We start from the raw sequence: 71,329 nt of genomic DNA, 5'->3' as shown, positions 1-71,329 counted from the left end.
CTTGTCACACACACAGTCATCCCTCCTCACGTCACACAGTCATCCTCCTCATGGCACATAGTCATCCCTCCTCCTGTCACACACAGAGTCATCCCTCCTCATGTCACACAGATGTCCCTCCTCATGTCACACAGTTATCCCTCCACATGTCACTCTATCATCCCTCCTCATATCACACACACAGTCATCCCTACTCATAATACACACACAGTTATCCCTCCTCATATCACACACAGTCTTCCTCTTCATGTCACACACACAGTCATCCCTCCTCATGTCATACAATCATCCCTCCTCATGTCACACAGTCATCCCTCCTCATGTCACACAGTCATCCCTCCTCATGTCGCACAGTCATCCTTCCTCATATCACACACACAGTCATCCCTACTCATAATACACACACAGTTATCCCTCCTCATATCACACACAGTCTTCCTCTTCATGTCACACACAGTCATCCCTCCTCATATCATACAATCATCCCTCCTCATGTCACACAGTCATCCCTCCTCATGTCACACAGTCATCCCTCCTCATGTCACACAGTCATCCCTCCTCATGTCACACACCCAGTCATCCCTGCTCATGTCACACAGTCATCCCTCCTCATTTCACACACACAGTCTACCCTCCTCATGTCACACAGTCATCCCTCCTCATGTCACAAACAAAGTCAACCCTCCTCATGTCACACTGCCATCCCTCCTCAAGTCACACATTTATCCGCTTCATGTCACAGTCATCCTCCTGTCACACACACAGTCTTCCCTACTCATGTCCCACAGTCATCCTCCTCATGTCACACATTCATCCCTCCTCATGTCACATGTTCATCCTCCTCATGTCACATAGTCATCCCTCGTCAGGTCACACAGTCATACCTCTTCATGTCACACACAGTCATCCCTCCTCATGTCACAATGTCGTACATCAAATGTCACATAGTCTTCCCCCAATGTCACACAGTAATCCCTCCTCATGTCACACATACAGTCATCCCTCCTCATGTCACACAGTCAATTCTCTTCATGTCACACACACAGTCATCCCTACTCATGTCACACAGTCATTCCTCCTCATGTCACACACATAGTCATCCCTCCTTATGTCACACACACAGTCATCCCTCCTCATGTCATACAATCATCCCTCCTCATGTCATACAGTCATCCCTCCTCATGTCACACAGTCATCCCTCCTCATGTCACACACACTGTCATACCTCCTCATGTCACACAGTCATCCCTCCTCAAGTCACACAGTCATCCTCCTCATGTCATACAGTCTTCCCTCCTCATATCATACAGTCATCCCTGCTCATGTCACACCGTCATCCCTCCTCATGTCACACAGTCATCCCTCCTCCTGTCACACACACAGTCATCCCTCATGTCACACAGACAGTCATCCTCATGTCACACAGTCATCCCTCCTGGTGTAACACAGTCATCCCTCCTCATGTCACAATGTCATACATCAAATGTCACATAGTCATCCTCCTCATGTCACACAGTCATCCCTCGTCATGTCACACACACAGTCATCCCTCCTCATGTCACACAGTCAATTCTCTTCATGTCACACAGTCATCCCTACTCATGTCACACAGTCATTCCTCCTCATGTCACACACATAGTCATCCCTCCTCATGTCACACAGTCATCCCTCCTCATGTCACACAGTCATCCCTCCTCTTGTCACACAGTCATCCCTCCTCATGTCACACAGTTATCCCTCCGCATGTCACTCTATCATCCCTCCTCATATCACACACATAGTCATCCCTCCTCATGTCACACACACAGTCATCCCTCCTCATGTCACACACACAGTCATCCCTCCTCATGTCACACACACAGTCATTCCTCCTCATGTCACACACACAGTCATCCCTCCTCATGTCACACAGTCATCCCTCCTCATGACACACAGTCATCTCTCTTCAGGCTACAGCCAATCCTTCCACCTGCCAATGCTGTCCCCTTCCACTTCCCAGAATTGTCCCTCCTCTCCCTCAGTTCCTCCTCCTGGCTTTCTCTTTCTCCAGTGTAAGATTACAATCCAATATCAACAGTTCTGTCTCTGATTTTATCCTCTTTGAGACAGGGTCTCACTTATGACTCTGGCAGCTTTTAATCTGGGACAGTCTTCCTCCCTTTGCCACTCCAGCTCTGGGATTACAGGTGTGCCCACCTCGCCAGCAGTCAATTGTTTCTTTGCTGTTTTGTTTTCTTTTCGGAATTTTTTGAGACAGGTTCGTGTAGTTCCTGTCTCTCTGTAGTCCACGCTGGCCTCAAACTCAGAGGTCTACCAGCCTCTGCCTCCTGAGTACTGGGATTAAAGGTGTCTGCCACCACTTTCTGGCTCAAATATTTTCTTATAAAATGTCTATCCTGAGTGAGCAGTGCAGTGATAGAACACATACTTGACATGCTTAAGGCCCCAGATTCCATCCCAGGAATAAATGCATAATAAATAAGTAAGTAATAAATGTGAGCTGGAAAGATGGCTCAACAGTTAAGTATACTTGCTGCTCCATCATGAGGATATCATGAGGATTGGAGTTTATTCCCAGCACTCATATTAGACAACTCACAAGGCTCGCTTGTGTATCCGCATGTGCACTAGAGTATGTGCACACACACATATGTTCTCTCTCTCTCTTTCACACACATGCACACTCACACACACACAGAGAAAATAAATCTCTAAAAAATGCAAACATACAGCCAGGTGTTGGTGGCACACACCTTTAATCCCAGCACTCGGGAGGTAGAGGCAGGCGGATCTCTGTGAGTTCGAGGCCAGGCTGGACCGACAGCCTCCAAAACAATACAGAGAAACCGTGTATCGTAAAACCAAAAAAAAAGCATATATAGGTACATAATTGTAATCTTGCAGAGTCTCCTTGACCTTTTCAATGAATGAAGTAAGACTAGGTTCCTCTGCAGTTTGGGAAAGGAAAGGAAGCAGCCATGGCATCTCACAGCATCCTGATACATAGACCAGAACAGAAATGCTGTGCTCCAGTACTGTCTCCTAAAAGGCTCTCCTGGGTTTTCTAAAGAGAGTCAACCTCCTTAAGGCTAAGCCAGGGGTCTCTAGACTATAGTTGTAAGTTTCTCTTCCACCTGGTCCCAAATAAACACACAGAGGCTTATATTAAGTAATTAAGTATAAGCTGTTTGGCCAACGGCTCAGCTTTCTTATTGGCTAGTGCTCTCTCTCTCTCTCTCTCTCTCTCTCTCTCTCTCTCTCTCTCTCTCTCTCTCTCTCTCTCTCTCTCTCTCTCTCTCCTCCCTCCCTCCCTGGGTTCAGCCCCCAGCAATGTGCAAACTGGATGTGGAGATACATTCTTGTAACTTCCGTGCTTAGGATGTGAGAAGGGCAGGAGTTCAAGGCCATGGTTGTTGTTGTTTGAGACAAGGTTTCTTTTCGAAGTCCTGGCTGTCCTGGAACTCACTCTGTAGACCAGGCTGGCCTCAAACTCACAGAGATCCTCCTGCCTCTGCCTCCCGAGTGCTGGGATTAAAGGGGTGCACAACCATCACCCAGCTTCAAGGTCATTCTTTACTGCACATGGCCTGGGTTACATGGAGCCCTCTCTGGAGAAAAAAAATGAGAAAGAAAAAAAGGTCGGGAATTTGGTTATGAAGTGCTTGCACTCCAAGCATGAAGACCTAAATTCAACCCTCAAAACCATGTCAAAAAGCCAAACATGGTCATACAAAATTGTAATCCCAGCACTGGAAAGTCAGAGACAGATGAATCCAGGCTAGTGTTTCCCTGTCTCAAAAACAAGATAGGTGGTACCTGAGGAATACCATTTTGGCCTCTACACACATATACATATTCATATGAGTACACACACACACACACACACACACACACACACACACACACACACACACACACACACACACTATATTTCCACCATGTGTGTCCCAGGGACGGAACTAGGGTTTGGTGGCATGGCAAGTGCTTTAACTTGCTCAGACATCTCACTGGCAACTACTAGAAAATTTTAAATTGCAGCCTAAGCCAGGTGTGGTGGTAGCTCACAGCCAGGATGATTGCTACAAATTTGGGACTTAGCAAGGGCTGCATTTGACCTTACTCCACTCACCTTTCTATCCCCAACTCTCCAAAAAGGGGGGATTTCAAATGATATATGTGACTCATATCATATGTCTACACAGCAAACGACATGTCTTCCTGAGAAGTGGGTGAGCTGGGTCTATGGGGTTAATTGGCAAGCTGGGTCAGATGGTCACGTCCTTTTTGCTTAGCTATGCTTTTTCAGGCCTCTCGTGGTCTACTAGATGACTTTGTGCCCAGACACTGTCTCAACTATCTGTTATGACCTCTAGAGCTTGCACGTAGACAATGACAACAACCCTCATCCCCACCCCCTTTTCTGGACCTTGGGTCCTGCTTGCCCAATTTGTTCACCATAGTTCCAAGTTTTCCTGTCTCTCTGGCCTTAGACTATGACCTGACCATGACATCGCAGTTTTCTTTGTCCTACGATTGTTTGGTGCAGGTTTTCTCTGCACATGAGAGTGTGGCAAAATAGATGGTCTGTTCTGTAGGTGGATGTTTTGAAGTCAGTAGAAAAGTCTTGTGTGGTAACACACACCTATAATCCCAGTACTTGGGAGGTAGAGGCAGCAGGATCAGTTCAAGGTCACCCTTGGCTAAAGAGAAAGTGTGAGGCCAGCCTGGGCTTGAAGAAACCCTGAGGAAGAAATAAGAAAGGAAGGAAGGAAGAAAGAGAAAGAGAAAGTTGCATAATTATCACAAACTTGTCAATACATACTACCTTTTCCCTTGCATTCTCCTGAGCTAACGGGGGATAAATGTCCCATGGTGGAACCATTCAGGCAGAGGACTGAAATCAATGGTCACACACAGTTGTTTTGAATATGTCCCTGGAACTTTCTTGGCCAGGTCCTGTTCGTTGTCTGACTTCAGAAGGGTCAGCCTGGGTCTTCCACCTGAGGATTCTTCTATGGAAAGTGAGGCTGTGAGGCTTTTTCTTTTTTTCTTTTTGTCTATTCATCTTTTTTTTATTGATTTATTTTTTACATTCCAGTCCCAGTTCCCCCACCCTCCTCTCCTCCTGCTCCCCCTTCCCCCCACCCCTCCCCACCTCCCATCTGCTTCTTGGAGAGGGTAAGGCCTTCCCTAGGAAGTCTGCTAAGTCTGTCCCATCATCTCGTTGAGGCAGGACCAAGGCACCTCCCCACCCCCACACCCCTGTGTCTAGGCTGAGCAAGGTATCTCTCCATATAGAACGGGCTCCTAAGTCAGTTTGTGCATTAGAGTTAGATCTTGGACCCACTGCCAGTGGCCAAGTCGCACCATTAGTGAGGCTTTGTCAATCCCACAACGTTTACAAGTCCATATGTCAGTGGAAAGGAGAATAAGTCTCAACAGTAAAGTCAAATCGTAAGTACAGGAGTGTCTCTACCACAACCACCCCACCACCCCATCACCCCCTACCCCCCACCCCTGCCCCCACAGTGCTGGGAGACGTTCCTCTCTCACTGGTGCTGCTGCTCTGGAACAGGGGAGGAGTAGGCAGCACTGGGCTTTGCAGTCACATAACCTGGGTTCAGCCTTTCTTGACCTTTAGAAATAAAAATACACCTAACTTGACTTTGGAATTCTCCCTGGTTAATGTCTTACTTCCCCCCTTCATTTGGCAGTCAGTGTTGTCGAATGGCCTCAGGTTTACTGACTAGTCTTTATTTTTCTTCTCTGCCATACTTTAACCAGTCAGACACTGTCATGACCCTCGGTGACCTTAGTCTTCATAGCCAGTCAATTGGCAAATCAAATGACCCCCCCATCTTACTTCCTCCTGCCTTTGCCACTGTGCAGTCTATAAATCTGAACCCCTTTGGGGTGTGCTTTCTGCTTCTGTAGCTCCTAGAACCATCAGAAAAATGTACCCAACCTGTCACAATGCTGTCTGCCTCAGTCCCCTGGCTCTGAATAACATCCCTTGCTCTTATTCTCCGCTTTCTCTCTCTCTCTCTCTCTCTCTCTCTCTCTCTCTCTCTCTCTCTCTCTCTCTCTCTCTCTCTCTCCCTCTTGTTTTTTTTAATGTTGTCACAGCTTGACCACCTTCCTTCCCTTATTGGTGACATTACATCTGTGGTGATATATTATTTATGATTTATTAAAGTTTGACTGAGGATTCAGAAAGCAAAGTCAGCCACAAGGCATAGAAGCCAGACACACCTTTAATCCCAGGCCTCAGGATTCAGAGGTGGATGAATCTCTGTGAGTCCAAGGCCACACTCACTGCACAAAATTGATCCAGTCTTAAAGAGAAACAGCTCACACAAAGATGATCTCAACACTTGGGATCACACACCTTTAGTTTCAGCATTAGGGAGGTATATAAGACAGGAGCAGGGTCTCAGAGCTGGCATTCATTCTCCAGCCACGTGGAGGAGAGCATAGCAGTCTGGGATTTCAGTGTGAGGTTTGGAGGAGCCAGGATAGCCTTTCAACCTGAGTTAGAGGTAAGAGCTAGTAGCCAGATACTTTGCTTTTCTAATCTTCAGGCAAGCTTTAATAAATCCTAAACACTATATCACCACATATATCTGCACCTAAATCTACTCCTCCAGTGACTCACAAGGGAAGCTTTCTCTGTGAGTTCAAGGCCAGCCTGATCTACAATACAAATCCAGTTCTAGGACAGCCATGGCTGTTACACAGAGAAACCCTGTCAAAGACTTTTCCTTGTACTTGGGAGGCTGAGGCTGGGGAATTGTCCCAAGTTGAAGGCTAGCATGAACTATGGAGTAGGACTGTTTTTAAAAAACAAACAAGGTGCTGGAGAGATAGATGGCTCAGTAGTTAAGAACACTGACTGTTCTTCCAAAGGACCTGGGTTCAATTCCCAGCAGCCACATGGCAGCTCACAACTGTCTGTAACTCCAGTTCCAGGGGTTCTGACACCCTCAAACACACATACATGCAGGCAAAAATTCCAATGCACACTAAATAAATATAAAAAAATCAAAAATAAATAAATGAATCCTGGCCTAGTGTCTCATAGCTCTACTCCCAGCCTCTGGGAGGTAGAGGTAGGATGATCAAGAACTAAAGAGAAGCCTAGGCTACACCAGAGACCCCGCCCACCTTAAAACAGACCAACCAGGGCAGCTCTCTGTAGGTGGGTTCTCTCCTCTAGCAATGTGCCTACCTTAGAAGTTCCCAGAGAACGGCTGAGGAAATGTGAGTACCAAGGCAAAGTGTGTCTGTGAGGTGACAACAGAGGATTGCTGCCAGCCTGGAACTCCAAACAGATGATGAAGCCTTAAAGAAAAGAAACATCAGCCAGTTCTCCAATGACTGGGTTTCTCACGCCAGCCTCGCTCTGGAAGACATAACCAATGGCACGAAGAGCTCAGATCCAATCCTGTGGCCTCCAGGCTGCCAGGCAAATGCTATCGAAAGGAACCCTCCTCTAAAATCGCTCATTGAGGGCTGGAGAGATGGCTCAGCCATTAAAGGCTAGGCTCACAACCAAAGACATAAAATTGATCATTGAGCCGGGTGGTGGTGGCGCACGCTTTTAATCCCAGCACTCCAGAGGCAGAGGCAGGCAGATCTCTGTGAGTTCGAGGCCAGAGTGAGTACCAGGACAGCCTCCAAAACAATACAGAGAAGCCCTGTCTCGAAAAAAAAAAAAAACAAAAAAAGCTGACCGGCCAATAGCTAGGAAGGAGGTATAGGTGGGACTTCTAAACACAGAGAGAGGATGTAGGGGGAGATAACCAAGGCACAGAGAGGCACCAAGGAGACATGGAGGGAGTTGGACATATAGAATGAAATAAAGGTAAAAATCCACGGGCAAGCCGGGCATTGGTGGCGCACACCTTTAATCAAGGCACTTCCAGAACAGCCTCCAGAGAAACCCTGTCTCGAAAAACCAAAAAAATAAAAAAATCCATGGGCAAATTGTAGATTAATACGAATGGGTTAATTTATGAATTTATGTTATAAGAGCTAATGGGACAAGCCTAGGCTAAGGCTAAGCTTTCATAGTTAGGAGTAAGTCTCGGTGTCCTTATTTAGGAGCTAGCAATACAGAGAAAGACTCATTTCAAACAATGCCATCCTGTGCTTGCTCAACCTTATTTTGACAAACATACCAATCATGTTTCTTCAGAACATCATGTGAGCTTTGTCCAACCTAAACTACACATGAATCTGTACCCTTGGGAGGAGGTGGTGAGGCAGATGCTGCCCGCCCTCCTAGGCTCCTGCAACATCATGGTAATGAGATCCTCTCAGACACCTGCTGGACCCTGTCCTACCTCACAGAGGGCTTTAATGAATGCATCCATCTTGTAGTGGCCTCCGCGGTTCTTCTCAGACTCTTAGAGCTTGTGACCAGCTTGGAACTCAATGTCTTTATCCCTTTTTTCCCCACCAAGGGCAATATTGTCAGAGATAGACCAAGAGACCCAGAAGGCCCTCGATGCTGGCATCCTGAGGTACTGGGCCAGCTCCTGAAGCACCAAGTCTTTTATCCAGAAGGAGGCTGCCTGGGTCATGGGCATCGTGGCGGCTGGGCCCAAACAATGCAACCATCAACGGATTATGTTTAACCTGCTGTCTCAGTTGCTAGCCCTACTAAAGAATGCAGAATTCAGCCGGGCGTTGGTGGGGCACGCCTTTAATCCCAGCACTCGGGAGGCAGAGGCAGGCGGATCTTTGTGAGTTCGAGACCAGCCTGGTCTACAAGAGCTAGTTCCAGGACAGCCTCCAAAGCCACAGAGAAGCCCTGTCTCGAAAAAACCAAAAAAAAAAAAAAAAAAAAAAAAAAAAAAAGCAGAATTCTCTGGGCATTGGTGGCATATGCCTTTAATTCCAGCACTCAGGAGGCAGAAGCAGTCAGATCTCTGTGAGTTCAAGACCAGCCAGTTCTACAGAACTACACAGAGAAACCCTGCTTCGAAAAAAACAAAAAACCCAAAACCCAACAATAAAAACCAAACAAACCAAAAAAAAAACCCCAAAACAAAGACCCAAACCAAAAAACACACATAGAGAGCTCTCAAAACTTCACAATAACCAAGCAGAAAAGGGTTAAAAACAAAACAACAACAAAACAGACATTCCAAAAAAAAAAAAAAAACTTTACCAAAACCAAAACTAAAAAAAGAATCCTTCCATGTCTTCACTTCCCCTTCTGGTTACCTTTCTCTTCTCTCATTTTAGACCGTGTTGTAGAAATCCAGCTCAGCCTTTCTTTGCTTCTTTTGTGTTTTTACTGGGGTTTGTACCTACCCCAAGGCACTACCAGGGCTCCCTAGCAGGCCCTGAAGTTCCCTGTTTTTTCCAGGGATCCTCTCTGCAACCTGTGAGGGTGGAGTTAATAGCAACCATAGAACACCTGTGGGGTACAGATGGCTTGAGAAAGTTAGCCAAAGCCACCTGGCAGGAGTTGGAAGCCAGAGGGCTCAGTTGAGTCTGCCTTTGGCCAAAGTACCACTCTGCACCTTAGCCTCCTGCTGAGTGAGCATACAGCCTGCTCCCAGCATGTAGCCTGGGCCTTGCATAGAGGAGGCCCCTAAGAGTCTGTGAATGGATGAACACAGGCTGTAAGCTCATTCTGTACACCAGGAGTAGCCCACTAACTAGTTCCTCTTGAAAACCCCAGGGGCTTATTGATTCTCTCTTGTTTCTTTGTCCTTATTCTCCTCCTTAGCATCGAGCATAAAGCCATTAGGTGACCAGGCTGTCTCTGGGAGAAAAAAATGTAAAAACAAGTCACTTGTTCCACTCAGAAGTCTTGAATGCCTTCTCCATCACCTCCAAGAGAGGAGTCAAATACTTCAGATTTCTGGGGGTAGTTCAGTGGCAGAGCACAAAGTCCTGGGTTTGAACACTATCATGACAAAAGCCAAAACAACAACAAAAAGACCCTCAGAGCAACAGCCAAGGCTTTCAGTGTGTCTTTAAGATGGCTCAGGAATATAGGAGCTTGCTGCCAAGCTTGAGAACCCAAGAACTAACTGAGTTTTATCCCTGGGATACCATCCCCACATGGTAAGGACAGAACTGACTTTGGAGAGTGGCCTTCAGACCCCCACACAAGTGTCATGGCACACTCCACATACACCATATAAACAAGCAAGCAAACAAACAAATATGTAATCTAACACATTTTAAAATATGTGGAAAGAACTGGGCATGCTGGTGTATGTCTGTGATCATAGTGTTGGGAAAGCTGAGACAAAGAATTAAGAATTTGAGGCTAGTTTGAGTTACTCATAATGAGTTTGAGATTTGAGACTGCCTTGGTTTCACAGAATGATCTGGTCTTTGGTGGGGGTGCCCTGCTCAGTCTTGATTGGGGGGCAGGGGCCCTTGGTCTTGCCTCAGCTGAATGTGTCGGGCTTTGTTGACTCCCCATGGGAGGTCTTTCTTAGGAGTGGATGGGGGTGGGTTAGGGGGAGGTGGGGGGAGGGAAAGGAGGAGCGGGAGGGAGGGAAAACTGTGGTTGGTATGCAAAATGAATAAAAAATAAAATATAAAAAAAGAAAAATGAGTAGCCAAAATTTTTTTAATGTCTTGGAATATATAGCTCAGTGGTTTAGCAATTGCCTAGTGAGAGTGAGGTCTAGCAAGAATGGATAAACATATATATATATATATGTGTGTGTGTGTGAATTTTAATACTTACATCTGTATCTATATGCAACAACAAACTTCATGGGAGTTATTACTGTTTGAAGGCAGGCTGGAGGAGAGGATTTTTTGTTTGTTTTGTTTTTGTTTCTTGAGACAAGGTTTCTCAATGTAGCCTTGGCTGTCTTGGATCTTACTCTGTAGACCAGGCTGACCTAGAACTCACAGAGATTTGCCTGCTTCTGCCTCCTGAGTGCTGGGATTAAAGGCACTCACCACCACTGCCTAGCTGAGGATTTTTTTAAAAAGTTATGCTTGTATTCATTTCTTAGTGCTAAGGCTCAAACTCAGGGTCTCACACATGCTAGGCATGTTTGTTCTAGTCTAGCCAGGGTTTCATAGTGAGACCCTGTAAGGAAAGGCTAAATAAATACATTTTAAAAAGTAAAACAACAAAACAAACAAACAAACAAAACCCATACAAAACAAAGTAGGGATAACACTCATTAGCTTCGTAGCACAGTACTGACTAGATTGAAAAAAGCCCACCTTGATCCCCAGTACACAAAAGGGGGGACAAAAATAAAACAAAATAAAAAATAGAACCCAGGCGTTGGTGGCGCATGCCTTTAATCCCAGCACTCGGAGGCAGAGGCAGGCGGATCTCTGGGAGTTCAAGGCTAGCCTCTTCTACACAGCGAGTTCCAGGACAGCCTCTAAAACAATACAGAGAAACCCTGTCTTGAAAAACCAAAAAATAAAAATTAAAAAAATAGAAATAAAAAAATGAAAAAAGAGAAGGGGGAGGCAAAAGAGGCATACATAGATGCTTCATGAAAGAGAAAAAATCTATAAAGGATGTGTGTAGCATGAATGAGGCCCCAGGTTCCATTCCCAAACATGCTGCTTCCAAAGAAAAGAGGAAACATATGGACCAGTAAATATGCTGTCTGGATCTATGTTCATATTTAATAAAATCTTGTCAGAAATAAGATCAATACCTCATTGGTACCTACAAAATATACAGGAAGGAGCCAGAAGCTACCCCTATCTCTGGAAGGGTCAGTGACCACACTGACAATTGTTGACAAATGAACAGGATTGCCAAACTTAGTGAGAACAGAGGGTATGGGAAGAAATAACAGGAAAGAAAGCCAGTCTGGGTGACACAGGTCTGTAATCACAGCTATTTGGGTATCTGAGACAGGAAGATTATGAGTTTTAGTGCTACAGAGTGAGTTCCAGGCCAGCCTGGGAAACTAAGGGAAACCTGACTCAAAATAAAAAATTTAGGGTCGTGGTAGTAGATGGTTCACTTGGTAAAGGTGCCTGCTACTAAGTGTGGCAGTCTGAGCCTCCCATGGTAGAAGGAGAGAACTAAATTCCACTAGTTATCTTCTGACCTCCATAAGGAGCACCATGGCCCAGGCACACATCTTCCCCCTCCATGCACACAAAACAAACTGTAAAAACAAACAAGCAAATGAAAAACCTATTTCAATAAAAAAATCGGACTAGGCCAATAACTGTCAGTAAAGTGTCTGAATTTGATCCCCAGAACCCATGTAAAAATGCAAAAAAATGTTTGTAACCCCAGCATTGGAGAGGCAGAGACAAGAGGATCCCTGGGGTTCACTGGCCAGCCAGTCTCTTACCTGTTAGTTTCAGGGCAGTGAGGGACCTCATTCCAAAAAAACATGTTGTCTTCTACATGCCACCTGAGCATGTATGAAAAACACGTATTTACATATAAGGTGAAAACAGGACTGAAGAAATGACTCAGCAGTTAGGAGTCCTGGGTGCTTCCCTAGAGGACCCAGGTTCAATTCCCAGCACCCACATGCATGGCAGCTTACAACTATCTGTAACTCCAGGTCAGGGGATCCAGGGTACCAGGCATGCAAGTATACATGCATGCAGGCAAACTACCCATACTCATAAAATAAAAGAAATTAATCTTAAAAGAAAAGAGATCAGCCGGGCGTTGGTGGCTCACGCCTTTAATCCCAGCACTCGGGAGGCAGAGGCAGGCCGATCTCTGTGAGTTCCAGGCCAGCCTGGTCTACAGAGTGAGTCCAGGACAGGCTCCAAAACAATACATTGAAACCCTGCCTTGAAAAAAAAAAAAAAAGAAAAGAAAAGAGATAAAAACAAAAGGGCTAATGGCAGAGCCTTTGTCCAGCATGTGCAAAGTCCCAGGTTCAAACCCTAATAATACAAAAAGAAAAAGAGTAGAAACACAGCCTGTGTGATGCAGCAGAAATTAGAACATGATATGTTCAATAAACTACAGGTTATAGTGGGGTGCAAAGGAGAATGAGGAAAGCAGAAACAGAGGATGGAACCAAGAGATAAAAACTCAGAGTTCGAGGCCAGCGTGATCTACAGAGTGAGTTCCAGGACAGTCCAGGCTACACAAAGAAGCCCTGTTTCAAAAACAAACAAACAAAGAAACAAAAAACAAAAGAAAGAAAAGTAGGTAGGTAGGTAGGTAGATAGATAGATAGATGGGGTGGTGATAAATGGGTTAGCTGTTATTCAACATTATAGATGAGGAAGCATTAGAGAGTTTTAAGCAGGATACTGAAATTATTTGTTCTAGAGATCCTCACAGCACAGTTGGAGGATGCGGGACTCAGGAAGATCAATTAAGGACATTTCAATCTTAGTCTAAGTGAGAGACACCAAGGGCTTAGTTTGCCCAGAGGGCTTGGCACATAATGAATTATGTGGTTCAAGTCAAGAGCTTTATCATAGGTAGGAGAGTAGACAGAATTCTTTTCTGCTTTCCTCTAGTCCTCTTATCACCGCTTAAGCATGGCCTGCCCCCCCCCCCCCACCAGGATGTAAAGGCTGCAGAGCAAGGAGGCTAATTTTGTTTCCGCTTAAATCCCCAGGGCCTCACAGTTCCTGGTACAGGATAGGTACCACATAATTATCTGTTGACAGAATGTAGTTTTGCTATGAAAGAGAAATCTATGCTAATAGCCTATGGTGGTAGACTATAGACTAACTCCATTTAAATGTATATACATTTAAAAAATGTTTAAAAAATCTATTTGTGTGTGTGCATGTGTGGGTGGGGGTTTGCATGTGTGTGAGCTTGCATATGGAGAACGGAAGTCAACCTTTAGTAAGGTTCTCAGGTGCTGTCCACCATGACATTGGAACCTGGTGCTCACTGATTAGGCTAGGCTGCAGGCCAGAAGCTAGACCTCCTCAGACTAGACTTTCATTACAAGTGTATATCACCATACTCAGTGTTTGTTTTTGCTTTTCAAGACAGGGCTTCTCTGTGTATCCCTGGCTGTCCTGGAACTCACTCTGTAGACCCACCTGCCTCTACCTTCTGAATGGTAGGATTAAAGGCAGGTATACCACCCCATACCCAGTCTCTTACATGAGTGCCGGGAAACAAACTTAGGTCCTTATGCTTTGTAGCAAGTACTTGACATAAAGTGAGCTATCTCTCCAATCCTTCCATATACATTTCTGATTAATATCGTTCCTGCAGAGCAATGTTATAACAAAACAATGGAATGGCCTCATTTGGGGCCATCCCCTTAGACTCAGCATGAATTAATCTTTCCTGCCCTTTTGTCGGGATTAAAGGCGTGCACCACCAATGCCCGACTGTCTTCTAAATCTTTTTTCTTTTCTTTTTCCTATGTGGTTGAACCCAGGACCTTGTACAAGCTTGACTAGTGTTCTAGCACTGAGTTACATTTGCAATCCCAGTTTGCACAAGGTTAGATAGTCTGCCTTTGCCCTTCGACACAGTTCTCACCCTCCTCCACTCTGCTCTTTATGTCTGGAGGCTGACCTTGAAAAACAGCTCACCTGGGCACATTTCTCGTTAGGTGTCCTTTCGGGTAACCGGTGTGAGGTACTGTAGAATTGAAAGAAAGCAAGTGGAGCTGTGTGCCCTGTGTGCCGCTAACATCGTGTCGGTTCTTCCTCTTAGAGCCAGCACAGCCCTGGTAACTGTCTATCTCTGGCCCTCAGGCTAGTGATTGATAGCGGCTTCCCTGCAGACCTGGGGTGGGTCACAACTCCTTGTCAGTTTCCCTATCTTTGTACATTGTTTCTCTTCAGTTACACATTTTGAGTGGTCCATCTGTTTCCTGCTGCTCTTGGCTGATGCAAAAGCAGAAAAATGTACATTTTATCCTTTAAAGAAAAACAACTTTTATAGTATGTAGTTCAATAGTTCTTAAGTAAATGCTAGAGAATTATATCTTTTATCTCTTAATATGTTACCAAGTGTTGCCAAGTCACACTCTTGTCTGTGTAGTGTTGTTATACAATGTTTCACACATCAGTTACTTAACCAATTACTGTGTTTACAATTTATCATAATTAAGATTATAGTAAACATTGTTGTGCTTATAGTTATCTTTTGAGGGAGGATTTTTTTTTCTTAAGAAGTTTCTAGGAGTGCTACTGGTGAGGAAAAATGGACTCACGTTTCTATTTTGGCTCTTTGAATTGCTTTTAAAAGATTATGCTAATTTACCTTGCAACCACTTTCTCTGAATGTACCAATTACATCATGAATGAATACTGGAAAGTACATGTTTATAGTATATTTTTGCTAATGTACTAGGTAATCTAATCATTTGAAGTGAGTATATATAAAGATCTGGGTTTTGTTTTATTTTATGTTGTTGTTGGGAGATAGGGTTTTTCTGTGTAGCTCTGGTTGTCCTGGAATTTGCTCTGTAGACCAGGCTGATCTTGAATTTATCTGCCTGTCTCTGCTTCCCAAGTTCTGATTAGGATCTGTTTTTGTGACAGGATCTCATTGTGTAGTTGTGCCTGGCCTGAAACTTTCTCAAATTTGTGGAGATTCTCCTGCTTCCAATCCCCAAGTGCTGGGATTACAGGGTATAGAACACCTGGCTTCTTTGTTATCTATGATGGTCATACAAATCCTAAGCTACTTAAAGTAAGTTTGGAGTCTTGGGGATCTTGTGTGTATCATCACACCCAAGTCTTTGTTATTGTTGTTTTTTGAGACAGGATTTCTCTGTGTAGCTCTGGCTGTCCTGGAACTTGCTCTGTAGACGAGGCTGCCTCGAACTCATAGGGATTCATCTGCTCTTGTGACTTCCTAGAATGCATGAAGCCTTGGAGAATCTTGGTTCAGTCACCAGTACTACAGAAAGAAGGAAGGGAGCTGAAGAGGAAAAGACCAGGAGGTTGAGACAGGAGATGCAAGTTTAAGGTCAGCTTAAATAGTATCTAGACCTTGTATCAGAAACAAAAATCAAGGGGCTAGGACTATAGTTCAGCTAGTATAACACTTATCTAGCATCTGTGGGCCTTGAGGCCTTGAGTTTGGTCCCCAATACTACATAAATCAGGTGTGGTGGTACATGCCTGGGAGGCAAAGGAAAGAGGATGAGAAATTCAAAGCCAGGGTAAGCTACAGAGTTAAGTTCTAGAACAGCCAGAGCAGAGACCGACTCTGTCTCAAAAATCAAACCTGGGGTGGAAAGATGACCACGTGGAGGGCTGGCTCAGTAGTTAAGAGCACTTGCTGTTCTTCCAGAAGAACCAAGTTCCGTTTTCACTTTGGTTCCCAGGATCCACATCAGGCAACTCACAACTACTTACAACTTCTAGGTTCAGGGTCATTTAGCAGCCCACATGTGTCCACACATTCTTCTGGCCTTTGAGGACACCCACTCATACATGATATATAGTCACACAAACACATGAACAGAAAATCTTAAAACAACCCCTAGTTTAAGGTGCATGTTACTTGTTCCTTTTTTCCCCCTCTCTGATAATTTCTCTCTACACAAACTCTATTGTCTAGTGAAAAAAATGTAACTGATAATCAGAAAAGCAATGGGCAATTTTCATTGTGTAAACAACTGGAATACACTAGTTGTTCTCCTTGGCTCATTGTTCTGAGTCAGCCAAACGTCCCATTATTAGGACCAAAGGGCTAAAGCCTACTGTCCCACTGAGTAAGAAATAAGGGGGAAATCCACTCCACACTGTATTGCCAGCGCAGTTCAAGCTCCCGTGGTTCATCTTGGTCTGGGACGTCTAGAGTTCAGCCTGACTCATTTGTGCTTTAGTCTTCCCCTGACCTACCAGACAGTCTGCCATACTCTTCTACAGGAGTCCCGGGCTATGGCCCAAAAGTCCTCATGGTGGGTATTCTTGGTCTTTGTACTATCTCCTTTACCTGGACAGTCTCCTCGCCTAACCCATTTTGATTGTTAGAGTCCTATACACACCTACAAGATCTAATTAATTGCCTCTCCTAAATCTTAATTCTTTGAAGTTGGTGTGCATGTGCAATGTGACAAATTCATCTGTGTATGTTCTGTGACAGTGTGGGCAAGTTTGAACCATGGCATGCATGTGGGGGGTTAGAGGATAACCTTAGGTATTGGTCCTCATCTTCCTCATTTTAGATGGGATGTTTTGTAGTTTTTCTGCTGGGTTGGCCAGGCTAGTTGGCCTCTGAGCTTCCGAGGATTATGTTTTCTCTGGCTCTCACCTACCCACAGGAGTGCTAGGATTACAAATATTCCTATGATGTGCCTGGATTATGTGGCTGCCAGGGAATCAGACTCAGGGCCTCATACTTGTGCAGTAATTACTTTTACCCAGAGTCATTGGCCCCTCAACATGATTTTAACTGCTATTTGTAGGATTTTTTTTTGTTGTTGTTGCTATTTTTTTTTTTGAGGCAGGGTTTTTCTGTGGCTTTGGAGGCCGTCCTGGAACTAGTTTTTGTAGACCAGGCTGGTGGCAAACTCACAGATCTGCCTGCCCTTGCCTCCCGAGTGCTGGGATTAAAGGCGTGCGCAATCAATACCTGGCTATAAGATTTATTTCTGTGTGTGCGCGTGTATGGGCCTGGAGAGGCCAGAGGCAAGCTGCTTGATGTGAGTGCTGGGAATCAGGTGCTCCGCAAAGAACAGTCTATAATTTCAACCACTGAGTCATCTTTCCAGTCCCTCAACATGGGTTAGTGGCTACAGAAACAAAACAAAACCCCCCTCACGTTTATTTAACATCTTATTATCCTGGCTATTTTGTTCACAGGTATAGTGCATTATTGGGGTAGGGGATAAATGAAATGATAACCAGGGAATGGAAACAAATCTCCTGAGAGGGAAAGGGTTTTTTGTTGATTTGTAAGGTTTTAAACAAATTTAGCAATAGGGCTGGTAAGAGATTGCTCAGTGGATAAGAACTCTTGCTACCAAGTCTTATGACCAGTCTAATCTCTGGGACTCACATGGGAAAAGCAGAGGACTCTCCCAAGTTGTCCTTTGACCTCCACACATGACCATACATATATGCAGACACAGGAATGCACACAAAATAACGAAGTTGGGACCAAAGATATTTAGGGGAAAAAAAATCAAGTGGCCTCGCAAATTTCTAGAGATAATGTCAGCTATGCTGGTGCTGGTTGTGCTATTTCCTATACTAAGTGGTATAGGTTTTATTTTTGGGGGGGAGGGGGCAAGGTCTCATGTAGCTCAAGTTGGTCTCAAAATGGATCCATGGCCAAGGTAAAGCTTACATTCCTCATTATCCTGCCTTCTGTCTCAGGAGTAGAATCCCGGCATTCATGCCACTATGTATGTATGGTTTGGGAGTTTAAATCAACTGTAGCTAAAGTTTAAAAGGCAGAGCCGGGCGGTGGTGACGCACACCTTTAATCCCAGCACTGCAGAGGCAGAGGCAGGCGGACTCTGAGGTCGAGGCCAGGCTGGTCTACAGAGCAAGTTCCAGGACAGCCTCCAAAACAATACAGAGAAACCCTGTCTCGAAAAACAAAACAAAAAAGACAGAGGATCTACCTGCAAGGATGCCTTGTAGGGTCATCCTAGTAGTTGATATGTGGAAGTATGCATGATTTCCCAACTTAAAAAAAAAAAGTCACGAAGGACATGATGGTGAATTTAATCCCAGCATCTGGAAGGCAGAAGCAGATCTTGGAGTTCATTTGGGGCCAGCCTGGTCTACAAAGTGAGTCTCAGGACAGCCCAGGCTACACAGAGAAACCCTGTCTCAAATAAATAAGAAAATAATAAATAAAATCCTTCCCTTTTCTCTTTTGGTTTTTAAGTCAGTCTTTTTTTTTTTTTTTCGAGACAGGGTTTCTCTGTATTGTTTTGGAGGCTGTCCTGGAACTCGCTCTGTAGACCAGGCTGGCCTCGAGCTCCCTGAGATCCGCCTGCCTCTGCCTCCCGAGTGCTGGGATTAAAGGTCTGCGCCACCACCACCCAGCTTTAAGTCAGTGTTTCAATACATAATACCAGCTTGCCTTGAACTCAAGATCCTCTTGCCTCATCCTCCTAAGAACTGGGATTACACGCATGCACTACCACACGGGAGAAATATTTCCATCTTTATTCATCCTTTAAATCTTGTTGGGTAAAACACCCTTTTCTTGGATTTCCTCCTCCCCACTTCCCATCTTTTCTGGGATGCGCACTATAAATTATTCTATCCTCCTCTGGCTTCTTGAGCTCTCCTTTTCAAATTGGAAAAAGCAGAAAAACAAACCTTTGTTTTACTCCTCCTTAAGATAGAGGCCTAGTTTCCTCTCCATCTCCCTGCCAAACTTCTGGAACCATTTCTCTTAACTGCCTTCATTGCTTTATCACTAAACATACTCCTCATCCAAGTGTTCGGCTCAGTCAGGGCCTGGCACACGGCAGATTCGGGCAGGCCCCAGCCGAATGTCAGCCCCAGACCTTTTGCAAAGTGTCGCCTGTTTCCTGGTTTCTTCGGAAGGAACTCCTCCGGGCTTTAACAGTCCTGCAGGGCACTCCGACCTCCCGGTTGCCGTAATGCTGCGGCCCCAGGTGCTTCAGGTTCTTGGAAAGTCCTGCGGCTCACCCTCGTATCTGCCCGCCTCTCCCAGTTCTCGCCCTGCAGTCATACTTCCCCGGTAAGCCCACGGATGGCCAGCCCACCCTGAGGGGTTACCAGCCCCCGACTCCGCACCCCGCACCTCCCTTGGTTCCCCCAGAGGCAACACGTCTATGCGCCTCCAAGCCTGCGAGCACGTCCTGGTATCTGGCGATGACCAGCCATTTAGGGCGCACCTGAGTACCCAGGCCCACGCCAACTCCTGCTTCCTCCCACTTAACAACCGTGACTAGGCCCGGCTCGGCCAGGTCTGAGTGAAGACGACATCGTCCGGGCTCCTGGGGCGCTCGCCGTACGTTCGGCCCGCAGCCGCGAAGGCACCAGTCGTCCCTCTAGCCGGCGGCCTGGGCCGCAGCGGGGACTCAGAGGCGCGTCGGAGCTCCAAGGGCCCAGGCGGCCGGGAGAGGCCGCGGGCCGGGCCGCTCCGCCCCGGGTGTGAGGCCGTGTGGGGGGGCGGCGGGCGCCAGCCCAGGTCGGAGTCCCGGTCGAGCCCAGGGTAGCGCCGTCCCCGCCCCGCCCCTCCTCGCGGCGGCGTCGCCAGGGTCGCGCTCGCCTGAGGCGCGAGGCGGAAGACGCGAGGCCGGGCCGGGCCGGGGCAGCTCCTCAGCCGCACAGCCCTGGCCGGTGCCCAGGCCCGAGTCGCCTTCCGCCCGCCCTCCCCACCCGCGGCCTCAGCCAGGTCCCGCCGCCAGCCCGGCTCCCGCCCCCGCTCCGCCCCCGGAGCCGCAGCCCCGCCCGCCACCGCCGTCGCCATGTTGTGGCTCCCGCAGCCGGCGCTGGGGACGCGCGCGGCCGAGCCCGGGGCCTGCCGCTGCCGCCGCCGTCGCCAGGTAAGCGCCCCCCGCCGCCCGGACGGGGCGAGGCCACCGCCCCGGCCGCTCCAGCTCCGGCTGGGGAGTCTGAGGAGAGCGGGCTCGGAGCCCGCGCCGCGGCCCGGCCCTGCAGCCTGGCGGACCCTGCCCGCCGCCCGAGGCGGCAGCCACTTCCCCCCGACCGCCGCCAGGCGGTCCCCGGCCGCCACCCCACCCCGCCCCCGGCCCGGGTCGCCGGCCCCTTCCGCCGCCGCCGCCGCCCGCCGCTCAGGGGCGGCCCGGGCACGCCGCTGTCGTCCCGCGCGCGACAGGCGGCCGCCCGCCGAGCCCCCGGCCCGGGCGGGGATAACGGTGCACTTGGCCGGGCTGGGACGCCCTGTCAGCTCCACGGTCCCCGCCGCGCGAGGACCAGGCGCCGTCACGGGGCAGACGCTCGGAGCGTCGGCCCTCCTCGGCGCCCCTCAGTCACCCCTCCGCTACGCCCAAGTTCTGACCCCGGGGGAGGTTTCTCCCGGGGCAGACACGTCTTCCTCCTCCAGAGTTGGGGTCCTCGGGGTGACCAGGCCTGTTGATCAGGGGTGAATTTCCCTCTCAGCGGGGACTCTTCCTGCCAACCTAGGGTCTAGGGGGAAAGGCTCCGAGTGACCCGGGCGGGTGGACCGGGGAGCGTCTGCTGGACAGATGGCCTCCTGGCCTTGGCTCAGCTTTTGTGAGGGGGAGGGGTCCGTATGACCTTAGGTATGCTTGCTCTGGAGAACCGCGCGATTGTTGGAGGTGGTCAGGGATTTTTAACTATTTCTATGAGCAGGCCAGAGGTGACATTAAAAGTCCAGGGTTGGAATAAACCCACAGGCCCACCCAGGGAGAGGAGGAGAGTGGGGCCTGGGTGGGTTAATGGGTTTTGGACCAGGCTTTGCCCGCTTACCCCTAGGTCTGTGTTCGTGTAGGGGCTAGAGGGTGCTTGTGTCAGGTGTTCACTGGCTGAGCACACAGTGTGCTTGTCCTGATGGGTGCTCAGTGGGATTTCAGACGTCTGTTTGCTAAACTAACAGGTACATTACACCCTGAAAGAGAAGGGGAGGCCTGGTGCAGTGCTTTGTTTTTTTTTTTTTTTTTTTTTATAATTTTCTACAGTTCCACTGACGATGGCTTTGGTTCATTTAGCAACTGTTCCTCTCCCATCCCCCGTTTTTATCCAGGTTGGCCACCAAGCTCAGGTCTTAACTTACCCCCAGTAGTTGGGACTTCAGGCTACTATGCCTGATTGTAAAATTTTTTTCTGAGCACTTGTAGTATGGGCCATGACTGAACTAGGTTTTGTAGATACTGTGTCAGCCGGAAAGACACCACTATTTTAGTGTTGGAGACCTTAGCCTCCAGACAAAGTCCAGTAATTAAAGAAAATATTTGTCAATAAATATATGCTTTCGATGTGGTGAACAAATCAATGAAAAATAACTACCCGTGTAGAGTTTCCTTCTAGTGTGTGGGAAGACCGTAAGTAGTGTCTAATAGCATGTGGTATGTTACGAAGCACTAAATACTAAAGGGAAAACTAGAGGGAAAGAGAATCTGAGGTAAAGGGTGGGTGCTTTTTGTTTTATTTTTTGTGTATACAGTTTATGTCTTCCTGACTGGTCTGTCTAGATCTTCTGCCTCAGCCTCTTGAATGCTGGGACTCCTAGACATTAGCACTCGTGGGCTTAGGGAGAATTTAATTAACATTACAATGGCAGGGGACTTACAAGAAGGTAGGTAGGAAGGCCCCCCCCCCCCCGGGTGTGTGTGTGTGTGTGTGTGTGTGTGTGTGTGGTGTTTGGATTTGTTTGGTTTTGCACTGGGGGAAATCAACCCTAGGGCCTCACTCACTGAGCATAGACTCTGCCTTTGAGCTCTACCTGGCCCAGATGAGTCTTTGGAACAAAACTCTGAAGGAAATGGCTATATGAAAGTTATACGCTCTGGTGAGTTCAAGGGGGGAAAATGAGGAAAGAGAATGGTTTAAGTTGGGGGCTCAGGGAAGGCTTCCTAGAGGAAGTACCACTGCTAACTCGTAAAGAAGGCTTAAGAGTTAACCATTTGTGGAACAGCACTCAGCTTGGCAACTTGGAGGAAGTGAAAGAGGTTCATGGGGCTAGAGGAAGAAAGAAAGGGGCAAGGGGAGATACAAGTCTGTGGAGAGCTGGGCTGCTTGTTTGCTTGTCCCCGCCTGGGTTGTAGGGATGGTTGCCCTTTTTTAGGCTGGATGGTAACTTAGGAGCATTTGCATTTTATTAGTCCTCTGGCCTGGGTTCTGCTCTGACTTTGAGATAAGGCAAGGATTTCTGTGTTGAAAAGATCTCAAGTTTGTGGAACCTCCTTTCCTCTGAAAGTTCTTCACCCAGCTTTTAGCAGGGGAAAACGAAATAGCATTTCTGAGTCTGCTAGGTTGGAGGACCCATCTGAATGACTTTTGTGTACTTTTTTTTTTTTTTTTTGGTTTTTCGAGACAGGGTTTCTCTGTGGCTTTGGAGGCTGTCCTGGAACTCACTCTGTAGACCAGGCTGGTCTCGAACTCACAGAGATCCGCCTGCCTCTGCCTCCCGAGTGCTGGGATTAAAGGCATGCGCCACCAACGCCCGGCCTACATTGTCTTACTACTCTGAACACTCTAGGAGACAAGGTTCTCATGTCCCCAGGTGAGGTGATGTGTCCACAGTGATGATTGTAACAGCTGGATTGAAACCAGGCTTGCCTCATTCCAGCGCTCAATGGATTTGGAGTAAGACTACAGGACTTTAATTTTACTCCTGACACTGTTCACATAGATGTTAAATTATTTAACTCTGCTTATGCCTCAGTTTCCTCATCTTCAATGCAAGTATCTACTTCATAAAATTATGCAGATAAAATTGAGCCATATAGGGCTGGAGAGATGGCTCAGTGGTTAAGAGCACTGACTGCTCTTCCACAGGTCCTAAGTTCAATTCCCAGCAACCACATGGTGGCTCACAACCATCTGAAATGAGGTCTGGTGCCCTCTTCTGGCATGCAAGTAGAACACTGTATACATAATAATAAAATCTTTAAAAAAAATTGAGCCATATAAAGTTTAGCAGTTTGTTCAATAATATTAGTTTCCCTAACTAAAAAAAACAAAAAACAAAAAAACCCTGCTACTTCTTAGCTATATTGTGACTATTTTGGATAAGACTAAATAGATAATTCAGTTTTGTTTTGTTTCAAGTCAGGGTTTCTCTATAGCCCTGGCTGTCTTGGAACTCTCTCTGTAGACCAGGCTGACTTTAGCTCAGAGATCCTCCCGGGGTTAAAGGGGTGTGTCCACCACCGCCACCTGATGATAATTTAGTTATTTAATTTTGTGTAACTATCTCCTTTCCCTCTTTCCTCTTTTTTTTTTTTTTTTTTTTTTTTTTTTTGAGACAGGCTTTCTCTGTATTGTTTTGGAGCCTGTCCTGGAACTGGCTCTTGTAGACCAGACTGGCTTTGAACACACAGAGATCAGCCTGCCTCTGCTTCCTGAGTGTTGGGATTAAAGGCGTGCGCCACCAATGCCCAGCCTCTTCTTTTCTTGTAATAACTTAATGCCAATGCTGTTTCCATATGATCAATCATTCAGCATTGATATTTCATGCTAAAAATCAAGAACTGTTAGACACCATTTTCTTTTCAGTAGAGTATATAGGAAAAGTCAATTATTTTAACAAATGATTATAATCACGATTTAAATTCTCTATAGTGGTGGTTAAAGAATTACTGGGAGCAGGTTGGGGAGGCCCAGTTCTGTAATCCTAGAGGAAGAAGATCAGGAAGGAGCTCAGCTTGTAGTGTTTGAAGCCAGCCAGAGAGGTGTGAGGTTCTGAAAATGCCTGGGTCGGGGAGCTTCAGGGAGGAGGAGGATGAAGAGTTTTGCAGGTTAGTAAGAATGTGAAGGATATTCTACATAGAGTGCCCTGAACATGAAAGCATGCAACTATTAGAGACCCCTTGTGTGGAGATGAGGTTGGAAAACCCATGAGAGGTGAAAAAGTTTGTGTTGTACTCTGTAAGCCATGGTGAAGTGCCAGAGAGCATTAGATACAGCTCATGCATTCCATGTGGCTGTTGCATCTGGAGAGCAATGGCCACTGTCATTCTTGGGCAGCTTTGTCTCTGGGGACCCTGGGCTTCTGTATCAATTCCTAGATTTGGAGACCAAAACTTGAGTTTAATAAGGGTTTTCAGCTGATTCAGGGAGACTGACTCATTAAGTAAACTCGAGGAGACTGATGAGTAAACCTAAACTATTAATTGACTGTAAAAATGGAACAGCAGGATGACAGATGTTTCTGTTCTCCAACCATTGTCCCCACCTCTCTTCCTCTTTCTGGCTAGTGCTAGAGCAACTGACAGACTCTCTCAGTTCCCATTTGTTCTTCTCAGGTACACTGATTGACATGAGCATTTTCTCTGCTTTATCTAGTCTTTCTTCAAGTACTATTATGTATAGTTGATGATAATCATTGATAGTGAATGGAGCTGTGTTATTCAGGTGGGATCATGTACTTGTGAAACTTAGATAAAAGAGGAAGAATAACTTTCAAAAATATTGACAAGTTCAGGCTTAGCCTGGCCAACATGAGACCCTTTCTTACTCAATAAAGAAAAATTAAATAGATTTTAGAAAGGAAATTTGATGAGAGAGGTTCTTTAGAGCTAAGCTAGCCGAGAAAGTGCGTGGAGGTTCTGTGTTGTAGGGGTAGTTTTGAGCTAAGTAGTGTGGGTATATGCGTTGGAATTGTTCAGGGAACAACCCAGACTGTAGATGATGTTTTCTTTTCTTTTTTTTTTTTTTTTTGTTTTTTTTTGTTTTTTGTTTTTCGAGACAGGGGTTCCCTGTGGCTTTGGAGGCTGTCCTGGAACTTGCTCGGTAGACCAGGCTGGTCTCGAACTCACAGTGATCCGCCTGCCTCTGCCTCCCGAGTGCTGGGATTAAAGGCGTGCGCCACCAACGCCCGGCTAGATGATGTTTTCTTTTAAAATTCTAAAACTTGGGGCTGTGGAGATAGCTCAGTAGTTAAGAGCACTTACTGCTCTTGTAGAGGACCTGAGTTGGGTTTCTATATCCACACCAGGAGGCTCACCACACCTGTAATTCCAGCTTCAGCAGATCTGACTGATGCTGTGATGCTCTCTTCTGACCTTTGTGGGCACCTGAACTCATGTGCACATACCCACACTTAGACACGTGAAAATACACACATAATTAAAATGAAATTCTCATAAAAAATCTCTAAAATATACGAATATATAATTAAGATACACATATTCATGAAGAAAAATTAGGAGATGCAGATAGGAATACAAAGGAAATAAATAAATCCTATATTCAGAACTATTGTTAACATTTAATTAAAACTGTTGTTTCTTTTTTGTTTGTCTTACTTTTCTGAGACAGGGTTTCTCTGTTGCTCTGACTGTCTTGGAACTTACTCTGTAGTCCAGGCTGTCCTTGAACTCAGAGATCCATCTGCCTCTGTCTCCCTATTAAAACTAAAAGCATGAGCCACCATGCCTGGCCGGTTTTCTTGTTATTAAAAACCAAGAACACCCTTCCATTCCCCCAACCCCTGAAAATTGGCTTTTGTTGTTTCTTTTCTTTTTTTTTTTTTTCAAGACTGTGGCTTTGGAGGCTGTCCTGGAGCTAGCTCTGAGGACCAGGCTGGTCTCAAACTTACAGAGATCTGCCTGTCTCTGTTTCCCAAGTACTGGGATTAAAGGCGTGCTCTTTTCTTTTTTTAAACAAATATTTTTCTTATTTTAATTTTTATTATGTGTATTGGTGTTTTGCCATGGGTGTCAGATTCCCTGGAACTGGAGTTACAGACTGAGCTGCCATGTGGGTGCTGGGATTTGAACCTGGGTCCTTTGGAAGGGCAGTCAATGCTCTTAACTGCTGATCCATCTCTCTAGCCCCTGTTGTTGTTTCTTAGGGTTTCACTGTAGCCAAGGCTAGCCTTGAACTGATCTTCCTGGCTCCCAAGGAGTGCTAGGATATACTGTCTTGGCCATACCTAGTTTAATATTTGATATTTGTTTACTTGTTTAGTATATTGGGGATTAAACTCAGGTCCTTTGTGCAAGATAAGCCAGTGTTCCTGCACTGAGTTTCATCTCTAAGCCCTCTTGATATTTGTATTAGATCTTTATTTCCATGCCTATTTTGTATGTATATTTGCTTAACTTTCTCTTTTATAAAAATAGGAACATTTTGAATGGTAAAGAATTCTGAAAGTTGGTGTCCATGAGGTAGAATAGTTGCATATACCTAAAACCTAAGTCTTTCTATTTGTGGCATTTGGTCTGTTTATTACTTGCTCTAGGAGTGAAGAATACGATCTCCATTAGAAAACTACATTACAGCCGGGTGTTGGTGGTGCACGCCTTTAATCCCAGCACTCGGGAGGCAGAGACAGGCGGATCTCTGTGAGTTTGAGACCTGCCTGGTTTATAACAGCGAGTTCCAGGACAGCCTCCAAAACCACAGAGAAACCCTGTCTCGAAAATACACACACACACAAAAAAAAAAAAAAAGAAAGAAAGAAAGAGAGGAAATTACATTTTTTCCCCAGCTTTTATTTTGACAGCAGGGAAACATATTTTGATATAATTTAGCCAATGCATAATTTTATGCCTCCCAGAAAAGTAAATGACCTCATTTCAAGTTTGGTATTGCCAATCAGTGTTTACCGTGTGACTTTAGTTAAGTCCTTTACCGTCTGCATTTCAGAATCTGAAGGTGTTAAATCAAGAGGTAATGGTAGCCCTTTATTCTTTTTTTTTTTTTTTTTTTTTTTGGTTTTTCGAGACAGGGTTTCCCTGTGGCTTTGGAGGCTGTCCTGGAAATCACTTTGTAGACCAGGCTGGTCTCGAACTCACAGAGATCCGCCTGCCTCTGCCTCCCGAGTGCTGGGATTAAAGGCGTGCGCCACCAACGCCCGGCCCCTTTATTCTTTTTTAATCCAACACTGCACTTGAGCCCAAAGCAGCAGAGCCAAACTGGAACCCTCTGAAACCATGAGCCAAAAATAACCTTGTTGCACTTTTAAATTGTCTGAGCTGAGAGGGGCAGTGTGCAAAACCCTTCATTCTTATTAACAAACTCCAGGAGACGAGACAGGATGTGATGTCTGTTCGTGGTTGTAAAAAGACTGACAAGGTTGAGTGAAGAGGAGTATGTGTGCTTCTGGCCAGGAGCCAACTGACTGACTCTTGGTCTCAAGTTAGTATCGCTTTAGCTTATATCTGGTTTTAAAAGTTCCAGAGTTAGCTAGGCAGTGGAAGGCAGAGACAAGCAGATCTCTGTGAGTTCGAGACCAGCCTGGTCTACAGAGCTAGTTCCAGGACAGGCTCCAAAGCCACAGAGAAACCCTATCTTGAAAAACTGGAAAAAAAAAGTTCCAGAGTTATTAGGAACCTTGAAAGATTCTGAAACTTTAAAGTGTTTATTGAATTTTATTTTATTTTATTTTATTTGAGACAAAGGGGCTCTACATACCCCTGGCTGTCCAGGAGCTCACTATGTAGTCCAGCCTGGCCTCAAACTCAGAGGAGATCTGCCTGTCTCTGCCTTCTACTGGGATTAAAGCCTTTTATTATTTTTTTTAACTGAATATTTTTTGAGTGGTCTAGAAGTGACTAAGGATCTTTCACAAGGAATATAGATTCATCTTTAGAAGGCAGAGAGCTGCATCAGGGCTAACTCAGCTTCCCCTCTGCACGACAGCTTCCTAGGAGATCTTGCCTCTGTGTGGAGTATATTTTTTTAGGTCAATGTTTTTTGAGAGATTTATTTATTCATGCCTGAGTGCTCTGCATGTTCCTCTGCTCTACAGGAGGGCATTGGATCCCATTGTAGATGGTTGTGAGCCACCATGTGAGTGCTGAGAATTGAACTCAGGACCTCTGGAAAAGCAGCCAGTGCTTCCAATTGCTAAGCCATCTCTCCAGCCCTAGTTTTTAAACGTTATTATTTGTATTTTCTTCCTACCATTTGAATATTATAAAGGTTTTAATGTCTCATCTTCACAAAAATAAATATTCAGTAAGGTCTACTTTCATTTTGGAGACAAACACTAAGGGCCATGTAGCAAAAACTGAACTGTTCTTCCTTATGAAAGAAGCACGATGGAATTAACTGCATCTGCTGGGCCATGCTGAAGGAAGGTGCATTTAGATGCTTTGAGATGGCTTTCCTTGTCAGGGTCATTAGTACCTCTGATGGGATAGTCCTTGAATCCACAGACCCTGGTATACTGAAGAGAGTGTGAGCTGACTTGGGTCTCTTTCTGGGTTGTAGGGTCGGTAGGGAGAATCGTGTACTCTAGTATAGCTTCAGCTCAAAGTCATTCTGCTTCAGCTGCCTGAGTCCTGGGATTACAGGTCAACTTGGAACTCTCAAATCCCAAACCCCCTCCACTCAAGTGCTAGAATTACAGGCAGGTACCAACTCACCCAGTTACCCAGTTTTTTGAGTGCTTCCTCCCTCCCTCCCTCCCTCCCTCCCTCCCTCCCTCCCTTTGTGTGTGTGTTTTGTTTTGTTTTTGGAGACAGGGTTTCTCTGTATAGTTTTGACTGTCCTGGAACTTGATCTGTAGATCAGGCTGGCCTCAAAGAGATCCACCTGCCTCTGCCTCCCAATTGCTAGGATTAAAGGTGTGTGCCACCCACCATCTAACTCTAAGGAAATCAGTTTGTTTCTGGTGTGGCCTGGTTTCAGTATGGTCCGGTTGGGCAGTCTCACACATTCATATGGAAGATTACAGAAGTCTTGAGAGTAGTTTAGAGCCCAAGAGACTGCAAAGGAAAGGAGTTAGGCCTATATGTAAATTTAAGGTACATCCCTGGGATTCCTCTCTTTCTGGAGGCTTGGTACTTTTTGGGGTGAGGTGGGCACTTGTTCCTTCTTCCTTGTAGTTTTTGGACGCAGGGATATGTTATCCATACTACCTGAGTGGGAGCCGGTGGAGTTGGCTGTTTCTTCCTGTTATACCCTCGTTTGCTTCAATTTACAACAGTCTCCTTTCTGCCAATTCAGTTTATCAAGTCAAAGGTGCTCACTTGTGCAAGGCAAAGGGCAAATAAAGTGAGATTGTAGCAATGGATTTTGAAGGTTTGGGTCAGTTGTAACTACAACCCGGGCTGTTCCAAGGTCTGAAAACAAAGCTAAGCCCCAATTGGTCATTCCAGAGGGGAGAGAAGCCCAGGAGTGTGTGCCAAGCCGCTGTTTAGATTCTTCTGGAAGGGCTCTCTGTCTTGGCCTCTTTTGATGTGTGTTTGTGTATTTTGTTTTCTGAGATAGTCATTCTATGTAGCCCTGGCTGGCCTGGAATTCACAGAGATCCAGATCCTCCTGCCTCTGCCTCCAAGTGCTGGCATTAGAGGTTTACACCAGCATGCCCATGCCCAGTTAGTTTTTTGTTTTTTGAGACAGCATGGGCTGGCCTCAAATCTCTATGTAGGTTGTACTAATCTTGAACATCTGATTCTCTTGCCTCTACCTCCCATGTACTGGCATTATATGCTTGCATCACATGTCAGCTCCTTTATTTGTTTAGAGACTATGTAGCCCAGGTGGCTTGAAATTTGCTGTGTAAGCTTGGCAGTCCTTCAGTTTGCAGTCCTTGTGCCTCAGCCTCCCTGATCCTGGTATCAGGGTGAGCCATCACATCCAGGACAAAGAATGTTTTACTTGTATTTAAAATCCTACATAGCTTTTTCTGCAGCTGTACATCATTGCTAGGCAATGTACAGTCAAGTCTCAAAGGCTTACCATTGGCCAAGCCCAGAGCACTGTGAGATGAACTTTGCCTTTTGGAGCTCTTCCACGGCAAGCAATTACAGAACAATCTACTTCTAGACCAGAAGTGGCTTCTTCCTTCCTTCCTTCCTTCCTTCCTTCCTTCCTTCCTTCCTTCCTTCCTTCTTTCCTTCCTTCCTTCCTTCCTCTAATTAAATGTTCAATTGAAAAAGTTTGAGAACAATTAAGGAGAAAATAGATCTCTCTCTCTCTTTCTCTCTAGACAGGGTTTCTCTGTGTAAACTGACCTGGAACTCACTCTGTAGACCAGGCTGGTCTTGAACTCACAGAGATCCGCCTGCCTCTGCCTCCTGAGTGCTGGGATTAAAGGTGTACACCACCACTGTCTGGTCAGATTTCTCTTAAAATATAGAATTATCACCCCATGTCCCAAATTCTCTTATAGATTAAAAAAATCTAAGTACTGGCCGGCCTTTAATCCCTGAACTTGAAAGGCAGAGGCAGGTGGATCTCTGTGAGTTCGAGACCAAGCCTGGTCTACAGAGTGAATTCCAGGACAGGCTCCAAAACAATACAGAGAAACCCTATCTCGAAAACAAACAAACAAAAACAAAAACTAAGTACTGGGAGCTGAAGGATGGCTCAGTGGTTAAGAGTATATTTTGAACGTAGTAGGTCAGGCGATGAAATAGTATTTGAGGGGAATTAGTTTCAAACTGATCATATAGGGAAACACCAGAGACAACGGGACGGAGGTCAACAGACATGGAAGGGAATACATGGTGTCAATGAGACTTGATGACGGCAGGATGACACTACTGTGTATGTAGTCACTGACAGGCTTTCAGTGTATCAGCCTGCAACATGCAGGTGGTTTCAAACAAGCTCCCGAAGCAGATGAAGTGGGAAGAGGAAGTAGGAGGCAGAGGCTGTCTCAGTGGATGGTGGGGAGTAGGGGTCACGCTCTTGTGGGTCACATTTCTGGCTGTTCCCCCAGAGAAGAGCATGTCTGTTCTTTCTGGTCTGCTGAGAGCAGTTTGCTTCATGGCGGAGCAATCCTTTATCATATGGCTCTGTAGGCGCACTAGGGTGCTGCCTGAAGTCCATTTGCTCTGCCACCTCCTTTCAGCTTCCTTTTCTGCCTATGATTTGTTTCTCAGGACACAGCATCTTACTCACAAGCCTATTAAGGGGATTACATTGACTAGAAATACTTATTTCTGTATGGTTTCTGTTTCATTAGGCTTCTATTTAGTTTTCTGGTTTTTTGTTTGTTTTTTAGATAGATCTGTATTGCAGGCTGCCCTCAAATTTGGAATCCCCCTGTCTCAGGCTCCTTGGTGCTGGCCAATGTCTGTAGCAAGTTATATGAGGTAGGCTATATATCAGGCACCAAGCATGGGAATATAGCAGAGAATATGATAAAAATCTTTCCTTTATAGAGCTCATTACCTAGGAATTTGGGGGCTTGTAGTCAATAAGCAGGAAGGTACTAAATATGAGAGATGGTGAGAAGTACATAAAGAAAAAGTAGGTGTGGTGAGTTAGAGATTTCTTTCTCTCTTTGATACTGGGTATTGGTCTCCAAAATACCAGGCAAAGTCCATACTACTGAGCTACAAGTTCTGGGTTTCTTTTATTTCTAAAATCTTTATAATTTTATGGTAGGGTGTTTTGCCAGTGTGTATGTTCAGGCACTATATACAAGCCTGGTGGCCTGAGGAGGGGATTGGATCTCCTGGAACTGCAGTTACAGACAAGTGTGAGGTATCATGTTGGTGCTTGGAATTGAACCTAGGAAGAGGAGACAGTGCTCTTAATCACTGAATCATCTCTCCAGTCCTTGGGCTTCTGGTTGGTGAGATGGCTCAGCGGGTAAAAGAGCTCATGGAAAAGCCTCTTGACCCCAGTTCCATCCCTGGGATCCACATGATAGAAGGAGAGAGCTGACTCCTGGGAGTTCGCCTTAGACCTCCACTTACATACTGTGTGTGTCTCTCTCCCCCAGCTTCTCTCACTTCGTGCATGTACACAAACACACACACACACACACACACACACACACACACACACACAATGGATGGGTGGGTGGATAGGTGACGAATGAATGAGAAATCGGAGCTAGCACTTAGGAGACTGAGGCAGGAGAAATGGAGACCAGCTTGGGCGATTAAAGAAAAACTATCTCAAAGTAAAATATAAGGAAATCAGAGAAATCTCATTGATTAAAAAAGAACTTTGTAGAGATCTGATGGTGAGAACTGGCTGTGCAAGTGTCTGAAGGAAGAGTGATCAGCATTGCGGAAAGAAACAAATCGAAAATCCCTGCAGGCCAGAGAGTTAAGGAGACAGGGAAGGTATGAATGCAGAGGTCCCCCCTGGGGTCAGGTGTTGTGTTAGGTCTACTTCCTCCCCAGGTGTTTCCAGTGTTCATCCAGGTTGAGAATCACAGATTAAGGGTTAAATAAGCTTTCCCCAGCACTGGATGAGATTCAGGGGTTAACTCCTGTGATGAGAAGGTCATAGTCAGAGACTTGTGGTCTTGCCAGGGATGCTGGGAACATTGCAGGCAACAAAAATTCTCTTCAGTTTGTGTACTTTTGCTGATCTGATTGCCTCGCTTCTCTGGGCCTCTGTTTCTTTATTTGTAGAGCGACTTAAATTTAATGGGTTCCTGGAATCTCCTTGGCTCTGACAGGCTTTTATGTTTCTGATGTTGAAAAAACGAAAACCCTCTAATCTAGGAAAATATTCTAAAACAATGTTTTTTAATTCTGGTCTTACAACACAGTAAGGTGTGTTATAATTATGACAAGAGCTACAGTGAATGTCTCAATACCAAATTGAAGGAAACTTTGTGTCATGTCCAGTAGATCCTGGAAGATGAGCATGCTGAGAAATGGGAAACTGACTAGAAGCTTCAGAGCTCTTAGTACAAGGGCATCTTGGTCTTTGGAAGTAGGCAGAAGCCTGAGTCTCCTTTGAGTGCTAGTTGTGGCTCACCTACTGCCAAGTTTCTCATGAGGTGAGAGTAATGTGTTATAAATGGTAAAGTTCTTACATCAAACCCAAGGTCTGTGATTTCAATGGCTTGGGAGAAACAGCCAGCCTGGGTCAGTAAAGCCTCAGGTGTGTTAGCCTCTTTCTGCAGCCAGACTGTTTATTGCACACCACTGATTCTGGTTAATAGACCAGAGCCACATGACTGGAAGCACCAAGATTATCTTGGAGTGGATAACTGGGTACATTCAGAACTTACTCACACTGGACAGTAGGCCTAATACCTGCCCTTACCTCTTCAGCTCTCAACCTCTGACTTTTGTCCTGATTTTGATGTTACAGCAGTTTTTGTTAGTTTATGTCCTTTCTGCAGAATTGGGGTACCTGGTGCCCTTCAACATTTCCGTTAATGTTATCTGTATCTTCACTTAGAATATAAAATAAACGCTGACCTGTCAAAATTAAAGATGAAAGTCAGGCTGGGAAATGCATGATTGGAGTGAGAAAGGGCCGAGGAGTTTAATTAAATATTAAAGAAATAGCCAGGTATAGTGGCACTTGAGAGGCAGGGACAGGAGGATCTCTATGAGTTTGAGGCCAGTCTGTCTATATAGCTAGTTCCAGGTTAGCCAGGAAGAAAACAGAAAAAGAAAAGCAGAAAAAAATGAACTCCCCCCCCCTTTACCCCTCTAGAAAGACATATTTTATTAAAAATAAAACAAAAAACCAACAGGAACAACAAAACCTTTTAATAAGAAAATATGGCCGGGCGTTGGTGGCGCACACCTTTAATCCCAGCACTCAGAAGGCAGAGGCAGGCGGATCTCCAAAACAATGTAGCCTCCCAAACAATACAGAGAAACCCTGTCTCGAAAACCAAGAAAAGAAAATATAATTAAATTTGGTAGTAATTCAAGTTCTTAACCCTTTCAGGAAAGCTAACGGGATATCTGAAAGATTACAGCCAGTTTACAGGTAGTTCTTTGGTGTCAAGTAAGTTTTATACAAGCTGTCCTAATGATTATCACAATCAAACATTGTTTTTAAAAAACAGGCCTCAGTCTGGAGGGATAGTTCAGCAGTTAAAAGTACTGACTGCTCTTCCAAAGGACCAGGGTTCAATTCCTAGCACCCACATGTCAACTCGTAACTGTCTATAACTCAGTCCCAGGGGATCGAATTTGTTGTTGTCCTCTAAGGACAACAGACATATGCAGACAAAATACTCATATACATAAAGTAACATAAATATAGTTTAAAAATAGATCTCAATGTATATGTATAGAAGAAAACAATTGAAGCTTCTTTTTCCACCAGACAGGGTTTCTCTGTGTGGCCCTGACTGTCCTGGAACTTGCTTATAGACCAGGCTGGCTTTGAGCTCAAAGATCTACCAGCCTCCACCGCCCCATTGCTAGACTAAAGGCAAGCACCACCACGCCTGGCTAACAATCTGAAATGTAAAGAAGTTTAAGGGTGCCTCACAAGCTGAACATGAACATATGCAAATAAAATAAGCTTTTTGATCCTAGAAAACAAAAATGGGGCAAGCTCACCGAAGGGTAATAGACCAAAGGAGGGCAACAGCAAGTACCCTAAACCTCCCCCTGAGGCACAGGCTCTGGGAGACAGGGAAAATCCCAACCCAGCCAATCAGCTCTCCTGGGGAGAATTTGCTTATGGCTTGGTATGCATGAAAGAAAGGAAAGGAGCACTGCATTTCTTCCATTAATTTCTTCTCCTTAATTTTCTCTAGTAATGGGTTTCCTTTTGTTTAAAAAGTTGAACTCCACCTTGACTATGCTGGCACTCACCTTTAATCTCAGCACTCAGGAGGCAGAGGCAGGTGGATCTCTGTGAGTTCAAGGCCAGCCTGGTCTACCGAGTGAGTGCCAGGACTGGTTCCAAAGCCACAGAGAAACCCTGTATTGGAAACAAACAAACAAAAAAACCAACAGTAAATAAATAAAGTTGAACTCCACAGTATGGAGTTGTCAACTTGTATTGTAATAGCACTTGGGAAATGAGAGCCTAGAAAAGGCAGGCTTTTTTTTTTTTAAATGACGTTCAACACCCATCTCCATTGATCACGAGGCCAATGGCAGAACATTTTGTACCCCAAAACAAGACTTTTTGTTTTTAATTTTTTTAAAAGTTGTTTTTGTTTTGTTTTGTTTTGTTTTTGAGACAGGGTTTCCCTGTATTATTTTGGAGGCTGTCCTGGAACTCACTCTGTAGACTAGGCTGGCCTGGAACTCCCAGAGATCTGCCTGCCTGTGCCTCTCGAGTGCTTGGATTAAAGGTGTGCGCCACCAACACCTGGCTTATTCTTTTCTTTTAACCAGAGTTTCATATAGCCCAGGCTGGCCTTGAACTCCTGATTCTCCTTTCTCTGCCTCAAGTGCTTGGGTGACAAGTGTGCCTTATCATATATGACTTTTTCCCTTTTCCTTCCTTCCTTCCTTCCTTCCTTCCTTCCTTCCTTCCTTCCTTCCTTCCTTCCTTCCTTCCTTCCTTTCTTCTTTTCTTCCTTTCTTTTTGAGACAGGCTTTCTCTGTGTGTAGCCCTGGCTGCCCTGGAACTCGCTCTATAGACCAGGCTGTTCATAAACAAAGATCTGCCTCCTGAGTGCTGGCATAAAGGTGTGTGCCACTACTGCCCAGCTATTACTATTTATTTATTTAGGCTTTTACATTTCATTTTATGTGTGTGATGTGTGTGTGATGTGTGTGATGTGTGTGTGTGTGTGTGTTGTGTGTTGTGTGTTGTGTGTGTGTGATGTGTGTGCTATTTGTGTGCCTGGCTCCTGTAGAGGTCAGAGGGTGTCAGATCTGAAACAGGAGTTACAGGCAGTTATGATTTGTAAGCCACCATGCTGGTGCTGGGGACCAAACCTGTGTCCTCTGGAAGAGCAGCCAGTGCTCTCAACCACTGAACCAACTTTCCAGTCCCTTTTCTGTTTTTGTTTGTTTGTTTTTGATTTTTTGAGACCGGGTTTCACTGTTTAGCTTTGGCTATCCTGGAACTCACAGAGATCCACCTGCCTCTGCTTCTCAAGTGGTGGGATTAAAGGTGTGAGCCACCATTGCCTGGCCCCCTTCCTGTTTTTTTTTTTTTTTTTTTTTTTTTTGGTTTTTACGAGACAGGGTTTCTCTGTATTGTTCTGGAGGCTATCGGTCCAGCCCGGCCTCGAACTCACAGAGATCCACCTGCCTCTGCCTCCCGAGTGCTGGGATTAAAGGTGAGTCTATGCTCTGAACCCACATGCTGGGCTAGGTAGAGAGAGGAGTGGGTCTGAGGCTGGAAGTTTCGCCTTTGTAGGGCCAGCTTTGAATTGTGTGGTTTTCTTCAGGGGACGGGCGTACCTATAACTGGGTGGTTGTTTCTAGTTTTCTTAAATTCTTTCCTTTGACATATCTTTAAGTCCACTTAAAAGGCATTTTGTTTTTCTTCTTTCCATAGGTGGTGATTGGACTCTAGACCATGTGCCTAGGTAGTTTTTCCTTTCTCCACAGCTCTACTCCCCCAGCAGCGCTCACCACACCCTTGTTTTGAGAACTTCACTAAGGTATGATGTCTAGGTTGACCTGAGCTGACCTTGAAGAGTTGAGTTTGGCCACAAGAGAGCTTTTATTGTTTGTTGGGTTTCATTTTGGTGGTTAAATACAACAAATCTCCTAATTTTAAATGTATAGTGGTATTAAGTATATTTGCAACTATGCAGCCATCACCACAGTTCATGACCCAGTTCTGTTCCATGGAACAACTCCTTGTCTGTGTCCCTACAGTCTTGGCAACCTTCATTCTACTTTCTGTCTACAGATTTGCCTGCTTTAGGGATGTCATATAAATGGAACCATTCAGTATTTGTCTTACTGTATCTGGCTTGTACCACTAATGTCTCTAAGATTTGTTCGTATTGTAGTGTGTCCAGATTTCCTCATTTCCCCCACTCCTTCCCTCCTTTCCTTTCTTCAGCCATATGAATAGAATACAAGACTTTATGTATGCTAGGCAAGCATTCTACTGCTGAGCTATGTCCCTAATCCCCATCCTTTTTCAGGCTGAGTAACGTATTTTATTGATTTGTTCATTCAGTTTTTTTTTTAAGATTTATTTATTTATTACTTATACAGTGTTCTGCCTACATACCAGAAGAGGGCACCAGATTGAATTGTAGATGGTTGTAAGCCACCATGTGGTTGCTGGGAATTGAACTCAGGATCTCTGGAAGAGTAGTCAGTGCTCTTAACCTCTGAGCCATCTCTGCAGCCCCTCATTCAGTTTTTAAATACTTGGGTTATCCTGCCTTTGGGTATTGTAAATGTGGCTGCTATGAATGAGTATATAAATATTTTGAGGCCTTGCAGTGTGCGTGTTGTGTATGTGTTTATTTTAAGGCAGGGTCTTGCTCTGTAGCACAAGCTAGCCTTGAACTTGACTTTCCTGCTTCAGCCTCCTGAATACTGACTTTAAAGGTCTGCATTCCCATGCTTGGCCCATACACCTAGAAATGGACTCCTGGGTCATTTGGTGTTCTTTTTAAAAATTTTTGAGTAATTTTCCATAGTGGCAATATAAATTTATTTATTTATTTGTTTATTTGATTTTTTTCAGGGCAGGATTTTTCTGCCTAGTCCTGGCTGTCCTTCAACTCCCTTCATAGACCAGGCTGGCTTCAAACTCAGAGATCCTGCCTCTGCAGCTGATGAAAGGCATGCATCACCATCCCCAGCGGTAATGCCATTTTATATTCTTTTTTTTGGTTTTTACGAGACAGGGTTTCTCTGTATTGTTTTGGAGGCTTATCGGTCTAGCCTGGCCTCGAACTCACAGAGATCCGCCTGCCTCTGCCTCCCGAGTGCTGGGATTAAAGGCATGTGCCACCACCGCCTGGCGCCATTTTATATTCTTTCTAGCAATGCACAAGGCTTCCAGTTTCACACATTCTTACCAAGAGTTGTTATATTCTGTTTGTTAATTATTATTATTATAATCTATCCTGATGGGTGTAACTTCTGGGCTTATCTAGTTTTACCCATGGAGTCCACCAGGCAAGGGACTATTTTCCTGAAGCATAAATGTTGTAGAAAAAATTTGATTAAAAACTTGACTCAAATCCGGGTGGTACACACCTTTGATCCCAGCACTCTGGAGTCAGAGGCAGGCAGATCTCTGTGAATACAAAACTGACTAGTCTGGTCTGTAGAGCTAGAGCTAGTTCTAGGACAAGCAAAACAAACAAACAAACAAACAAAAGACCAAAAACAAAAACAAAAAAACTTCACTCAGTTAAGTTCGTGGCCCATCATATTTCATTTATGTGCCCTCCTTGTTCTTTTCCTCCTGTTCTTTGTTATTTTGAGGCAAATCCCATGTATCATTATATTTGTTAGTGTTGTACTATATGTCTTTAAAAAAATAAGAAAGGGCTGGAGAGATGGCTCAGAGGTTAGGAGTACTGACTGTTCTTCCAAAGGTCCTAAGTTCAATTCCCAGCAACCAGGTGGTGGCTCACAACCATCTATAATGAAATCTGATACCCTCTTCTGGTGTGTGTATATATAATAAATAAATCTTTAAAAAACAAAAGTAAGAAAGATAAGGGCAGTCAGGCATGGTGGTGCTTGCCTTTTAATTCCAGCACTCAGGAGGCAGAGGCAGCTGGATGTCTGTGAGTTTGAGGACAGCCTGGTCTACAAAGCAAGTTCCAGGACAGATAGGGATACACAGAGAAACCCTGTCTTAAAAATCCAGAAAAATGGGGTCGGGGAAGAGACTGGAGAGGTGGTTAAGAGCACTGACTGTTCTTCTAGAGGACACAGGTTCAACTACCAGCACCCACCTGGTAACTCACAACTGTCTGTAACTCCAGTTCCAGGGAATATGGTACCCTTACACAGACATACATGCAGGTAAAACACTAAAGCATATAAAATAAAAATAAGAAAAACAACCCAGGGCTGGAGAGATGGCTCAGAGGTTAAGAGCACCGACTGCTCTTCCAGAGGTCCTGAGTTCAATTCCCAGCAACCACATGGTGGGCTTACAACCATCCATAATGAGATCTGGTACCCTCTTCTGGGGTGCAGACATACATGGAGGCAGGGTGTTGTATTCATAATAAATAAATAAATAAATAAATCTTAAAAAAAAAAAGAAAGAAAAACAACCCAAAAAGATGAGTTGGTTTTGTTTTTTGGTTTTTTTTTTTTTTTTTTTTTTTTGCTTTGTCTTGTTTTTTTTTTTGCAATAGGGTTCCACTATTTTACCCAGGCTAACTTCAAACTCCTGGGGTCAAGTAATATTCCTGTCTCAGCTTCCTGAGTAGCTGGGACCACAGTTTTGTGTGTATACATCCCACTAACAAAAGGACCCTTCCCATTCCATTTGTCAGATGGTAGAGATCTACATAATGATGTGCCATTGGACATATTCTCTGGTATTCCCTTAGATCCGTAGTTCTCAACCTTCTAATACTGTGACCCTTTACCCTCATGTTGTGATGACCCAATCATAAAATTGTTTTCATTGCTACTTCATAACTGTAATTTTGCTGTTGTTATGGATTGTAATGTAAATATCTGATAAGTGACCCCTGTGAAAGGGATCAGGACCCACAGGTTGAGAACTACTTCCCTAGCTCAACAGGAACGTTACAGTGGGCACACTGGTAAATACAGTTGACTGGAAGTTGGTTCTGGAGCATTATGGGTTGGTTGTTGGTGAGAGGCTGCCTTAGCTGGGGTTACTTTCCTGCAGATTAGAGTAGAGGCTGACTGCCCTTAGGGCTGAGCAGTTATGGTGAGTGACCATCTAGATCTCTGGAGAGAGGCGAGGTGACTGAGGGAGGCAGGGAAGAGGAGGAAAGATGTATGGCTGATAGCACTTGACGTAGGCACTAGAGGAGGATGGGAAAGGGAGTACCTGAGTTCCTCATCTGGTTTGACTGGCAGTGGTGTGAAGTGATAGGCATTTGGTAGAGACACACTTCTAATGTGGATTCTCGTTCAACTTGGCTGTAGTTGGGCAGTGGCAATGAGCCATAGTTCCTGGTCAGCTAGCCATGAGATCACATGGAGGAACCACCCATATGGTATAGTGTATTGTGTGGCTAATCTATGATGCTTGGTCGGTCACTTCGTCTGTTTTCTGTTGCTATAAGAGAAATACCACAGACTGAGTCATGTATAAGCAGTGGTTTATTTGTCTTATAGTTCTGGAGGCTGGGCAGTCTGAGGTCCGAGGGCCACATTTCTGTTGAGGGCCTTCATGTTGTATAAGATGAACTGGTAGGCATGTGTGTAAGACACTATTGTCTTTATTTGTCGATTTGTGAGAGCTGACTCCTTATGGCCTAGTCTTCTCTCAAGAGCCCCACCCCTCCTAGCCCTTAGGAGGAAGAAGCAGGAGGATTGGGAGAAGGTCTTCTTTGGCTGTATGAGACCTTCTGAACCGTTTATTTTTGGGACAGTGTCTCATGTAGCCCAAACTGGGCTTAAATTCCTGAGTATTTACTGCTTCCACCCCCAAGTGATGGGGATATAGACATGCACTTACACATCAGGGTTACATTAAAAAACAAAACAAAACACTGATTTATCATTTAGTATGTGTGCACTTGCCATTGTGTGTGTATGTATAGAAGAGGACAATTTTGGGGAGTGGATTCTTTTCACCATGTAGGTCCAGAGAATCAAACTCAAGTTGTCAGACTTGGCAGTCTTCACCCATGGCACAACCCCCAGGCTTACATTTTTTATTTACATTTTCAATTTAAAATGAATGGGTTCTTTGTGACATAATCCCATTGGAGGTTGAGGAACCTCTGTGCATATGTTGGGATGTCTGAGAAAGGCCCCTTCTTTCACTAGTGTCTACTCCTGTGGCAACCACAGAGCTTCCTGGGGCTGGTGGTACGTCCTCCTGTTCCAGCAGTGTTTCAGCTAGTGAATCTTTGCGGCTCTTGTTTGCTTTGGTAGATGAGATGAGTTAAGGAGCAGCTTCAGAACAACCAAACAATGATACCAGAGATGGGGCCAGTGGTCCTGTGGAGTGACTGTCATCTCCTCTCAAGAATGGAGGTTTGGTTGCCAGCAAGTGTGAGATTATTGGATTCTTGCTTAATTTTGAAGAGTCCTTACTACCAAGACATGATGTGTTTACAAGGTTCGGTGGGAGAGACTCTTTAAGATGGTGTGTGAGCAAGGATTACTGTCTACTTTTCTCTCAAGTGTCTGCCTTCTATTCTCACAAATGGAGTACCCAGGTAGTGCTGAGATCTGTTTGCAAGTAAGGCAAGGTAAAATAACTGTAGATTACAAAGTATCAGATTTTATCTACAACCCTAGCTCTTTGACTTTGTTGCCCAGTCCTAGTTTCTGCTTCTTAGTAGACTTTTTAGTCTGTATAATTCCTACCCCTTCTGCTTCTATTTTGTTTTCTTTTTTTTTAATTTATGTGTATATGGGTGTTTTTGTTTATATGTACATCTGTATACCTTGTGTGTGTCTGGTGCCCTCAGAGGCCAGAAAAAAAGTGTTATTATATCTCCTGGAACTAGAGTTACAGACAGGTGTTAGCTAGCCTGGGTCAAATGGGAGTCAAACCTGGTTCCTCTGGAAGAGCAGCCAGTGCTCTTAACCACTGAACATCTCTTCAGCCCCAGGCTATTCCATTTTTTTTTTTTTACATAGCAGTTTTATTGTGGGAAAACTCACATACCATGCAGTACCTTTACAATACATAATTTAGTGGGATTTAGTGTTCCTAGAGTTGTATCCATTTATGATTCAGGATCAACCTGTGCCTTCCTCCTGGGCCCTAGCTCCTAGTTCTTAAAACTAGCTTTCATCTCCACTGGCTTCTCATTGATCTCATGCTCAGACAGATGTCCTTATTCTTGGACCAGTAGGTAGTTTTTTTGTTTTGTTTTTGTTTCTGTTTGGTTTTTTGGTTTTCGAGACAGGTTTCTCTGTATTGCTTTGGAGCCTGTCCTGGAACTTGCTTTGTAGACCAGGCTGACTTCGAACTCACAGAGATCCGCCTGCCTCTGCCTCCCGAATGCTGGGATTAAAGGCGTGCACCACCAATACCAGGCTCAGCAGGTGTTGTTTGTTTGTATGTTTTTGTTTTGTTTTTCAAGACAGGGTTTCTCTGTGTAACAGACCTGGCTGTTCTGGAACTCACTTTGTAGATCAGGCCAGCCTCAAAGTCATTGAGATCCTCCTGCCTCTGCCTCCCAAGCACACTAAAGGCATGCCCCACCATGCCTTTAATCAGTTTCTGTAGGGCTCCAGGAATCAGAGACAAGGGCAACTTCAGATAGATCTTTCCTACTTACAAGGCCTATCACCGCCTAAGGCCTTTCTTTATGAAAATGTCGGGCTGGGGCTATAGGTAGGTGGTAGGTATGTTCAGTATGCATAGTGACTTGCGTTTAGTTTCTAACCCGACTCCAAGTTGCATATTTGCCAAATACTTGGCTGGTAATATATTTACTTGGGAATCTATGACTGTCCTTGAATAATTTCAGCTCTGAACAAATGATCTTGTGATATTCTTTTTATTTTTATTTTATATGCATTGATCTGTGTCAGGGTGTCAGATCTTAGAGTTACAGACACCTGAGCTGCCATGTGGGTGCTGGGAATTGAACCCTGGTCCTTTGAAAGAGTAGTTAATGCTCTCAACCACTAAGCCATCTCTCCAACCCTGATCTTGTGAAATTCTAATGGTGGATCACCTTCCAGTAAACATAATAGGGTTTGTAAACAAATAAGGAAATGGATGGTAACATATGTTTAGTGATCGTAAGTGCTGTGAAAAAAGGTAAGGCAGAATAAAGGCCTGGAGATTAACGATTTGTAGGTCACAAGGAAGTAAGCCCACAGGGACCTAGAACAAGAAGCTTTGTTCTTGTCTTCATTTTCTTTTGATCTTGTCTCTGTGTATCCCAGGCTGGTCTCCAACTCAGCCTCTTAAATTATGGATTATTGGTATGTACCAAGTGGGCAAGGACTTGTAAGTCAGAGAGAGTCTGAGGCAGGAGCATTGCCATAATGCTTGAGGAATGGAGAGGAGATTATGGGTGCATGACAGACTTGGCATGAGAGAGTCTTACACGGAAGCATGGCAGTGAGATGCAGCAGACTGTAGGCTGCGGGAAAGGCTGGAGGTTACTCAGGATGAGACGAGACGGTGCTGGAGCAGGACTGGACGGAAGGAGGGGCCACTGTCTGACTTACATGTTCTCTTTCTCTCTCTCTCTTTTTTTTTTTTTTGGTTTTTCGAGACAGGGTTTCTCTGTGGCTTTGGAGGCTGTCCTGGAAATAACTCTGTAGATCAGGCTGGCCTCGAACTCACAGAGATCCGCCTGCCTCTGCCACCACGCCTTTAACCCCAGCACTCAGGAGGCAGAGACAGGCGGATGTCTGTGAGTTCGAGGCCGGGCTGGACCGACAGCCTCCAAAACGATACAGAGAGACCCTGTCTGGTAAAAAAATAAAATAAAAAAAATAGATTCACATGTCAATCCCAGCTCTCTCTTCCTCCCCTCCTCCCAAGCCCTCCCACCAACCTCTTGTTTTTTGTTTTTTGAGAAAGGGATTCCCTGTGTAGCCTTGGCTATTCTGGAACTCTGAACTCTTCATTAAGCCCCTATCATTTTGTGTTGTTTTGTTTTTTGAGACAGAGTTTTTGTGTGTATCTTTGGAGCCTATCCTGAGCTCGCTCTGTAGACCAGGCTGGCCTTAAACTCACAGAGATCCGCTTGCCTCTGCCTCTTGAGTGCTGGGGTTAAAGGCAAGAGCCACCAACGCCCGTGGCCCCTGTCATTTTTTTGGTGGAGGATACTGAGCTCCCACAAATCGTTCCCTATCAATCATCACTCCCCCTCTTTCCCCAGCACTGCAGAGGGACTAATCTGTTGTGCCTTCCTTCGGTTTTCTTCCGCCTAGGCACTGGAAGACAGGAAGAAAGGGAGAGAGGGAGCCTTTGAAACAAGAGTCCTGAAGGCATTTCCTCATATGCTACCCTGCACTTTGGGATTCCCATATCTGCCTGTTGTACATGGACTCCAACGCCTAGTGCAGGAGACAAACATCTGTTCTGTTTAAAACCTTAGTCTTACTCCAGTGGGGCATTCTGCCCACCGGTGTTTAAATAATTGGTATTTTACCTTGTCATTGTCCACCATAACTGGATATCTTCCCAATGGGAAAGATTATGCTCTTTGCCTTTCTGTGAGAACTCCTAGGCAGGGAGCTGTGCTTTGTTGAGGGTTTGGGGTATGGGTGGTTGTGATGTGAGAAACCAAACCTACAAACCTGTTGCTATCAAGGAGTGGTAAGAGAAACACTTTCATCCTGCCATCTGCTTCTCTTGTGGTTCTAATTGTCCTTTCATTTTTTTTTCCTTTTAAAATGTAGAAAAACAATTTATTAGTGTAACAAGTGTTTACAGAAATAATTTGATAGTAATCTCATCACCCTAAACAGTTTTCTTTTCCATCATAGCTCCAATAGCTACTTACTGTTACATTGTTATCATGATGTGATAATACTTTTGTATTAGTCTTTTTTTTTTTTTTGGTTTTTACGAGACAGGGTTTCTCTGTATTGTTTTGGAGGCTGTCGGTCCAGCCTGGCCTCAAACTTACAGAGATCCACCTGCCTCTGCCTCCCGAGTGCTGGGATTAAAGGCATGCACCACCACCGCCCGGCTGTATTAGTCTTTTTTAAATTAACAAGTAATTTTCTTTGTTGTGTAGTTTATTGACCCTTCTTTTTGGAGTACATAATAGTCAAATATTTTACTGTTCCCCATTCTTAGGTGTTGTAGGCCTTCAATTTCCTGTGCAAGAAAGGATGACCTTGAACTTATGGCCTTCCTTCCACCTCCGAAGGGCTAGGCTTATAAGTATTCTCCACCTACCTGGTTCACACCTCCTCACTTTTTTTGGTGCTGGAATTAGACTGACAAAGTCCTTCTGTGGATGCTAGCACCACAGGTGGAGGGATCCATTCCCTCAGCCTCAAGATAAATTACTACAGACATTGATAGCTCTATGATACTTTCTATTTTTATTTCATTGTCTTTCCTTTTAAGAAGGCTGGAGAGACAACTCAGCTGTTAAGAGCACTTGTTCTTGCAGAGAATTCCAGTTGATTCCTAGCACCCACAAAGTGGCTCACAACCCTCCATGATGGAATTCTATGTCCCCTTCTTACTTACACAGGCACTAGGCTCACATGTGGTCATAGATGTACATGTGAGCAAAACACATATATATTTTTAAAAAACATTAAAAAGAGATTTTAGTAGAAGAATAAGCAGCAGCAGCAGGGCATGGTAGCGCATACCTTTGGTTCCACCATTTGAGAGGCAGAGGCAGGTGCATCTCTGTGAGTTAGAGGAAAGCCTGGTCTACAGAGTGAGTTTCAGGACAGCCAGGGATATATAGAGAGTCCCTGTTTCAAAATTCAGAAGGAGAAGAAAGCATGGAGAGAGGAAGGGAAGGGGGAAGAGAGAATATATATGAATATGAGTACATACACATACTGCAAAGATCCCCAGAGATTCTGGCAGTGGTTGCAGAAGACTCTTGGCACCATTAGTTCCTGATGTGTGTGTGTGTGTGTGTGAAATATGTGAGCTACCCAGAGGGTGAGCATATGCCAGGGAGATATAGGTAATGATGGCAGAGGTAATGGGATGCTGGGGGGCTGTTGCTCAACTGGATGGGAGGCCATCTTCCCTCTGTTTTGGTCACAAAGTCATGGAACCAGCCAGAAATGTTCAAATATTGAGGACAAGACTTTCCAGGCAAGCTTGCTATTATATACAAGCTTCTCTTTTTAGCCTCCCCTACCTTTCAGCAGGCTAGAAACCTCTTAGCATGAAGCTTAGGTATGCAATTTCCTCCTGTAGAATGTGGGGTTCTGCAGAGGCTGGCCAGCTGCATGTATTACTAGTGATGAATATTCAGTACAGATGATGTGGGACAGTCAGTGAGGTCCTGGTGGTCACTGATTCTGTTCTTTGTTTCTCTTACAGCTCTTGTCAGCATCCAGCCATGGGGGATATGAAAACCCCTGATTTTGATGACCTTCTGGCTGCCTTTGACATCCCAGATCCCACAAGTCTTGATGCTAAGGAGGCCATTCAGACACCCAGTGAAGAGAATGAGAGTCCCTTGAAGTCTTCAGGCATGTGTATGGATGAGAGTGTGTCCTTGTCTCACTCAGGGTCAGCCCCAGATGTGCCGGCCGTGAGTGTCATTGTCAAGAACACCAGCCGCCAAGAGTCATTCGAAGCAGAGAAAGACCACATTGCTCCTAGTCTCCTACACAATGGATTTCGGGGTTCAGACCTGCCTCCAGACTCCCACCATTGTGGGAAGTTTGACTCTACTTTCATAAATGGAGACAGTGCTAGGAGTTTTACAAGCAAGTTAGAGCCTTCCAAGTCGGAGCCATTACCCACCTTCAATCAGTTCAGCCCAATCTCTAGCCCAGAACCTGAGGATCCTGTCAAAGATAATGGGTTTGGGATAAAGCCGAAGCACTCTGATAGTTATTTCCCACCTCCTCCTGGGTGTGGGGCTGTGGGGGGCCCAGTCTTGGAAGCTCTGGGTAAGTTCCCGGTCCCAGAGCTACATATGTTTGATCACTTTTGTAAGAAAGAACCCAAACCAGAACCCTTGCCTTTAGAGAGCCAGCAGGAGCATGAGCGGGGTGGGCCGAAGGTACTGGAGCCTCCCAAAGATCTGGATTCCAGTAGGTTCTTTGGGGAAGCTTTAGAATTCAATAGTCACTCTAACAACAGTATTGGAGAACCCAAGAAGCTTGCTCCAGAGCTTAGTACTTGCTCCTCTGTCCCCCCTCGGCAGCGTTTGAAGCCAGCCCATTCCAAACTCTCCTCTTGTGTTGCAGCCTTGGTGGCCCTACAGGCCAAAAGGGTGGCCAGTGTCACCAAGGAGGATCAGCCTGGCCACACAAAGGATTCCTCAGGGCCCACTAAAGAGGGTTCTAAAAGTAGCCCCAAAATGCCCAAGTCACCAAAGAGTCCCCGGAGCCCTCTGGAGGCCACTAGAAAAAGTATCAAGCCATCAGACAGCCCTCGGAGCATCTGCAGTGACAGTAGTAGCAAAGGGTCCCCCTCTGTGGCTGCCAGCTCCCCCCCAGCAATTCCCAAAGTTAGAATCAAGACAATTAAGACATCATCAGGGGAAATCAAACGGACTGTTACAAGGATCCTGCCAGACCCTGATGATCCAAGTAAGTCCCCTGTTGAGTCACCGCTAGGGAGCACCATTGCTGAGGCCCCAAGTGAGGTGCCAGGGGATGAGGGCGCAGCCCTGCCTGTGGAAGAGCACTTTTCTGAGGCAGGCATAAATTCAGGAAGCCCCCAGGGGGACAGAAAAGGGGATGAGAGCATGGTAAAGGCCAGTGACTCGTCATCTCCCTGCCGCATCTCTGGGCCCCGGGCCCCAAAAGGAGCTGCCCTGAACTCACAGGCGAGCAAGAAGCAACAGAGTACAGCACTTCAGGCATCAACCCTGGCCCCTGCCAGTCTGCTGCCCAAAGCTGTGCACTTGGCCAACTTGAACCTGGTCCCCCACAGTGTTGCCGCATCTGTGACTGCCAAGTCCTCAGCACAGAGACGGAGCCAGCCTCAGGTCACGCAAATGACAGTACCCCTGGTCCACCAGGTGAAAAAGGCCTCCCCTCTAATTGTGGAGGTCTTCAACAAGGTCCTCCACAGCTCTAACCCTGTGCCCCTCTATGCGCCAAATCTCAGCCCACCTGTAGACAGCAGAATCCATGTGCCGGCCAGTGGGTACTGCTGCCTGGAGTGTGGAGACGCATTTGCCTTAGAGAAGAGCCTGAGCCAGCACTACAGCCGGCGGAGTGTCCACATCGAGGTGCTGTGCACTCTGTGCTCCAAGACGCTGCTCTTCTTCAACAAGTGTAGCCTGCTGCGGCATGCCCGTGACCACAAGAGCAAGGGACTAGTCATGCAGTGCTCTCAGCTGCTTGTGAAACCTATCTCTGCGGACCAGATGTTTGTAACGGCTCCTGTGAACTCCACGGCACCAGCAACCCCAGCTGCTTCTTCCTCCCCCAAACCCAGCTCCACTTCAGGCAATGCCAGCCCTGTAATTCCAGCCTTGCCACTTTACCCAGACCCAGTAAGGCTCATCCGGTATGGAACCAAATGTCCTGAATGTCACAAACAGATGCGAGACTATATGGTCCTGGCTGCCCATTTCCAGAGGACATCAGAGGAAACTGAGGGGCTGGTAGGTAGATCATCACTATGTTGGATGTTGGACCCTCAGGCTCATACAGGTTACATGATGAGGACTGGAGAAAGCCCATTAATGTTGGAGCAGTGGTAGAATCTTTGTAGAAAGGGAGGATAAAGATATGCTGAGATAAAAGCCTGGCTACCTCAGTAGGTAGAGCATGAGACTCTTAATCTCAGAGTTATGGGTTTGTGCCTCACATTGGGTGCCAAACTGTAAAAAGAGTTCTTACTTAGTCTACATAATAAAAACCTGGAGTCAGATATAGAGGACAATGCTGAGATCAGCGAGAAGGAGCAAACCACTGTCGTACCTTACCTCCTTAGCATCTCAGCAGACAAGAGCAAGTTCCTGTTTCTGCCAGTTTATATCCTCTCTTCACCCAGCCATCTCACTTCCTGTGTGTCTGCACAGACCTCCAGACCTCTGTGGTTAGCTAGAGGCAAGCTCCATTCTCTGAATTTCAGACAGGCTTTATTTGTACAAGCAAGATATCACTACAAATCTTAGTCTTAGAAGAGGACATCTGCCTTAGTGGTTAGTGTCTCACCTGAATATATAGTGCTTGGTTTTTATTTGGAAAGCTATCCTACCCATACCTTTGGGGAAAGCCTGAAGATGTCTAGCAAGTTATGTAGCTAGGGGTGGTGACATATGCTTATAATTCCAGTACTTATAAGGCTAAGGCAGGAGGATCAAGAGTTTGAGGCAGTGTCTCAACAAATAAAAACAAAACAGTGTCTTTATGGACATGACCCACGTTCCACTCCCAGTCAAATTGGCAGTTGTTTAGCTTTTTAGGGCTTGGCTTGGGTGGTCTCTTTCTGGCCCCTAGCAGATGGCAGCATGGTTTTGACATATGCCCAAAGAACCTGAGGATGGGGGTGGGTGAATCACTGCTTTGTGTCTTAGTCTGTTTCCAAGAACCATGTCTTTTAAGTCTTTCTACCCCTCAGTAGACAGAGCTGTTGAGCAGAGACGGGCCAGAGGCAAGGCTGAAGTACAAGAAGAGTGGGTAGGCACGTAGGCCCCATGCAGAGACTTTGTAGTCTCCAGCTGTCAGCCATATTCTCCCAGCTCTAGAAAAGCAGTTGAGCTTTTCTGCTTGTCCTGATTTCCGGTTAGAGTTGGTGAGGTATGTGGTTCATTTTGAAAGGCACTTGGTGCTGTACCTTTAGTGCCATTGATATTGCTAGCAGATTGTGTCAAGAATGTAACGTTGAGTTGTGTTTGTACATAGTTATAATCCCAATGTGTTGGAGCTGGATACAGGAGGGCTATGTAGTTAGACTCTATCTTTTTGAAAGGCCTTCAGATTGGGCTGTGTGTGTGTGTGTGTGTGTGTGTGTGTGTGTGTGTGTGTGTGTGTGTGTGTGTGTGTAGATTACAAAGAATATAAGGTTTCTTCTTAATTCCTTGAGACAGGGTATTTTTGAATTGGAGGCTCACCATTTTGCTTAGGTTGGCTGGCCAGCAAGCTTCCAGGATCTGCCTTTTTCTACCCCTCAATACTGGGGTTACATTCATGCACAGCCATCCACAGCATTTTTACATGGTCCTGAGGAGTCTGTTTAACTGGCGTCCTTACGCTTGCACAGCAAGTGCTCTTACCCATGGAACCATCTTTTCCACCTTTAGAGTTCCTTTCATGATAAACCTCTTTACTGTGCTTCCCTTAGCACTGGGTAGAGAAGTGGCTCAATGATTAAGAGCATTTGTCGCTCTTGTAGAAGACCCAGGTTTGATACCTGGCACCTACATGTTGGCTCACAAACATCCATAACTTCAATTCAGAGGATTCGACATACTTATCTAACCTCCAACGGCACAGGCTTGCACATTGTACACATACATATATGTACATGTGGGCAGAACATTCATACGTATAAAAATAAAATCTTAAAAAATAAGCTAGGTGCCGGGCGTTGATGGCGCACACCTTTAATCCCAGCACTCGGGAGGCAGAGACAGGCGGATCACTGTGAGCTCGAGACCAGTCTGGTCTACCGAGTGAGTTCCAGGACAGGCTCCAAAACAATACAGAGAAACCCTGTCTCGAAAAACCAAAAAAAAAAAAAAAAAAAAAAAAAAAAAGCTAGGTGTGGTGACACACATCTTTAGTCCCAGCACTGGGAGGCAGAGGCAGGTGGATCTCTGGAACTCGAGGCCAGCCTGGTCTATCTTGTCTGGGACTTGCTATGTCTATCATTAAGAAAATGCTCTATTCTATATTCTTTTTTTGTTTGTTTGCTTTTTTGAGATAGGGTTTCTCTGTATTGTTTTGGGGGACTGTCCTGGAACTTGCTCTGTAGCAGGCTGGCCTAATGCCCTATATTCTTGCCTGAGGCTCCTCTTCCCAGATAAGTCTTGCCATGTTAGATTGACAGAAGAACAGCCAGGACACAGGGCTGCAGAGACCTAGGAAGAGAACAGAGAGCTCTTTTCATCCAGTCTAGCCTAGGTCACTGTGCCAGGCTCTGTACTGCTCAAGGGACTCTAGAAGGAGGGAGTCCCACACAACTTTGATAACTATGCTGTCATCACACCTAGTGAAATTAATAACATTCTTTAATATTGCCCAAATCTACAAATCTACATTCAAGCTTTTCTAATTACATTAAAAAGTCTTACAATGGGCTTTTTATTTCTTTTTATTTATAATAAACACATGGTTTCCCTAAGTAACCCAGGCTGGCCTCAAACTCATGACCCTCCTTCCTACTGCTAACTAAGGCTACAGATGTATGCCACCATATTTGTCTTACTTGTTTGCTAGCTTGCTTGTTTGGTTTCGTTTGTTTGTTTTTATAGTGCAGGGCTTCTAATGTAGAAATTCAAGCATGCAAGGCCAGCTTTCTACCTCTGAGCTATCCCTGATCTGAGTCTGAGCTATATCCTATCCTGGGCCACACACAAATCACCTGTTACATTGGTCTATTTTCTTTCTTTTTCTTGTTATTTTTGGTTTTGGTTTTGTTGAAACAGGGTATCACTCAGTATGTAACCACAGCTGTTCTGGAATTTGTAGCAATCCTTCTACCTCAACCTCCCAAGTTCTGGGATTCTAGGCATTAACCGTCTGGGTGTTGACAGTATGTTTTCCCACTCCACCCCACCTGTGTCATTTGCTTTCTTGGTGTTTTTTCCTAGACTTGCCAGGTATGCCAGATGCTGCTGCCAAACCAATGTAGTTTCTGTGCGCACCAACGGATTCATGCACACAAGTCTCCCTACTGCTGCCCGGAGTGTGGTGTCCTCTGTCGCTCTGCCTACTTCCAGACACATGTAAAGGAGAATTGCCTGCACTATGCTCGAAAAGTGGGCTACAGGTGGGTGCTCCTTGGCTCAGTATCCTGGTATTGCCCAGTGGCAAGTCCCTTTTCCAGGCTGAAATTTGTTTCATACTGAGATTTGGTTTTAAGAACCCAAGGTGTGTATTAGGAGGAAGAGGTGCTGGTGAGATGACTCAGGGTTACCCACTGATGAATCTAATGACCTGAGTTTTATATACTTTACTGACATAGTAGAAGGAGAGAAACCACTCCTGTGACACACACGCACACAATGTTGGCTTGTGGGCATGAGTTGTAGCTGAGTTGGTAGAGTGCTTGCCTAGCATGCTTGGAAGACCTGGATTTGATCCCTAGCACCATACAAAAAAACTGGGCATAGCCAGGTGTTGGTGGTACACACCTTTAATCTCAGTACTTGGGAGGCAGAGGCAGGCAGATCTCTGTGAGCTTGAGGCCAGCCTGGTCCACAGAGTGAGTTCCAGGACAGCTTCCAAAACAATACAGAGAAACCCTGTCTCAAAAAATCAAAAACCAACCAACCAAACAAACAAAAAACCAAATAAACAAACAAAAACAAACTGGGAGTGATAGCACACACCTGTTATCCCAGGAAGATCAGGAGTTCAAGGCTAGCCTGGGCTACCTGAGACCCTGCCTCAAAAAACAAACAAAAGCAATGTTGACTGGTGGGTGGATAGACATTTTGTTTTATAGAGGGAAGGCAGGACAAGAGAGCGAAATGAATTATTAAAAAGTTAAGCATTAAACCAGGTGCAGTGGCACACTCTTGTAATTCTGGAATTTGGGAGGTAAAGGTAGGGGGATCAAGTGCTCATAGTAACCCTTGGATACTCAGCAAATTCAAGGCTAGCCAACAGCCCAGGAGACCATTTCTTGAAATAAAAAAACATGGCTGGAGTGATGGTCTGTTGGGGAAGTCCTGTGTAAATGTCAATAAAGCACTGTTGGCCAATAGGGAAGCAAGATAGGTGGGACTAGGAGTCCAGGAGGACTATGGGTAAGAGAAACACAGGGAGTCACGATGTAGCCCGCCAGAGAAGTAAGATGTCCGGAACTTTTTTCCGGTAAGAGAAATACTTAGATTAACAATTATGGGGTAAATACTTAAGTCAGAGCTAGCCAGGAAGAAACAAGCAAGGCCAACAACTTCATAATTAATACAGCGTCTTGTGTGTTATTTGGGGACTGCAACGCGGCAGAGCCCAGGTGACTGACATGGAAAAGCCAAAGCGGCTGGCAAGGAAAAGGCTTCTCTCTATAATGGTCCAGTATCAAAATACTTGCCATGCAAGCATGAAGACTAGAGTCTGGATCCCTAGAACTTGCACAAAAGCCAGGCAGGAATTCCAGCATTCAGGAAGCAGGGACAGCGAATCCCAGGACAGGCAGGCATCCTAGCAAGGACAGTAGTGGGATTGTCACACTTTGGGTTCAGTGAAAGGCCCTGCCTCAAAAATATAAAGTAAAGAGGGCTGGAGAGATGGCTCAGAGGTTAAGAGCACTGACTGCTCTTCCAGAGGTCCTGAGTTCAATTCCCAGCAACCACATGGTGGCTCACAACCATCCATAATGAGATCTGGTGCCCTCTCCTGGTGTGCAGACATGCATGGAGGCAAGATGTTGTATTTAAATCTTTAAAAAAATACAATAAAGTGAAGAATGAGGGAGGAAGAGATTCGATATCAACCTCATGTTACTACACACAACTGTACATATGTGTGCGCCCACAGAGATAGGTGTATGTATGTATGTGTGTGTGTGTGTGTGTTTTTTCTTTTTGCCTGACTTATTCTGTATGTCTGGTTGACCTAAAATCGCATCCCTCTTTCCTTTGCTTCCTGAGTATGTGTGCACATACATGCACTCACATATATATACACATACATACATATGCATGTATACTGTGTACATGTGTAACAGCCACAGCTGGCATTTTCTTTGTTTTGTTTTGTTTTCTTGGTTTTTTTGAGACAGGATCTCTGTATATAGTTCATGTTGACCTGGGCCTTTATGTGTTACATGAGCTAGTTTCAAATTGACAACCACCTTGCCCTAGCCTCCAAAATGCTAGGGTTACAAGTGGCACTCTCATGCCCAGCTTGTCAGTTTGGTTTTTAAAAGTGTATATAGTTAGTGGAGCATGGAGGCATGTGATGATAGCCTCCTGTCTGATGAGGTAACAGCATAAGCCAGGAGCTGGAGGAATGGGGTAGTGGTTAAGCCCTCTGCCAGGTCTTCAGAGGATCTGGGTTCAGTTACTACACCCACATGGCAGCTAACAGCTCTTTGTACCTGTATTCCGAGGGCATCTTATGTTTTCACAAGCACTGGCTACACATGGTGCATAGTCATATACACAAACAACTCCCCCATTCATATAAAATAAAAATAAATAAACCTTATTTCAAAAAAAGGTTTAAAGCTGGGCAGTGATGGCACATTGGGGAGGCAGACCAGGCATACCTCTGTGAGTTCAAGGACAGCCTGAGTGAGTTACAGGACAGCCAGGGATGCATAGGGAAACCCTATTTCAGGGGGAAAAAAAGTGTTCAGGACTTGGGGCTAGAAAGATGGCTCAGTGGTTAAGAGCACTTACTGCTTCTACAGAGGAACTGCACTCTGTTCCCTGTATTCACATTACAACTGCCTGTAACTTAAGTTTTGGCTTTGTGGGCATGCATACATGAGGCATACACATAGATGCACGTAGGCACCCCCACACACATACACAAACTATAACTCAGAATGGAATGAATGGTCAGGAAAGTTTCTGAAAGGGGATTGTCCTAGTTACTGTTCTGTTGCTATGATGAAGCACCATGACTAAGGCAATTCATAGAAGAAGCATTTAATTGGGACCTTTCTTACAGTTTCTGGGGTGAACCATCATGGCAGGGAGTATGGTGGCAGGCTGACTTAGCAACTGAATCAGTAGTGAGAGCTCATATCTGCAAATTGTAGGCAGAAACAGCGTGGCTTTTTTGTTTTGTTTTGTTTGTTTGGTTTTTGAGACAGGGTTTCTCTGTGTAGCCTTGTCTGTCTTGGAACTCACTTTGTGGACCAGACTTGCCATGAGCTCACAGAGATTCCCCTGCCTCAGCCTCCCGAGTGCTGGGATTTTAAAGGTGTGTCACCATCACCTGACCTGGCATGGGCTTTTAAAAACTCAAAGCTCACTCCTAGTGACACATATCTAACAAGGCCATATCTTCTCCAACAAGTCCACATCTCCTAATCCTTCCCAAACAGTTCGAGTAACTGGAGAGCAAACATTCAAACAACCTCTGGTGGCCACTCTCACTCAAACAAACCACCACAGGGATTTTAGGGGGTTTTCAAGCAGAAGGGTGAGGGAGAGTATATATGGCAAAGAGGTAGAGATAGGGAGACTAGCAAACATAAAAAAAGTAAAACAAGCCAGGCAGAGGTGGGGAGGTGGCAGGGCCAGGCTAGGCAACACCTGTGTTCATTGACAAAGAGGACTTTAGCCTGGTTAGTGAAGAGCTGAGAAAGGCTTATGTCAAGCGTGTGGTCTGGCTTCTCAGAATTTTGGGTAAAAGTTATATTTGTTCATTCATCCATCCACTCTTGATTTGTTTGTTTGTAGGAGATGTTACATGCCAGTGTGCTTGTGCAGGTCAGAGAACAGCTTGTGATCAGTTCACTCCTACTATGTGGGTGCTGGGAACGGCAGCTCCTCAGTTAAGAGCACATACTGCGCTTGTAGAGGACCTGAGTTTGTTCCCAGCACCCACACTGAGCTGCTCACAACCACCCATAACTCCAGGAGATCTGAGTCCCTCTTCTGATTTCTAGACATTGACCTCACATGCATATACTCATACTTAGACACAGACCTATCATTAAAAATAAAATCCTTTTTCTAGAGTGAAACAAAATAAAAGTTCCCAGTACCTTTTAAACTTTAACTTGAGTTTATGCAGCTAATTCTGAGATCAAATCCAATCTAATAGCAATTCATTCAACACCAAAATATTTAGGTTTTTCTTTTATCTTGTTTTGAGACAGGGTCTTATTATATGGCCCTGACTGGAACTTGCTATGCAGACCAGGCTGACCTTGAATTCAAAGAGATCTGCCTCTGCCTCCCAAGTGCTGGGACTGAGGCATGTGCAACACACCCAGCACCAAGATACTTATATTCTAATCTCTTCTCTCCTAAATTGTAGGGCTTGAACCCAGGGCTTCAAGTGCTAGGCAAGTGCTCTACCACGGAGATGCTTCTCCGTCTCCATCTTTGACTTTTTAGTTCTAGACATTCCCAATTATGCAGGTTGGTTCACAGCTTCACACTTCATATTCTTTCTGCCTTCTGTTTCTTAGCACTAAGATCCCTGGTAAACTTTAATTAAATATTTATTTTACAATTTTTTTGGTTTGGTTTTTTGTTTTTCGAGACAGGGTTTCTCTGTATTGTTTTGGAGGCTGTCCTGGAACTAGCTCTTGTAGACCAGGCTGGTCTCAAACTCACAGAGATCCACCTGCCTCTGCCTCCCAAGTGCTGGGACTAAATGTGTGTGCCACCTCTGCCTGGCTTTTTTTTACTTAAGAATAAAAAGATAGAATTGTTAAAAGCAATTAGGTTGTCAAGCCTTTTTATAAGGAATGCCATATAAAACATTGTTCTGAGAAGAGTGACATTAAAATGTTCAAGAGACTAGTGTTGAACTCAGAAGACATGCCAATAAAGGGTTTATTTAAGACTGGGCAGTGGTACACATCTTTAATCACAACACTTGGGAGGCAGAGGCAGGTGGATCTCTGTGATTTAAGACCAGCTTTGACTACAAAGGCCAGCGTGGTCTACAAAGTCAGTTCCAGGACGGCAAGGACTGTTATACAGAGAAACACTGTTTTGGGGGACAAGAGTGTGTGAGGGGGTACTTAGGTTCCTCAACTATTATCTTTTTACAAAAGGATTTATTTTTATGTGTGTGTCTATGTATGCCAGAGATGTGCAGATGCCAGAAGAGAACATGAATCCCTTGGGGCTGGAGTTACAGGTGGTTGGGAACCGCCTTGGGTACTAATGTGGGTGCTAGGAACTGACTGAACTTGAGACCTGGAAAAGCAGCTAGTGCTCTTGACCTCTGAGCCATCTCTCGAATCCCCTTTATTATTTACGGATTTATTTACTGTGATGTTTGATTGGTTGGTTTTTTCCAGATCGAGTCACTCTGAGTAGCCCTGGCTGTCCTGGAACTCACTCTGTAGGCCAGGCTGGCCTCGAACTCCCAAAGATCCTCTTGCCTCTGCATCCTGAGTGCTTGGGATTAAAGGTGTGTGCCACTGTGCCCAGCAGTTTTTGTTTATTTTGAAACAGGGTTTCCCTATGTAGCTGAAATTGGACTGCCTTGGCCTCCTGTGTGCTGGGATTGCAGAAGTGAGCCACACACCTCCTGCTTCCTTTCTTTTGAGTGAACACATAGGAGTAACTAGGAATACCAAATTAAGTTCTATGGTTAGCTTTCTGAGGCACTGGCAGACTGCTGTACCTCTTTAAATTCCTACCAGCAGGGTATGAAGTTTTTGTTTATGTTTTTGTCTTTGCCAACATTTGTTGCCGAGTTCCTTGTTAAATGTATGAATTGCAAATATTTCTTCCCATTCTGTTACTAATGCTATTTAATAATTTCTAAAAGGGTAACTGTTCCATTTTACTGAATGTTACCGTAATTTATATTTTGTATTCTTTCTGCTTTTCTTTTTTAGGACAATGCTAAAAAAGCTTGTACATTGTGTATATATATGTGTGTGTGTTATAATTTGTATGCATTTCCTGTAAAATATATGTGTACATTTATATGTTTTAGAAGATTAAAGTTTTGGTTAGTTTTATTTTGACAATTTCATATGTGTATATAATGTATTTTGACTATTTCTCCTTTTTCTTCCATATCAGCCTCTATCTATCCTCCATCCCTACCAGTCTCTTTTCCAGATTCATATGACTTAGTATTTAGTTTAATCAGGGTTGTCTGTGTGAGCATTGAACTAGAACTATCCATTGATCCTGTTGGAATCATCAATACCCAACTGAAGGCAATGACTTCCCCTCTCCCTGAATTTCTCAATAACAAATAATTTAGCAGTGAGTGATAAGTGCTCCCCTCCCCCCAACTTCTGCTCCCTCCATACCTATAGAGGAGCCGATTCCTTTATTTTTTCCCTTTTTATTTTGGGTTTTGAGACAGGGTTTCTCTGTGTAGCCCTGGCTGTCCTGGAACTCACCCTGTAGACTAGGCTGGCCTCAAATTCACAGAGATCCGCTTGCCTCTGCTTCTGCCTTGCTGAGATTAAAAGTGTACACCACTACCACGGCCTGAGGAGCCCATTCTTACGCCTGTTGCTGTGAGTTCCTGATGCAGTGGCTGTGTCTTGTTCAGAAGATGGCATTTCCCAGCCCTTTTTCCTATCTTTTGACTCTTAGGTTATCTTTTTAAATTTAGTTTACTATTTTTTAAATTACTTTTTTTTATTATGGGTGTTTATCTATGAACCATGTGGATGCCTAGTATTCACAGAGACCAAAACAGGGTGTCAAAGCCTCTGGATCCAGGGTTAGAGATGGTTGTGAGTCACCATGTGGTACTAGGAATCAAACCCAGTCCTCTGGAAGAGCAGCCAGCGCTTTTAACTGCTGAGCCATCTCTAGCTGTCTTACATTGTTTCTGCCCTCTTACCCACAAATATTATAGAATTTTAAAACTTAATCTATCCTTTTTAAGTAATTTGGAATGTGGCCAATGATGTCATAAGAAAGCACGATTACACTATTTTAAATAGTATATTGTTTTCTTTTTTTTAAAGATTTATTTATTTATTACATATACAGTATTCTGTGTACACGCCAGAAGAGGGCACCAGATTGAATTGTAGATGGTTGTGAGCCACCATGTGGTTGCTGGGAATTGAACTCAGGACCTCTGGAAGAGCAGTCAGTGCTCTTAACCTCTGAGCCATCTCTCCAACACCAGTATATTGTTTTCTTATTGCTGATAATGGACGTTAAATATTATACACTTATTTCTTTTAAAACTTTACATGTTTCACAGCATATAATTATAAAATTGTCTTCTTTTTTAAAATGTTATGGGATGGAAGCACTTATATGTGCCAAAAGTTGATTTTACTTTGTGTGTGTGTGCGTGCCTGAGGACAACTTACAGGAGTTGGTAGTTTCCTGCCATTTGGATTCTGGGAATGGAACTATGCATAGGTAAGGACCTATGCATGCATAACCATCTTGCTGGCCTGGAACTGAATTTGTAATGTAATTTCATTCATTTAAATTTAACAGCCACATTGTATTACAACTACAGAACAGTTCCTGCTTGCAGTAATCCCAGCACAGCGATGCCCTAGAGTACTTCCTGTTCTCTTGGGGGTTGATTGTTTGAACAGTGGTCCCTGCAATGAGCATCATATTCCTGTCTGCAGGGAGCCATCCCTGACTTGTTAGTGGTAGTACTGGGGAAGCAAAGGCTTTCTATCTTTGACATTCCCCTGGGACTTCTGCAGTTGTCCCACTTACAGTTGATAGCATTTGAGTCAGTACTGAATCATTCTTATTCCTCTCCATTCCTGTCAGCTTCTCTTAGGAGGGCTCCAGATTTTTGGTTTGCAGGATGGCCAGTTTGGAGAGGATTTAGGATTGTCCTTCCTCCCCTACCAGACATGATCTTAGGCTTGTGCAGATAGCAGCAAGTACGGTGTGAGGATGTATTTGCAGAGGCTGCAGCCTGTGGGCTGGGATGAGGGGCAAGGACCCCGAGGTAGCTCTCTTCTTGGCCTTCCAGCCCTCTTCAGCATCACCCCTGGGTCTGACACTCCCCTACTTTTGTTGTCCAGGTGCATTCACTGTGGTGTCATCCACCTGACTTTGGCCTTGCTGAAAAGCCACATCCAGGAGCGACACTGCCAGGTTTTCCACAAATGTGCATTCTGCCCCATGGCCTTCAAGACTGCCAGTAGTACGATGGACCACAGTACCACCCAGCACCCCACCCAGCCCCACAAACCCTCCCAGTGAGTGCAGCTGCAAGATCAGTAGGTCCTGTGGGGCAGAGAGGGTGGCCTAGATGCTGTACGGGTGGCATAAGGAAGGGCTGGGGAGCCGAGGCTATGGAAAGATGTGTGGAGTCTCCTGAGGGCATCCCAGGGCAGGAAAAGATGTACACTGTCTCAGGCTAGTGTGTCCCCAAACTTCACCCTGGTTCAGAGACAGCAGAGATGGGAGAGAGGCTGTTTGATCCTGCCAGCGCAGCGCTGGTTACCTCACACCTCCAGGACTTGTTTTGTCAGGCTAATTTATAAGTGCTCCTGTGAGATGGTCTTCAATAAGAAGAGGCACATTCAACAGCATTTTTACCAGAATGTCAGCAAGACACAGGCGGGTGTCTTCAAGTGCCCCGAGTGCCCACTCCTATTTCTGCAGAAGCCAGAATTAATGCAACATGTCAAGGTGAGGTGCCTAGGGGGGGAAGCTTCAGGCAACGACGTGCCTCAGGCCAGGGGTGTGACTCTGCATCTTTCCATCCCCAGAATACCCACGGTGTTCCCCGGAACGTGGATGAGCTGTCCAGCCTGCAGTCTTCAGCAGACACATCCTCTAGCCGCCCTGGCTCTCGAGCTCCCACTGAGCCCCCAGTCACAAGTGTTGCTGCTAGAGGCAGCTCCCTGACTGCTGGTCGCTGGGGCCGGCCAGAAGCCCACCGCAGGGCTGAAGCCAGGCCCCGGATGAGGAGCACTGGTTGGACCTGCCAGGAGTGCCAGGAATGGGTTCCTGATCGAGAGAGCTATGTGTCCCACATGAAAAAGAGCCACGGTCGGGTGAGTGCAGCCACAGGCTACAGTGCAGCGCCGGTATTCTTGGGCATCTGTCCTGTGAAGCAAGCATTCTCTAATGTGCGTAACCTTCGCAGGTTCCTGGTAGTTTGGGCAGGGTCCGTACTATAGATCTTAAGGTCTTGGGGCTATCCTCTTTCTGGTCATATCACTAAAAGGAAGAGGACCCACCCAGAACTTAGGATTCTGATGCTTTGGGACTTTTTAATCTCTTCCCTTAGACTCTGAGGCGGTACCCCTGCCGGCAGTGTGAACAGTCCTTCCACACCCCTAGCAGCCTGCGCAAACACATACGCAACAACCATGACACAGTAAAGAAGGTCTACACTTGTGGGTGAGTCTTGGCAGGGGAGGGAAAAGTCCTGAAATTCAAAAGAGTTTGCCTGTGGTACCGCTGGGGCTCTTCTGTTCTGTAAGATCAGGGGCCTAAAGCAAGAGACTAATGAGTTTCTAGCAGGAAAGCACCGGCTAAATCAGAAACCAGGCAAGTAGAGTGGAACATTTATTTAAATTGTCCTGTTAATAAAAAACACATGAAGCCGGGCGTTGGTGGCGCACGCCTTTAATCCCAGCACTCGGGAGGCAGAGGCAGGCGGATCTCTGTGAGTTCGAGACCAGCCTGGACTACCAAGTGAGTTCCAGGACAGCCTCCAAAGCCACAGAGAAACCCTGTCTCGAAAAACCAAAAAAAAAAAAAAAAATAAAATAAAAAATAAAAAACACATGAGTCAGATATTGGAATAAAACCCTGATAGATCAAGAAAACAGCAAAGGAATGACAAGCTCTACCCTCTCTCCATGATTCCTAGATTCAAAATGCCTGCAAAATCTTTCTGAGCCCCTCCCTATCCCTTACTGTGCCTCTCTGTCATATCATGGGTCTTCCAAAATCTCTATGGCTTATTCTGGTCAGCTAGTCATCGACTCTGCCCACTAATTCAAGATTGACTTTATTAACAGTCTTGGGAGTGTCACAGTGCTGTCAAAATGTCCTGTAACAGTTAGGAAGCAGCATCCAAGGCCTGGCAGCCTTTCCTCTCACTCTTTAGCCCTGGATTTTCTCAGTGGGACCAAGTATTTGAGAGTAGAGATGGTGATGTGACTGGTAGGCTCTAGCCTTTATTACTGACCACTGGTCTTGCACTGGGCCCTCTGGATGGCCTTGGGATGAGGGCTCAGTGTCAAGTATGCAAGCCTTCTGAACTGCTGTTGTCTGCTCCCTTAGCCTCTTGCTGGTTGTTAGCAAGTCTACCTGCTCACATAGCTTTCCTCCCACATTTGTGAGGAATACGGGGAACCTGAGGTTTCCCCACCTCCTTATCTGTGCTCTTGCAGGTACTGCACCGAGGATAGCCCCAGCTTTCCTCGGCCCTCCCTCCTGGAGAGCCACATCAGCCTTATGCATGGTATCAGAAACCCTGATTTGAGCCAGACGTCCAAAATCCGACATCCAGGTGGACATTCCCCTCAGGTGAGTGTGGGATTGCTGCCTTGAACTGGCTGCTCAATGAGACCTGGGACTGGACAGAAAGGCTTCAGAGAGGGGCTTCAGGGGCCGTTAGCTGTGGTCATGGAACAAGCAGAGTGACGTCTAAATGTGGTCACTATTTGCTTGTGTCCCATTAGGGCACTGGACATACTTAGGAGATAGGAACAAAGACCCATGGGAAAACCTGCCCATCAGATGTTTGTTGCTGTAATCTTACTTCTGCTTCCTTCAGCTCCTGTGAGGCAGGCAGGCAGGCAGAGCTACCTTGTCAGGGAAGGATCCTTACTGTTGCTTTAGCTGTCGGAAGAGTCAGGCCTAGACCCGTCTGCCAGCCCCTTGCTTTCTTCCCTCACACCTGTTGCATGCTCCATTTCCACTTCTGGTGAGATTCTAGAACAGCCTGATTGCCCCTCTACTGCAGATTCTTCCACATTATGGTAGAGAGCAGTTAAGAATACTTTTTGGGCCAGGTGGTGGTGGTTCATGCCTTTTTAATTCCAGCTCTTGAGAGGCAGAGGCAGGCAAATCTCTGTGAGTTTGAGGCCAGCCTGGTCTACAAAGTGAGTTTCAGGACAGCCAAGGCTGTTACACAGAGAAACCCTGCCTCAAAAAACAAACACAAAAGCAAAAAAAAAAAAACAAAAAAAAAAAACCATTAATTTTTGTCACTCTGGCAGAGAACCCAAGTTTAATTCCCAGCAATTCACAATCAGCTAACAGTGCAGTTCCGGGAACCGGATAATCTTTTCTGATCTGCTCAGGCACGTGGTGCGCATGTGTACATGTAGGCAGAGCACTCACACATGAAAGAGAATAAATAAATCTAACAAACATTAAAAAACAAAAACAAGAAACTGGAGCTGTCCTTAGGACCCAGAGTGGAGGGAGAAAAGCCACCCCTCTTCTGACCTCAGCATGAGTCCATACGCCCTCTCCCTGTGAGCAGTAAATACACCGAGGGCTCGGCCTCATCTCTGCCCACACTGTCTTTTCTTTCAGGTGAACCATCTGAAAAGACCGGTCAGCAGAGTGGCAGATGCTCCAGGCACTAGCAATGGCACGACTGTTCCCTCTACCAAAAGGCACAAGTCCCTGTTTCAGTGTGCAAAATGCAGCTTCGCCACAGACTCAGAGCCTGAGTTCCAGAGCCACATACCTCAGCATCAGGTGGACAGCTCCACAGCCCAGTGTCTCCTCTGTGGCTTGTGCTACACGTCGGCCAGTTCCCTCAACCGCCACCTGTTCATAGTCCACAAAGTGAGAGACCAGGAGGAGGAGGAGGAGGAGGAGGAGGAGGAGGAGGAGGAGGAGGAGGAGGAGGAGGAGGAGGAGGAGGAGGCGAAGGTTGTGGGAGTGAAGGTGGAAGCCACGGAGCCAGAGGCTTGCTCTGCAGAGGAGGTGGCCATGGAAACGAGAGAGAACGGACTGGAAGAATGTGCCCGTGAGCCTTTGGTGGCTGATCTAGAGCCAAGGAGATCACTAGGCCTGTCCCTGGAGGAAGACAGTACCCAGGGCCCCCAGAATCCACCACAGGCCTCTCAGGACCAGAACAGCCATGCAGTGTCTCCTCAGGTGTGACCAGAGGCTTTGTAGCCATCAGTCAGGCCATGGCATCCTCCACCTGCTATGCAGGCTGTGAAATAAAAAGCTCTGCCCGTGTGTGTGACCACTGTGCTCCGGAGCAGTGTCTATCCTGAGCTGCAGACTCTGGATGTCTCCCAGTCCCAGGCATTGTGGGTCACCCAGAATCCCTCACAGCTCTGAATTTACTTCTGTTATTTATGGCTTTTGCTGCTTCTTGGTACCCCATTCTCATCCGTGTCCTTCCAGCCCCAGGCTTCTTAGGTAGTGGTGTAGCCCTAATGCTGTCACTCAGGTTGCAGCCCCTCAGTGGCTACATTCTAGGCTCCCTACCCGCTGTGTTCAGTGGGAACTCCTCAGAGCTCTAGTTCCCTGCAGATACCAGCTCTTCTTCATGCCTTCAAAGCCCAAGAGAGGAGGATGATGGAAGCTGGCTGTTCCACTGGAACTCTGCCCAGCCTGGCTTGGTGAGGTCCCTTGCTCACCCTTTCCTTCCTGTCTTCTCTCATTCTTTTCCCCAGAAACATCCTGAGGACTTCACGTGTCACACTGGCTGATTATGTCTCTCTGGGTGGGAGAAATGTCAGTACACTCCTGTTTGGAACTGAGGAAAGCATGAAGTATGGCCAAGGCCGGCAGGTGCCGAGAGCCAGCCCCTCTTTGGGGGCTGTGGGTGGGTCCTGCTGCTGCTGTCCTGCAGTCCCTGACAGTGGGGCATGGGTTACACATTTGTATTCTTGCTCCTGTGCCATTAGAGAGGCTGCTGCCTCAGGCAGGTCAGCCCCTCCTACTCTCAGCTACATTCTTGTTGCTCAGACTATATTTCAATAAAAAAGAAAATCTTCTTACCATGCAGGTAGGCTCTTGTATTCATCCTCAGGTGAGAGGCTCTTACCAGGGTGCCCTGACTGTCGGCCCCATCTGAGGGGAAACAGGGCTCTGCTGCTCATGGAGCTCTAGGTTCTGGAGCTTGTGCTTGGGAAACCAGGAGGCCTGAACATCTCGGTTCTCTTGAGACTTCTAAAGAGGAGAGGGAGGGTGTCAGTCCTGGTCAAGGGCCACCTCCAAGGACTCTGGCCCATTGATATTCTCCAGGCATCTTTCCACTCAAGGGCTTTCAGTCCAGAACCCTGTGCCATTGCAAACCCAGACGTGGGACAGTTAGGGTAAGAGGACAGGTGAGGCTGCCCAAGCACAAGGGACAGTTGTGGGAAGGTGCTCTCCAACCCAAATGGGCTGGGACTAGGAGCAGCAGAGTCCCGTGCCGCACAGGGAAGGGGTGCTGGCTGAGTTCTTAGATTTGATCTTTCAAGGGAGGCATGGGTATCTATCAGGAATCAAGTTGGATAAGTATGCATGGCCTTTTCACAGTTGTGAAAACATTTTTTTCTTGCTCTTTCAAATGCCAAATTTGTAGTGAAAGGCTAATGGCTGTGGGGGAGTTCGCTTGCCTCAGATCCAGAGAGGCTCCGCTGTCTATACCATTTGAATGAATGAACATTCTTCCTGGGACGCCCCTACCTCCCTGCTTCCCCGGCTGGCAGTGAGGGGAAGCCAGCCCTGTTGCGCAAGTCCCAAGCCAACCACTGTCCCTTTCCCAGTTTTTCTTCAGACCTATCAATCTTTCATCTTACGCTAATCCCCATTGCAGGGAGTGTCATTCAAGAGAACGGGTTCTTAAGGAGGTGAATAGAGGACTTTGAGCTGTGTAGCTACATTTCTTCCCACTCAGAAACCATGGGACAGAAGATGGAGAAACGAAGGGTGGAGCACCTGTCTTCATGCCAGATCCAGCCTCTTGGAGTGGGAGCGTAGAAACTGCTCTGGAAAGCCTGAGCCATGGCCTGAGTTCTTCCTGCCCTTAACCAGCTCCTAACAGCTCTCACAGGCTCCTCCCCCTCAGAGTAGAACTAGGAACCCCTATCCGGCTCCTTCTGGGCTTTCATGAGGTCATGAGTGTGCAAGCACTTTTAGTTTCCATAATACCATGTGGATATGGGGATTCTGTGCTTCTGGACCAGGAGACGAGTGTATGTCATCTGCTGCTCACCTTTGGATGCGGGGTATCAGTTAAGAATTGGCCTGCATGCCTATCCATTATTCAGTGATGATGAAGATAACATTTCCAGCCCTGCTCATGGCCAGCATCTTGTTAACTCTTAACCGAGATGTTCATTTAATCCTCACAAGGATCTCAGTTATCTTTCTATTTTACAGAGACAAAACAGCCTTAGAGAGGTTGAATGACAGATTGTTGGGCCACCTGTGATGATGGTGCTGAGTCAAGCCTGTCAACCACTGTGCTACCTTAGTGACAGGGCTGCTCTGCCTGCTGCCACCCTGTCAGCAGCACGGAGCCATCCAAAGCCCACCCTTCTACTTCCCAAAAGGCAGGGTGCCCCATAGTATCAGATCCTTCATGGAGTCCACCAGTGCCTTGTCACCCCAAGGAGGGCCCCACATTTGCACATGTGGTGTCCCTGCCTCGTTTTTCTCACTGGGGTTTACTTCGCTATCTGAAGACCCTTCTCTGGAGCATTGTAGAAGAGGGAACACACAGTCCCTTCGGAGTCAGTATCTCCTGATTGCTTGTGATGTCTTTTCAATGCATTATGGTTTGTCATCGGAGGATGCTTGCTGTAACAGGTGTTTCACTGCCACAGTGGATACACTCCTCGTCAAGTTAGATCAGGTTCTCTGCTCTCTAGAAACTACCATCTCAACACACTGAGGCTTGACAAATGACTAGTATTTATACCTTAACTGCTCTGTCTTTGTAAAATGATACGCCGGATTACCACGGACTAATTGTTGTAAAGAATTTGCCTCTTATGTAATCAGTCTGGGTTTTAATAACTTAATGGTTGTGTTGTGTCCCCCCTCCCCCCCCAATTCCACATTTTGCCTTGCCCCAGATGGAGGAACTTCTGTCCTGTTTGCCATTGTACATTCAGCACCAGGTAATTAAAAGAGATAGATACATATACATTTGACAACAAACAAAGCATTCGGCAATACCAATGAATATACAATAAAAAGTAAACTTCCTGATGGAGGCGAGCCTTTGGTGCCCTCACCAGAGTTCCTCATTGTTATCTCTATCTTGTGTATCCTTTCAGAGCAATTCTATGCATTTATGAGTTATAAATATGTATATTTATATATCTATTTTTAATACAAACAGTAGCATTCTATATACCATGTTCTGAAGCTTGCTTTTTTTTCTTACATATGTTATAGAGGTTGTTCAGAACTTAGACACTGGGTCAATATAATTCCTTATAAAGGCTTCAAATATTTTTTTACATCCAGTGGTGCTGTAAAAGGTGTGTGGGTGAGTGAATGAATGTGTGCATGAATGAATAAATCTGACACAATTAACAATCTGGCCATAGAGCTCTCAGGCTGATTTAAACAAGATAGGATCTTTCAGACTCGAGGAGATGTCCTTTGTCTTCTACAAGAGACCCAGACAGCCACCCATCTCCATCAACACACACACAGTAGCTTAGGCAGTGAACACAGGATGCCTTGGGCCTTGACTCCCAAATACATGTTTGTTTCTAGGTCCCTTGTTTGCCTTAAAAATATATGAGTACTTTACCTGCATCTTCACCTTTATGCCAGAAGAGGGCATCAGATCCCACTGTAGATGGTTGTGAGCCACCATGCAATTGCTGGGAATTGAACACAGGGCCACTGGAAGATCAGCCAGTGCTCGAGTGTCGGGCATACTAGACAAGCACTCAACCGCTGAGCTACCTCCCAGACCTTTTGTTCTGTTACAGGCATGCACCACCACACAGGCTTTCTAATTCTGGGGAGTGATCTCCAGTGCAGTGTAAGACAATGCGGGAAGTCAGTAACTAGAAATCAGAGATGCTAGTTCCCAATCCCTGTTCACAGTCATTTGGTCCCAAGCTCTCTCATCTGCTGGGTAGTGAGATTGCTCTATGTCTTTGGGTATCTTGAACTTGCCTTGGTTCTATCTCTTCATACTTCTGCCCAAGTAGAGAAGACTGTGTCAAAGGCCAAGAATTCTTAGTGTTTTCTCTTTTACTTATTTACTTTTTGGCCCTGCAAGTAGTTACCATTTTACTTATGTATATAAACACACATGCACATGCATGCAACCACTGAGCTACATTCCCAGTCCATTTATTTACATTTCAGTTTATTTCAGGTTTTTGCTTTTACGTACTGAGTTCTTCTGTGTTACCTTTGCCTTTTGTTAGCTCTTCCAGACTGGACTTTGTGTCTATTGATAATTTTCAGGCACCTTCAAATCTTGGTCATCTAGGTACTGTAGGGACCTGTATCCAGGTGAATTCTTGAGCTAGTTCATTATATAGTGTATTGGCATTCAAACATGTTTTTATTAAGTTGGGCTTGATGGTACACACCTGCTATCTTTGACTTGGGAGATGGATACAGGAGAATCAGGAGTTCAAGGCCAGCCTGGACTGCACAGTGAGTTTGAGGCCAGCCTGAATACATAGGACTGTGTCTTTTTTTTTTTTTTTTTTTTGGTTTTTCGAGACAGGGTTTCTCTGTGGCTTTGGAGGCTGTCCTGGAACTCGCTCTGTAGACCAGGCTGGCCTCAAACTCACAGAGATCCACCTGCCTCTGCCTCCCAAGTGCTGGGATTAAAGGCGTGCACCACCAACGCCTGGCCGGGACTGTGTCTTAAAAAAATAAAATTTCAAAAATACTTGTGTGTGCACAGAAACATTTTCAGTCTGTAGCACAGGCTAGCCTGAAATTCACTATATAGTCCAGGTGGCCTCAAACTTATGAAGATCCATCTGCCTCAGGTTCTCGGGTGCTAAAATGACAGGTGTAAGCCACCACACCCAGCAGGTTGTTTTTGTTTTTTTCTTTTCTGAGACAGGGTTTCACTGCCATCACCTCACAGCTTTTGAGAGTTTCCTGTATAGATATAGGATAGATATAGCTGTCCTGGTGCTTGCTCTGTAGACCAGGCTGGTCTCCAACTCCCTGAAATCCACCTGCTTCTGCCTCCCAAGTGCCGGGATTAAAGACGTGCACCACCAAAGTCTGGCTGGTTTTTTTGTTTTGTTTTTAATTTTCAAATTTAAATTGTGTTTAATGCAAGAATAATACAAATCGGGGCTGGAGAGAAGGCTCAGAGGTTAAGAGCACTGCCTGATCTTCCAGAGGTCCTTAATTCAATTCCCAGCACCCACATGGTGGCTCACAACCATCTGTAATGAGATCTGGTGCCCTCTTCTGGCCTGCAGGCAGAACAGTGTATACATAATAAAGAAATCTTAAAAAGAAAAAAAATAATACTACAAATCAATGAATATGTTATTAATTATATGGAAATTGATCACAAAATGTAAGTCATTTATGCCAAAACCAGCTGAGAGGAACCCCATCATACTGAGTGATTGATTAGTGACCACCGGCCTGTAGTATCACTGGGTAGACATGGTATTACACAGGGAGCCATGGTTCTGATCTACTAGACCTAGTCAAAGCCTGTCACCTTTGCATCCATTCATTGGAAATGGGTGTGGCTAGAGGGCTTGTTGGTTTGGTTTTGGAGACAGGGTTTCTCTGTTCCTGGCTGTCCTGGAACTCACTCCATAGACCAGGCTGGCATTGAATTCACAGAGATCTGCCTGCCTTTGTCTCCCCAGTGCTGGGGTTACAGGTGTGATTCCCTCTAAGCAGCTCTGATTGTGGGGTTTTACATATCCTTCCTAAGCTAGCTCTGAAGAGGCTTTTGCATATGATTTAAAATCAAACATTAGGGAGGCAGAGGCAAGAAAATCAGTTCAGGGCCATACTTTCCTACACAGTGAGTTGGAGGCCAGCCTTGTCTACAATGACCTTTGACTCAAAAGTGCCAGGTATGGTGTCATGTGCCTGTAATCCCAGCACTTGGGAAGCAGAGAGAGGTAGGAGGATCTCTGAGGGTTCAAGGCCAGCCGGGTCTTGTAGTGAGTTCCTGGACAGCTATATCTATATAGGAAAGGCTCAAAAACTGTGAGGGGATGATGGCATCGAGAGAAGGCTGTGGAAGGGCCGGGCCTGATGACCCTGGTCAGTAAAGAGGACGACTGCAAGTTGAAGCTCAGCCTGGGCTGGAAGTTGTGGTGCTGGGCGTGAGCTCAGTGCTAGAACATTTGCCTAGTGTGCTGAAGGTTCCGGGTTCAACCCCTAACATTGGTGTAGGGGCAGTACTGGAGTAGGGTGGGGCTGGTGGGGCTTGATCTGGCATTCCTTGCATGGGAAGGAATGGTAGCAGGAGTTACTGAGAGGCATTCGAAGTTTTAAAAGAATGAGAAGTTGCAGTTGTATAGGAAAGGGAGGGCGGAACCACAGGAAACCTGGGTGGTACAAGCCTGAAATCCTGGCTCCTTGATGCACCCAGGGAAGGGTCACCCAGTTCTAGGCCAGCCTGGGTGGCAGAGAAGAGTGAAAAACCAGGCGAGGGCTGGGGTGGAGCTCAGTGGTAGAGCACTTGCCTGGCTTTCTCAAGGCCGCGTTCAATCCTCAGGATGGGGTGGGGAAGAGAGGAAAGGGCTGGACTGCCCTAGAAGGAGAGGCTGATGCTGGGAGACTTTCTAGGCTCAGTTGGGATGAGCTGGTTTTCTGGGCCTGGCCGACTGTACCCTGTGGCCTCTGGATGGTGTCTGGATGTGTAGCAGTCTGACGTGTGATCACAGTGTGTGCGATGGTGAGAATGCCTAGCTGGGTAACCCCACTTTGGGGATCCAAATTCTCCTTCCAACCAAACTAGAATCAGAAAGCTTTCTTGTTGCCTGTAATCCTTTAGCTGATGCTCACTTAGTCCAACACAGCTGTGGCCACATCTCCAGTTCCGGAACAGGGACATGCCAGACTGGCTAGCTCATGGCAGAAGGGCAGGACCTGGAAGCCCCACCCTCTTGGAACAGAGGCTCAGCTGCCTGAGCTGAGTGCTACCTAAGCTCTTGGAGAGAGATGAGACAAGCATTCAAGAGTACTGTGACATGGTCCAGCAGCACAGGCCTGTAATCTCAGCCACTCAGAGGCTGAGGCAGGAGAATCGAACGTTCAAGCCCTACCAGAATGAGTTCAAAGGTAGCCTTTATAGCTTAGTGAGACCCTGCCTCAAAACAATAAAATAAAAAGTAAGAAAGAGGCCAGGGATGTATCGCAGTGCTGGAGGGAGGGCTTGCCTGGCCCACATGGGGTGACCACACACACCAAGCCAGATCAGCTTTCAGGAAGGATAGTCTGCCGTATGAGGTAATAAGACCTCATGGATACAAAGACCTGCAGAGACCTGGGTCCTGTGGAACGTAGAGCTAGGACTTGACTTTAAAATGAGGAGAATCAAGAGGGGAGGGTACAGGAGGAATGTGGAGGCTCACAGATTAAGTTCAAATGTACAAGCCGCCAGTGTGCAGAGCTTGGAGGGGAAGCTAGGAAATCCTAACTGACCTGTGACCCAGTCGTGTGCCATAGCTTGTGGAAAAGGTCACCTCAGTATGAGTCCACATGGGTGCCAAAGACACAAAATAAGATCCAGGAAGTCTCCAAGCTAGAGGGAAGTTACTG

At 45.7% G+C, this 71,329-nt stretch overlaps 1 protein-coding gene across 2 annotated transcripts; it reads left to right on the top strand.

The window, feature by feature from the left end:
• The first annotated feature begins 19,499 nt into the window (after window positions 1-19,499).
• Window positions 19,500-66,950, top strand: Znf592 (zinc finger protein 592). Of its 2 annotated transcripts, none has more exons than XM_040729538.1 (10): window positions 19,500-19,600; window positions 36,655-36,760; window positions 46,249-48,496; window positions 51,653-51,831; window positions 59,689-59,865; window positions 60,142-60,301; window positions 60,382-60,669; window positions 60,906-61,018; window positions 62,020-62,155; window positions 63,173-66,950. In XM_040729538.1, exons 3-10 carry the CDS (start codon window positions 46,268-46,270, stop codon window positions 63,749-63,751), a joined length of 3,861 nt encoding a protein of 1,286 aa, XP_040585472.1. In that variant the 5' UTR covers window positions 19,500-19,600; window positions 36,655-36,760; window positions 46,249-46,267; the 3' UTR covers window positions 63,752-66,950. The 2 variants fall into 2 exon arrangements, with proteins under 2 accessions (XP_040585472.1, XP_040585466.1); XM_040729532.1 differs by lacking the exon at window positions 19,500-19,600 and adding an exon at window positions 20,301-20,411.
• The last annotated feature ends 4,379 nt before the right edge of the window (window positions 66,951-71,329 follow it).

The sequence above is a fragment of the Mesocricetus auratus genome, unplaced genomic scaffold (assembly GCF_017639785.1).
Source record: "Mesocricetus auratus isolate SY011 unplaced genomic scaffold, BCM_Maur_2.0 Super-Scaffold_4256, whole genome shotgun sequence".
In the NCBI taxonomy this organism is placed as follows: domain Eukaryota; kingdom Metazoa; phylum Chordata; class Mammalia; order Rodentia; family Cricetidae; genus Mesocricetus; species Mesocricetus auratus.
The sequence above is the reverse complement of the archived record's forward strand: the minus strand, read 5'-3'. Positions and strand labels throughout refer to the sequence as shown.

What these genes read in the sequence shown, in the direction of transcription:
- Znf592 (XM_040729538.1), top strand. Translation starts at nt 46,268, where the DNA reads ATGGGGGATATGAAAACCCCTGATTTTGATGACCTTCTGGCTGCCTTT. An exon ending in CAGCCCCACAAACCCTCCCA is followed by an intron (nt 59,866 to 60,141) that starts GTGAGTGCAGCT and finishes TTGTTTTGTCAG; the next exon opens with GCTAATTTATAAGTGCTCCT. An exon ending in AAGAAGGTCTACACTTGTGG is followed by an intron (nt 61,019 to 62,019) that starts GTGAGTCTTGGC and finishes GTGCTCTTGCAG; the next exon opens with GTACTGCACCGAGGATAGCC.